Below are 72,089 nucleotides of genomic sequence, written 5' to 3' on the forward strand. Positions count from 1 at the left end.
TAATTTAAAGAAAGAAAACCATGTTTAACAGTTCAAAAATTAGAACATTTAAATTTGAAAAGCCATATTGAAAATAAATGTTTTTAGACCTGATTTAAATGATTCTAAAGTGCTAGCCATTCTCAGATGTTCTGGGAGTTTGTTCCATGCATTAGGAGCATAGATGCAGAAGGCTGCTTTCCCACGCTTTGATCTCACAAATGGAACAGTGAGCTGGCCTGCGCCTGAAGACCTAAGGGGTCTGCTGGGTTCGTACCACTGAAGGAGGTCGTTGATATATTTGGGTCCTAGCCTGTTTAGTGCTTTATGTGTGTGCATTAAAATCTTAAAGTCAATTCTCTCACTAACTGGAAGCCAATGCAGTGATCTCAGCACTGGAGTGATGTGATCTGTTTTCTTTGTCCGTGTTAAGATTCTGGCAGCAGCATTTTGAATTAGTTGGAGTTTACGGAGTGATTTTTTTGTGAGGCCTGTGAAGATGCTGTTGCAGTAGTCAAGCTTGCTAAAAACAAATGCATGGACAAGTTTTTCAAGGTCTTGCTTGGACATAAGGTCTTTAATACGCAAGATATTTTTTAGATGGTAGTAGGCTGATCTGTTGATTGCCCTGATGTGGCTGTTAAAATTGAGGTCAGAGTCTAAAATTATACCTAAGTTTCTTGCTTGACTTTTCGGTTCGAGTAATAGTGATTCCAGGTGTGCAGAGACTTTAATTCTTTCTTCTTTGGTTCCAAAAACAATTACTTCGTTTTTTTTTGTGTTGAGCTGTAAGAAATTACGGCACATCCAGTCATGTATTTGTTTTAGACATGTGATCAATAAATCAGTCGGACCGTATTCATCTATGGAAAGTGATATGTAGATTTGGGTGTCATCCGCGTAATTATGATAAGAAATGTTGTTATTTCTAATTATTTGAGCAAGTGGCAGCATGTACAAATTGAATAGAAGGGGCCCGAGGATCGACCCCTGGGGAACTCCACAAGTCATTTTGGTTCTGTCTGATGTACAGCTACCAATTTAAACAAAATACTCTCGGTTTTCAACATATGATGTAAACCATTTTAGGACAGTGCCAGACAGACCCACCCATTTCTCTAGTCTTTCTATTAAAATGTTGTGATCTACGGTGTCAAACGCCGCACTGAGGTCTAATAGAACTAAAACTGTGGATTTCCCACGGTCGGTATTACAATGAATGTCATTTAAAATCTTTAATAAAACCGTCTCTGTGCTATGACGAGACCTAAAACCAGATTGGAAGGTGTCTAAAAGGTGCATCCACTGTGACATGTTTACAAGCTTTAATGTTCAAATAGCTCTTTATTGTTCTCATCCTGCCTGTGCTGCAGGCAGGATGACCTGGATCACCTCTTGCTTTCAAAGTACATGTTGCAACAGCTTCAGTTGGAGTCACATCAAGTTTAAATGGCAGATAGCATGATGCCAGACTAATCTCACATGACAGCACGTGGTTTGTGATAATACTACTACAAGAGTGTGTGAGTTGTATGAATAGATGTTAACCACATTTCCATTAGGTTATCAATCCACTTATCTTAGCTTTAATATTCCTTCTACAGCTCTCACATCTGTATTTCAAAACTGTGCGAGAGTTCACGCCTGAACTCACTAACGTAATCACCTCTTTTCTTCTGCACAGGGTGAGTCTGATTACTCACATAAGATGTCCTTCACAAGTGAAACTGTAAAGGTGTATCTTACTGTAGGGAACAAGGAGGGGTGTCCTATTTTGGTGCGTCTGTTGACTCATAACTTGAGGGCTTTAGTAACAATTAAGAAAACCAGTTTATTTTCTCAGTAGCACACGTGAAATGCCTTCAGGGGGTGGGGCAAAGGTTTATATAGCGTTACAGGCTGACAGTATTGACACACTGCACACACACAGAAATGGAAGGTGAGATTCGTCTTGGCAAATGCAACCTCTCTCTTTGCTCATTTTAACATTTAACTGTAGCATATTTGTTCCGGATATTTGTAATGTTGGTGCACTATGACTTCTGACTTCTGATTTCTTTATTTTTGCAGACTTGAAAATAGAAGATGTCAACCTGGAAATATCTGAAAACTTGGAGAGACACAGGACCGATGGCTTCAGCAGCTCCGAGGTCCTGGTGGTGCGAAGAGGGGCCCCGATCAGAATCAGCCTGCAGCTGGAGGGCCGAGCCTTCAACCCCAAGACAGACTATCTGAAGGTCCAAGTCATGCTAGGTAGTCCCACTTTTATTTATTTTATAAGGCAAGGCAAGTCTATTTATATAGCACCTTTCCACACAAGGCAATTCAAAGTGCTTTACAAAAATGAAAGACATCAAGAATAAATAGTGCAGTGGAAACACATTATATACTTTATTAAAAAAAAGCAAAGATAATAAAATGTACATAACAAGTACAGGAATATAAGTTACAGTGCATTATAAGATGAATGACTGCTGTTTGCAGTCTGAACAACCATTTTAAACCCCTCTACCTCTTCTCTCCTGCAGGCCGCATGTATGTGGCCATGCCAGTCACCTTCTCCAAGAAGGTTTCTTACACCCGTTGGAAAGCCTACATCGACCGAGAGAGCCTTGACCTCCAGAACCCATCCGTCTTCATCTCCTCTCCTGCCTCCGCCTCAGTGGGCTGCCACACATTCAAGATGTATGCCATCACTCGGGGGTCCAATAAGAAGAGCTGCGCGTACGGCAAATTCACCCTGCTCTGCAATCCCTGGTGTCGTGGTGGGTGAACTTATCAGAAGCTTTTATACATGTCATACAACGTTTTTCGGGCTCAGAAGGCCTTGGTGGCTTGTTGTATTGATGCAAACCAAAACAGAAAATCACTTATAGTTATTGTTTATGTAGCTGGGTTAAAAGATTGCAGAGGTTTTCAAAGTCTGAGACTGTGGGCCTCCCCTCTGATAAAGCTTGGGAAATAGGGACCCCTTACCCTGCCTTATTTTAAGTTTCGATCAGTTCTTTGTTGCCTATGGGATCATGATTACATGATTTGATCCCAAATACCCTCAACAGTTAAGCCAAGAAAGCCTGATATTTCTGTTTGAAATAAATAAACTATATAAAATATGTAAAACAAGGTCTGTCCTAAAGACTTTATTAGTTTCTGACTTTCAGAAAGTGGGAAAAACAATAACATTCTATCTATTCTCTCTATCTTTAACCAACTAACCAACCAATTTAGCGTTTCTATTTTCTTTTAATAACCAATCTGATTTATTTTCTTTATTCATCCTTTTTAATGAAGTTAATTATATATGGGGTATAATTGCTATTATACAGTGATGTGTTTTTAAAAAACTTGAGGACTTACTAAATAACATGTTTCTTTCTTGCAGCGGATGTTGTGTACATTCCTTTTGAGGATCAGAGGGAAGAGTACATCCAGAACGACTCAGGGCTGCTGTTCATCGGGACAGCTATGAACCCTGTTTCAAGACCATGGTCCTTTGATCAGGTATTAAAACCATATCTGTTAATGTAAAAAGAAAATATCAAGGTGCTGAGTTAAATCTGTTTCTTAGATTTTGTTTTCCATTAAGTAAACATAAGTAGTATATTGTATTGCTTGTTTTCACTCGCATAGTAATAATGCTTTTTGGATTATCACAGAAAACAGAAAAGTAGTGTGTGGGAAAAGTAAATGTTGGTTTTGCACACAAATGTCAACAGGGACAAAACCAACCTAAATATTGATCTTTATTTATCCCCTCTACTAAACCTGACCTCAGATCATGCATTAGTCACTTGAGAGCAAATTCTGAATCTGAATAAACATCACTAAATCTTTAATTATTTCTCTCTTCTTGTGCAGTTTGAGCCTGGTGTTCTGGAGGCTTGCCTGCAACTGCTGCAAGTCAGCCCTCAGCACCAAACCAACAAAAGAAAGGACTACCTGAACCGAAAGAACCCCGTATACATCGGCCGGGTCGTGTCTGCCATGGTGAGTGCCAACAGATTCATATTAACAAAACCTAAACATATAAACTTCAAAATCACCATGGTTCTGTTTCACCAATGTTTTGACATTGACTTAATGTACCAACGTTCTTCTGCTGGTTTAAAACATGTCATGGCTTGAATTGGGAAATTGCAATCTCTCCTTCAAAGTTCTGAAGGGTCACATGCAGGCACACTGTTATTACTGCAGTGCAACACTCAATAAAAAATAGTTATTAAACTGTCACAGAGACTCCTCTTAAAGATGTGAGATGCCCCAGCTTGCTTTACAATGTATGGAAACTGAAAATCACCTCTCTTTTATGTTCAGATCAACAGTGAAGATGACCGCGGCGTGTTGAAAGGGAAATGGGCCGGTGACTTCAAAGAGGGGGTGAACCCCTCCTTGTGGACGGGCAGTGGGGACATCCTGACGCAGTGGGCTGAGTCTGGTTTCAAACCAGTCAAGTACGGGCAGTGCTGGGTGTTTGCAGCCATCATGTGCACAGGTAATTATTTAATGATGCTGGAGAAAAATCATATACAAACTGTCTGCCAAGAACTAATTGTACTGTATTTTTTGATCTTCAGTAAACAGATATCAACCACTATCACCATGACGTCATGATTGATGTCTTATCAGTGTTGCCGCACACCAGATACATTTGTTCCCATCACGCAGAGTTCATATATTTTTTATTAGGGTGTCGACTTATGAGTCATTTTTATTACGTCTTTCAGTGATGAGAGTTCTTGGCATTCCTTCCCGTGCCGTCACAAACTTCAACTCCGCTCACGACACAAATGACAACCTGGTGATTGAGGAGTTCTACAGCGAAACGGGGCAGAAGCTGAAGCACAGCAAAGACAGCATATGGTCAGTAATGACTTAACTATTGGATCTGTTTACACATCAAATGTGTTTTTTGTTTTACTGATATTTTCTTTGTATAGTAAAAAAAAGGAGTAAGGGTTCGAAACTAATAATTAAAAAACTCCAACATGTTTCAACATTGTTCAGCCCAGCACTTTTGTTTCTTAAAAAAATAAATAAAAGGATAGAAATAAAAGCAGTTGTCAGCAAAGGTAATATTGCGACCAAATGCACAAAACTCCCCAAAACACACCCCAAAGCCCCCATCACACACACTGGCTTGATGAGACATATGCAAATGACATTGATGAGATTTATTTAATTTTCTCACAAAAAAAACATATTCATGTTCTCTGATAACTTATTCTGGCTCTTCTTCTACAGGAACTTCCATGTGTGGGTGGAGTGCTGGATGACTCGCAGGGACCTGGGCTCTGGGCTGGACGGCTGGCAGGTTCTGGACCCGACCCCCCAGGAGAGAAGCGGAGGTGTGTGTGAAACCTTGTTTTCCATTTGGGAGAAACTATTCACTTCTTTGGTCCTTCCTGTTTGAACATGTTTCCTTGAACAAACATCCCTATAAATGTATTTTCTTCCCTTCTTTAATCACAGGAGTGTTCTGCTGCGGCCCAGCTCCAGTCAAAGCAGTAAAGGATCGGCGGATTGACTTGATTTATGACATCCCCTTTGTGTACGCCGCGGTGAACGCAGACGTCCACTCTGTCATACTGAGTGAGGGTCAGGTGGTCAACTACAGCAAGGACACAGAGAGAGTGGGGTCCCTCATCTGCACCAAAGCTATCAGCTTCCCAGGCTGCAGAACATCACAGGAGACTACAAATACATCAAAAGTATGTATCAAAAATCCAAATTCATTCATTTGCTCAATTGTTAATTCAGAGATGTGATACATTGTTCACTCCAAGGCATGAACACTCACCATTTTGATCTAATTTTTCAATAAAGGCCCTACTTCAACAATTTCATCGAGAAGTTCCAGAATGTCAGAGGACTCAACGTTACGCAGAGGTAATTTAGAAGTTTGAAAACATAAATCAGATTTGTCATCTTTAAACGCATGTAATCTCACACACTGGCTTTCTTCATGTTTATTTCTCAGGCTCGTGCGGGGGAGTGTTGGTGGTCCTGAGCCTGGACAAAACTCCTGTTGCTGGGGAGCCTGTCTGCTTCACGGTGAAAGTCATCAACAAGCAGAGGGTTGCCAAGATGATGAATATTCATCTCAATGCCCAGGCCAAAGAATACAACAACAGCCCCTCAGACACCTTCTGGGAAAGTCATGGTGTTGTAAAACTGGGACCAATGGAAGGTAACAATCCACTATACCAGGCATCCTCAAACTACGGACTCCGGTCCGGATCCGGACCGAACCACCACTGTCTCGGACTCTGAGCAAATTATACTTTTCATATGTATGATCTCTCTGTATTATATGTGAGACATCGCCACAACGCATTCGCAACGAGTCAAAATTATCCGCTATGTCCACTGCAAACAGCGCTCTGCATGTCTGACTGTTCCACTGTGTTCCACCTGTGTGTGTCAACGCTTTGGTCCAATCACATTCAGCATCCAGTCAGCGTTTTTTCCCCCCAAACAATCTGCGAATCAGAGGCACAGTAGGGCGGGTCTTCGCGGACTGCGGGTGGGAAAAATGTGTGTGTCTCTTTCAACCTGTCTAAGTCAGAGCGAGAATTAAAACAAAAACAAAAAAAATTCAGAGCGAGAGTTAACAGCTCATCTAGTTCCATCTGTACTGTAGCTAGTAGCCTAGTTTCACCTACCGGGGTGGCAACTGACACCCTAAAAATAGGCCTTGCCACCCCAGCTGCCACCCCAGTTGGCAGCTTTGTTTTGAAAGAAAAGTTGTGGCTCATCGGACATTTATGAGAGAAAGTCTCTAATGTCCGAGTGCAACTGAATGCAGCACAAGATGCACGTCATGTAACCCCTCCCCCGGTCCTGGCGCGAGCGTGGACATACGATTTGGCGGCGATTTCATTTTTAACTGGACGGCGCAAAACGAGAAGCATTCGGACCCAAGCACTGAAGGAATGAGGTATTTGCGGTCTACAATGACAGAGAAGAGACTGTCAGTATGGCTGTACTCAGCATTGAATCAAAACGCACTAAAGCTGTTGATCTTAATACGTTTGTGAGGCGTTTTGCTGAACAAGATGGTAATCGCCGCATTCAGCTGTAATAGACATGTCAACTTGATGCTCTGCTCACGGATGAGCATACAAAACTATTAAGATGATGACCTTACGTGTGTAAATATATTGTTTTCTTTGAGGGGGTCTGCCCCCCAAAAAACTGTTTTAAGTCCTGAGAAAGTCAAATAAGACGGTGTTTAAAACTACACTGCCCAGCCAAAAAAAAGTAACCACTTTGATTTAACTAGGCCAGTAGGTAAGGACTTTCCACTGGATAATAACTGAAGTATAAAAGAATGCATGACTGAAGTGATGGCGACCATGTTGAAGGCAAACAAAAAGAGGAAATAACAGGTCAAATCAAGCAAATCCCCTCTCAGATTGCACAGCAACCAGAAGAACATAAATACTGGCTGGTGATTTGATTCATCAGCTTTGTGATGGAATAAAAAATGCACAGTGCATTTCCTTAGCTGTGGGTGAGTCCACTGACACCACTGACAATGCTCAGTTGCTGGTGTTTGTGAGTTTTTATGATGAGGCAAAGGGGGAGTTTGTTGATGATGTGTTGGGCCTGACGAACCTCAGTGGACACACAAGGGGGAATACATTTATAAAGCAATAATGGGAATGCTGAATGAAAGAGGGTGCAGCTGCCTTTATTCCTAACTGTGCAGCTCTTACACTGCGACTCTGAGGGGTCAAGCACAGACACAATAACAATGAAAACTGCTGCATACAGATTATTTTTGTTTTTGCAACCTCGTGTTAAGAATCTTGTTGCAATTGTTTAAAAGTTTGAATGACCGTAATAAACGGACCTTTGTCTTATTGAAACATTTATTTTGGACCTTTAAGATTTGTATTTGAGTACCCCTGCACTATACTCTTGACTACAGACTCACAGTTTCATTTCTCAAAGGCTTATGTGGTAACATCTTTCTGCTCTTGGTATTTCCAGTCAAGGTGATTCAGCAGCAGATCACCCCGGTGGAGTATGAGGACGTGGTGGGAGACGACCTGATCAACCTGGCTGTGGTCCTGGAGGACTTGAACAGTCAGGAGCGGGTTCTGGCCTCGGAGGAGTTCAACATTGCCAGCCCTCAGCTCATCATACAGGTACTTTGAATTATTCAACATGTTTTTAATATGAATTTGAATTTTTTACTAAAAAACACAACTACCAAATCAACCAGCAATATCAAATATGTAATCATAATAATACTTGTGGTATTGAGGTGCTCAAAGACATAAAAAAGATCAATAAAATAGATGCTACACAAAGGAGTAGTGTACGCAAGGCACATAGATTGGGGGTTTCCAATTCTCAGACTGTGCACTATTCCACTGAACCCCCCTTGACTTCACTAATGACATTACAAGCTCTCCCCTCTTTCAACATGTATTCGTTTATGATTTTTGGAAAGTCAGGAAACAATTCCCCAAAACTAAGCCAAATTACAAACATGTTGGCTTTTCTATAGTACTCTTTTTTTTTTATCGATGCAGAACTAGCTGTTTTCTTAACATCCACTGCCTAGGGAGACTCACCTTATCTTTAAAAATCAGATCTAATCCAGAATATTTACGTCTCATGTGTGAAGGTGAAGTAGCAAAAAACAACTCTTAGGTGTGAAGATTTTATTCAATATATTACTTACTTTAAAGCTGTAGAAAGTACATACATATGGACATTGGTTTACTTACAGTAAGTGTTATTTAAGGGCTCATTTACTTCAATCATCTGGGTTCATTAACACGTTTTTCCCCCTACAGATTACAAATGAAGAATCCATTGTGCCTGGCAAAGAGCAGACTGCCACAGTGACCTTCACAAACGCATTTTCTCACATGGTGAGCGGAGTACTGACTGTAGCCGGGGCCGGGCTGATCCAAGGAAAGGTTAACTTCAGGTGAGGAAGATTTCATGCCTTCATATCTTTTTTCTTTTGTACGTGTTGAGTGCATATCATGCGTGTTTGCAATATCATAAAACTGAGGAATGCTTAAATAAAGGAGTGTCACTGTGTATCGTACATAACAGTACAGTTCGTCTTTGTTGGAGGAATGTGAGCTTGTTACACTTAAATTGTTCTGCTTATGTTTATCTTCAGGCAGGCTTAGCTAGGATAATCCACAAAATATTCCACTGTTGTGTGCGGAACACAGCAGATAGTTATTGACTGGCATTGAAGTGTAATTATAGGCTGCTTGATAACAGGAAGTGTTGAATTAGAAGACATAAACAACATGTTAAGACATTTACATGGTTAAAACGTATAATTGTAGCTTAGCACAAGTTAGCGTCAGTTATTGCAAACAAGGAATGGTAGTAGTATTTTTACATTTTGTTAACTTTTTGTTGATCTTATTACAGGATGCTCCCACTGCGTCCAGGAGGAAGTGTGAAGCAGAGGATCACCTTCATCCCCAGCAAGGTGGGAGCAAAGATGCTGCAGGCCAGCCTGGCTCTCTCAAACATCAACTCCACCATCAGAGGCTTCCAGATGGTCTCTGTCAGCAGGGCCTAAATCCTGTTTTGTATACCTTTTTTGTTTGTGTGTCACATCATACTTACTTACCGTCAGCATTGTTGAAATTCTGTATTTATATTGTAAAAAGTAATCCGACTGATGCCAGAACAGTTGCAGTGGAAACATTCAGATTACTGTCAAACTTTATGTTTTTCTGTTGCTTTGTATGGTATAAATATGAATGTAAATTATATATATTTTTTAATAAATATTTATTTTGCTATTTTTGTGTTCAAGCCGTGAAAATCCACATATTTCACAAACTGGAATCAATGTGTTATTTGATTTGTATGAAAATAAATAAAATAATTAAAACAATTTATTCTGTAAGTATGCAGTTCTCTTTCTGCCCTGAAGGGGGAGATCTTTGTCTAAAATAGGTCACTGCAGTTCAGTCTGAATGAGATGCTTCTCAGACCTCTTGAGATTATATGTAATTCACAACTTTTATTCATCTGTTATTTAATCCCTCGTGTCGAATGCCTCAGAGTTGTGTAACTTTATGAAATGAAATGGAACTCGACTCCCTTTTCCCAAGAATGAAATTAATTTATTTGTATTCATCTATTTAACTGTCTGTCAAAACAAAATCGACAATAAAGCATTATATACAAATCATGGCTAAACTGACAGGCAGTGTAATCGGCACATGCACCAGTTCATCTATATTACAAACAGGTTATTAGGAAATGAAACAAAGACAGGAAAGGAGAGTTAAAACATGACAACATATACAACCCAGAATCAAAAGCAAGGATTCAAGCACCGGCCTATAATACAGCGTCTGCAAGACAAACATTTTTTACATAAGCACATTTTTGGTCTTTGAAGGGGATGTTTTTATGCCAAGCTCCCAAACTGTGTATACCTCATTGTGAATTTAACAAATAATAAATAGCTCACATATTAATGGTAAAATACAAATCAAACTATTTTCAATAGCCTCTACCTATGAAGAGAATATTATTTGTCTTTTATCTAGACAAAATATGAAATTTAAACAATTCTAAAATAATAGTGAAGGAAAAATCTATCCCATGTTATAATATACCTTTAACCCTCCTGTTATCCTGTTAAACCAATGTTTGACGTATCTAAACAAATGATTCACATTATTTCTTTGCTTAGTATTTCATGACTTTTCCTAATTAGTGAGGACTAGTGGGTAAACATCAAATGAACATGAAGATCTTTTTTAAATGTCCTGTACGCACTTTGTACGCATCAGTGTTCCTTGGGGTCAATTTGACCCCAGGCTGTTTTAGTAGTATAAAACATGTAAAAATGTCAATATTTTACACATATTTGTGTTGATTGTGTAGGATGATATTGAGGTGACTATTACATGCAAAAAAACCCGGCCCTCTGCTTTAGTTATTGGTCCTTTAACAACATCAAAAAGATCTTACTTTAACATTTTATTTCAGTCAGTGAGATTTGATGGTGATTTATATATTTTTCGATAGTCACATAATAGGAATTCTGGATGTATAAAGGGGTCTGTAGGGGGAAGGTTGGGGTAATGTTTTATTTAAATGGTTATTTAGGTAGTCAACTAAGACACCTAAAGCACCAGAGACATACATGTTGGTTAAAATGTTGAATATGATCATTGTCTTGAGTTGTAAACTACTGGGGTCAAATTGACCCCAGAGGATAAAGGGTGTAAAGTCAATCTGAGGATAACAGGAGGGTTAAGTCTTGTTTCTAATTTCTTCTGTAACAGTATTGGTCAGTGGAAAACAGGTTTGGTCTCACAACAAATAAAAAAAGGCACAACAAATCCAATCCAACAAGTTCAATAAACAGGATGTACAGTTTTGCATTCAGTGCATCACTTTCATAGTGTGGACAAAAGTGGGACACCTTTCATAAAGTTGAGATGAAGCAAATTTAAAAGAAGAAAAACAACGTTATTAAAAAGTATTTGCAGTATTACCCATAGTTCCCTGGGGCTAGTTATGAAGCTTTGGTCCCTTATTTGTCTTTGGTCTTTTATTCGGTCCAGCGCTTTTGGCCTCATGTTGATGTCTCATAGATAAACTGCAGCTCCAAATCCTCACAGTTCCTTTGGCTTTAAAGTGAGTTTGTCCTCCTGCGTGTTGAAAAAGCAACACTGACTCTGAATCAGTCTCTCAGGGGCGGATTCGTCCACTAGCTGCTCTCAGGAGGTCAGGAGCTTCTCATGGTTCTGGTGGAGGAGCGGAGAGTGACGGCTGCACCCTCTAGAGGTAGTCCAGCTCCAGTGCATGGCTCAGAGCCTCCAGATCGGCCCGACAGGAAACCCTCCAGAACGGCATGTTCTTCTACAAAAACAAAATCAAAATCTATTATATCTAGGTTTAATGTAAAACATGCAGACTTAAGGCAACTTGCAGCACATTGAGGTGACTATTACTTTCAGCACTCCTGCAGATGCAGTGCAGATGTGAATAATGGACTGTGGTTTTGAAGGGGGATTACAGTGTGTGACAAAGTACATGTGGATAAAATGTTGGCCTTTAATGCACAAAAGCCTAATGCTTGCCAAGTTTAAGAAAAAGTGTGACATTTCAATGAAAAGGTTAGAGTGTTAGAGTCAGACACAGAACCTTCAGAACCAAGTGTCTCTTAAAAGTTAACTGATTAGTTTGAGGCCGTTTTTTCAGCAGTCACAGTTGTAAAAAAACCAGATTGAGTTATACCTTCTTGGCTACGGACTCTTCTTCCGCTCCATCTCCTATCACCACATACACCGCTCTCCGACCGAACCTCTGAGAGACACGCTCAAAACAGCTCTCTTTGCCTTTTAAGAAAGTTAAAACATTAAAATAGCCCATTTGAGGAAGGATATTGCTATTATCAGGAAAAATGTTTTCTCCCTGAACCCATTTCCCCTATATTGCCCTCACCTGTCTTTGTGGCACTGTATATGTTCTCTATGGGGAAAGCAGAGCCCAGACCGTACAGTAACACCTTGGAGAGCGCTGGGATGAGCTGGGTGGTAGTCACCAACACATTCACACAGTTAGGCCTGGAACAGGACAGGACACACACGTTAGTTATGACACCTTGAATGACATTTAATGGGATATGGAGAAAAATCACAGAAATACTAAATGCTGTACAGCTATCAGCCAATAGTAAGTGAGCACAAACTGACCTGGAGTTGATGAGAGCCAGAGCTTTGAGAGCTTGAGTCAGCCACAGGTCGGTCAGCACCTCCATCTCTCTCCTCAGCTGTAACCACTCCTCTCGCTTGGGGCTGCCCATCAAACCTGCCCATCAGGGAGAAAAAAGTATACGGTTAGTCTTTGAGACCAAACAGGGAGGATGTGAGCCTTTACAGCTCTAATGTGTAAAGAAATGTAATTATTTCAGAGAGGTTACAAAACCTTATTTTGACAACAATCAGCAGCACACAAAGGTCTTTATTCAACAACAATGTCTGACTAATAATTCTAAATGACAATTGAATGTGTGTCCTTTTTTTTGCTATTTTATGACAATTGAATGAATAGGTGTCAGTAATCAACCATATTGCTGTTTGTTGTTAAAATACTCAAATCATCTTCAACACGACTAAAGGTTTGGTGTCTCTACTGTAGGCTAATTTTATTATATGTACAGCACTTTGGCTCGACCATAAATCGTTTATAAATTAGCTATATAAATCAAACTTGATTTGATTTGATTTGAATGCACCAGAAAGAAAAAAAAAAGGATTCTGACTAAATAGGAACTTTTATAACTTGATACCAGCTAAAGGAAAGAAAAACAAATCAGAATAATCCAGAATTAACTCCATCTGGTGTTGAGCCGCAGTTAATAATGTATATGTATCGATAGTGATGAAAAATCTTTCTTTTTAATAAATAAAAAAAAATACAACCGGAAATATATCAGAGCAAAATCATATTTTTTCTTTTGCAATTTGATATATTAGAAAGGGCAATCATTTTAAATATTACATTTGATTCTCTTTTTATTTAAAACAAAACAAAATTGTCAAAATAATCATAATGTTGTTAGATTTGAAAATGTGGTTGCTCTTACAAAAAGACAAATCTGAATATTCAGTTTGCCGGTCCACTGTTAAAAACAATGTGAGCGGAGCTTACCCCCAACATTATTATTGTATGTGTTGTACATCTCCTTGACTCTGCGGTATCTAAAAGCCAGTTTCCTCATCCAGTCCACTCCTCCGTGAACCCCCGACCCCAGGCACAGAGAGCCGGCCCCCGCTGGGCTCTGGAAGCCGTCCGACCCAAAGTTGTAAGTGCTGCAGGATCACAAAACAGGAAGCCGTCAGGTTGTAGATCACAAAGAAGCAAACTGCATTTCTCCAGAGCACCTTATAGAAGCACTAGCATTGGTGTTTCAGGGGGGAAGCTATAGGTACAACTGTAGGAATTGATTCAAGCTTCAGGTTATGAATAGAATGTAGTTCTCAAACCATTCATCACATTAAGGGAAGTGTGCCAGTGTAACCACAAGAATTTCAGGGATAAGAAACCCTGTAAAATTGGAAATCGTTGAAACTGAGTTTTGAATAAAAAAGCTTTGTCAGTAAGAAACCATGAAGTACTGTTTATACATTCAGCGAGGGCAGTATAAATATTAAAACATCTTTGAGAATGAAAAGGGCCAAGTGTAATATAAAAAAAAGGTACTTCGGTACAGTCTGGCTCTTTCTCAAATCACCCCTAAAAGTATCCTAAAGTGCTTCAGCAATAAAACGTCTGGACCGAAGAAGACAAAGGGAATGATAAAGAGATATTTCGATGAGATATGAAAGCGTTGGATAATCCTGTGACATATTATATGGCTGTGGAAGTCGGGGAAATAAAAGACATGCACACACACAGACGCGCACAAACTCTTTGTCTCATCTCCCTGCTTCTTCCTCCTGTGCACTAAAACCCGAGGGCAAGTCTGGTTCACGAGCCTTGTCAGAACGGAGTACAGTAACACAGCAGCAGCACTTTACCTCAGGTCCTGTCCGTTGTCATCCGATGCCACGTCATCAATATGAACCTGGTCGCATTCCTGGGAAATGAAAAAGAGAGCGGATATATCAAGAGATCCATTTCAGAGTGGAGCGCTGTACAGGCAGGTCTGTCCTCTTTAGGGGAGCCTGCGGGGGTGATGGCAGCTACAGGAATACAAATAAAAAAGAGCTCAAATAAAAGACAAAGAAGAAGGAAATAAGGTATTGAGACACGGGACGGCGAGGCGCCAGACATACAGGACAGTCAACATGACTGTGCAATGCTGGTAAACCACGCCGTAAATTAAAGATTTTTTTTTTTTTTTACTGCGTACTTTTTTGTTAAAAGAATCCTCTGAAGAAAGACTCATTGTCTTTTTGTTCCTCTCTACTGGATGCTTCAGGAACCAAAGGCATTCAAACCACACTATAGCTTAAAATAATTGCTACAAAAACACCTTCAGCATTATGCAGTTAAATCAGAAACAAATGAAAGAAGTCACTAAGATTGGAAATGAAGAAAACTAAAATAAGCCCCTTTTCATGATAAGATAGAGATAATAATATAAGAAGTACTTTTTTTTATTGATCCCAATTTTGGAATTGTCTGTGTTGCAGCAGCATAAAAATACATGGCGTTATCTCAATAGAAATAAAAAAGTGATAGTGGACCAGGAGGAAATACTCCAGTAAATCTAACAATGACTTTCTCTTGAAAAAATCTCTTAAAAAGCCTCTATTTTTCAAACTAACATAACACACCACACATCCATGCACACATTAGTGTCCTAGTCTAACTTCTAATTGTCACCCAACGACCCGGGACAGACAGGCTCTCCTATCACCTTTCAGCCCTCTTAAAGCCAGATGGAGACGCTACCTCATCTTCCCTCCATCTCCACATAACTCTATTCCCAGGGGCTTCAACCCACCGCCCACTCAGGTGCCATCCGCCCCTGCAGAGCAGCTTCTACTGACCATACAATACAAACGAGCCCTTTAGAGGTTTATAGGCTCTGAAACTCAGAGCAGCTACACTCGGGCCCTCCAGAGCATTGTCATTTTAATCCAGTAATAAGACCTTCAACTCAAGTGGAATACAGCCATACAAATCTGCTTTTTTATATAGGAACATTTCTACTGGAAATTCTGACTTTGATTATAGCAATTATTTAATCTCTTCTGGTAGTACTTGAGTTATGACAGCAGCGATAACCCTCAGTGAAGCAGCTACTGACAGAGGAAGGACAGGATGATTGTACCTTAAGACTTAACAGCAGTTGCTTTTGAGATTTACTGAGCCCTGACAACAAAAGAGGGGGTAAGGACCGGGGTTTGCAAATGGCTTTGTTGGCTCCTTTTCCTTCTCTCAAATGTTCCTCCTCCCATTTGACTAATTTTCCTCTCCGATGCTCAGACACACACCTATAATTACTGCACAAAGTGTACTTGTTCTCTTTCTCCCTCCGTCCCTCTCTAATCTTTTTTCTTTGTCAGAACAAGGCTAAAGAATTCAACCTGAAAAACGTATAAACTTTTTCAGTCACTTACACGTAATAAAACCGCATCGTCATCGTTTTGTAGAGGTTTTACTAGTGTCCAGGTTTTGTCTAACTGTGCACTTAAGCCAGCCTTTAACAAAAACTCCTTTTCATATTCCTGCTAAACTGAGGAGGGCAAATTATTTGGAAAATTGAGCAGTACGTATTAATACATAAAGAAGTTGTGTGAGGGGATTTCCACTGTGCTTTATACAGTTAAGACAACAGCAGCCAAATGTAAAACCTGTTTCCATGGGGAAAGTAACTCACTGCTGATATTTCCTGTCTTTCTTCAAATACATCTTTAAGTGGCAAAAAAACTGAGATAAAGGGCAGAATTTATTATAAAATAAATAATAAGTAAGGTTTTTGTGTGAAGTAACGCATGATGTGCAGTATAATGGTTTAAGGGGGCAAACAAACAAAGTTAAAAATAAAATAAAAATGAAATCGAGTAATTCTCTGAACATGCTCTCCTCACAGGTTTTAAATTATGAGTCAAATTGAAACTCACCTCCAGGTCGTTGAAGAAGAGTCTGGAGTCGGCCAGGTTGAAGATCATCTCCTCCATCCACAAACCGAGAGACACCGCCTTTGAGGAGTCCTGAACACAGAGACACACATTCTCTAAAATGAATAACTTTAAAAGCCACACTGATAATAATAATAATCATGATAACATTTAATCAAGGATATGTATGTATTGATGTCCTGAGGCATGCTAACACATTTCCCTCAGACACAGTAAACTCTCTTATCTGTCTATCCGTCACACACTCAACACATTTAATTCAAGAAAAAATGGTTTGTTTACTATACTGTATAGCCTGACCTGAAATGAGGTCAGAACAACATCTCGAAACATTGCAGGGCCACGCCCCCTTTTAATAGAGATTTTTTTTTATAAATTCAAGTGCTCATACTGAGATTGATGGCTTAAGAGGTTTGGTATTTAGAGAATAATGAGTTAGTTGGATTGTTGAACATCATTACTTGTCACTTCCCGCCTTGTCAGTGCCGCCGCCTGCTTGTCTCTCCTAAAAGCTTTCTTTTTCAAACTCATCAACTGGATTGACATAAGCAGGTTTCAGGGAGGGGCCAGTGTTAATATGTATCTGTCAATCAAACTATGCAGATTGTTATCTCCACTAACTATTTTCTGACCTATTTGTTTTGGCTCTCTTCATTTAGTCTAGTTTTTTCCCTGTACTGCACCTTTTCCTTATTTAAACTATCACATACAATTTAAATCATTAAGTCCATTGCACTATTCAATTGAATACGGTAATAAAACAATTAGGAACATATTTGTATTCATAAAATAAGCAAGTCTTTTATTTTCTCCTTTTGATTTTTCCTTAGCTTGAAATGAAATTGACTGGCTGTGACTGACTGGAATGATGATCAAATCTATAAGAGTATCTTAAACAAAACAGTAAGTCTATGTGATGTAACTACATAACTTAAGTGGATTTAGCTACATCAGTACGTTTTGCTCTGTGTTTATGGCGGCCTTTAACCTTTTTCGTTGTAAAATGTAGAACATTTACTCAAGTACTCTACTTAAGTATGATATTGGGCTACTTTTCATTTTTCTCTACTTCATACTCCACTACATTTTAAAAGCCAATATTGTACCTTTCACTTCACTAGATTTATCTAACAGCTTAAGTTAATTGTTAAGAACATATCATTGTTTTATGTGTACTTATGAAGAAATGTATTCTGTGTCAGTTTCACACTTCTTATCATTACAATTCCTGCCAAATACAACACCTGCCTGTTCCTTGGAGGAATGATGCTGAGGAGAGTTTAGCTGGCTGTTCAGTTCAATATCCATACGTTGAAACGAGAACAGTATTAATACTAGTACTACTAGTTACTTTACAGATTAGGAGCATTCAAAGGAAATAAAACACACTTCAACTAAACTAGATTTGATAGACACACTTATGCATCATAATCCAGTATTTAATATATTGTAATATTTAATATGATTCTGACATTTTATTTTAAAATTAAAAAAATGTAACTTTTATTTTTGTTGGATTTTGATGTCAATGCTTTTTTATTTTAACTTGAGTGAGATTGTGTACACAGGACACCCTCACACCTCCCTGCATCTCTCCTCATGTTTTCTCTAACTATGCAGGTGTTGCATTACACCAAATTCAGTTTGTTTCCTAATAAGCAAACTATATATCATGACCCGGAGAAACACATACATCATAATGTGCGGGCAGTGAGGCTGACAAAGAGCTTGGGCGTGTTGTTGTTGAGGACTACAAAAGCAGGTGTGTGTATGAATGTGTGCGGTGTGTTTTTTGATGGCAGCGTTGGCTTGTCTTTGGCAGACAGACAGGAGAAGCACAGGCCGGGCTGTCAGCCAAAGGTGAACATTTTAGATGAATGCATCTCTAAATGACAAGCAGAGGCGTCTTCGGGCTCGAAATGGTAAAAAAGGTCTTGATAACAAAAGCAGGATTAATCATGATGATTACAAAATACCCCACCTTCTAAAAAAAGGTGTAAAGAGAAAAAAGGTAATGAGGACGAAGGGCGGGAAAAGTTCAGTAGGAGGAGTAGGAGGTCTAAAGGAGAACATTATGAAGAGGAGGGATTAAGAAACACTGGACTGAAGAGGAAGACATGAATTGAAAGGATGAAGAAGGTGGAGTTAAAGGCTTAAGAGAGGATTGTTCTTCTTGTCTAATAATTGAAATAATTATCTATAATCACTCCCATTAAAAAAATCAAGGGCTGGTCTTTTTAGATAAAGCCTATTTCTGATAATCCCAGAAAAGAAAAGAAAAAGAGGAGGAAGGAAAAGACTAAAACACCTGAGTTCCCACCTTTACTCATGTATTAAAACACACTAGAGTGGATTGATGGGTGCTGTATGACAGATGAGATAATGGAGGAGCAAGGGAAGGAATCAGCTCCTCATGTGGTTCTCCATTCACCTCTGGCTCACGGAGCTGGTGAAAACAACTGTCTTTCAACACAGCCATTAGTCTTTCCTGCACGCCGGGCCCAGATTCGCCTTGACTTAAAAGGTCCAAAACATTTGTTTATGATAAGAGTTTAATAGGCTGACCCTAATGGAAAGAGCCTGGGCTGTTAAAAGTAGAAAGAAAGCAGGACATAAAGTGAAGATAACTTATGCCAGAAAAAAAGCATTATGGCTGTCAGAGTAGGATTAGTTAGCAGAATATGTGGAGGAAGAAAAAAGAAGGGCAAAGCGTAGCTAGCTTGTAAGCCGTCTTAATGCTTTGGATTGTTAATCTGTTTTTCCGCTGTCACTCATTCAGTCCCTCTGACTTTTGATGTCAGAGTCCGTCCAGCTGAGCTCCAGCAGCGGGGCGTTCTGGGGTGGTGGGAGGAATCAGGAATTTTTGGCACATGAGTCACATTTCAAACACATCCACTTTCTCTCTCACTCTCTCCTGTGTTTCTTTCTCGCTTTTTCACTCACCCCCCCCCCACCACCCACCACCTCCTCTGTGGCAGAAACAGAAAGAAAAAGAAACAATAGCATGCATGGCCTGCCAGGGGCTGAGCCGATCAGAAACGCTGCTCCCTCAAACTCCCATCAGCCCTGTGTCAACCCGCAGGGGGACCGTGAGAATTCAAAACACGTGTCCCCGGCCAAAACCAAGAAACGCACCACGGTCCGCCCCTTGTCAGCTGCCTGTCTGTTATGTAAAGGTCCCACTGGCTGTCAATCACGCCGCGGGATGCTCGGGTAGCTAAACAGCCCCGGTGCATTATGAAAAGAAACAAGAGGGCAGAGAGGCAAAACAGCCAGCATGTGAAAATGCTCAGCGATGAGACCCAAAGGTTGTGGACTCGGCTGTTAGTCAAATAAGCACTCCAGCGCTGAGACAAAGGGTGATTTTATGACGACAAGGGTTAGTTTGTTGATGCAAGGGTTTTATGCCAAACTGTGCCTATCTACCGTATCAGAACTGTTTTCAAAGTGTGAGCTAGTAAATAACAAAGGGAGGGGTCTTATATTCGTACCTTTCCGAAACGTGAGGAGAAGGTTCCCGTGAGGAGCGAATGGAAAATGATGATGGTTTCATCCAGGTCCCAGATAAACACGCGCTGCAGAGAAATAACAGATATGTAATGTTAACCTCGCGAGTGTGTGCGTGTGAGGGAGAGAAAGATAAATATTGTAGAGAAATGCTGATAATTTTCAACACAGTGTGAGAGTGTGTTTACCTCAATGTCAGAGTCCAGAGGTGGGGCAGGGTCACTGGCTCTTTTCCTCCCTCTCAACTTCCCATCCGACCCCCTTCTTGCTGGGACCCCCTCCTCTTTACCTGGTGTGGGGGGGCTTGGCGGCGGGTGGTACTCGCCTAGAACACACACACATAAAACAAACTCTATAAAACAACCTTCTTCGAGATTTAGAGTTTGATTTATTAACTCAAGAGCGTGTTGATGGGGCGCTCTTTTAATCTGTTAAGCCCCGAGCACAGAGAATACTTTATGGGATGTGTTGGACCAAAGGTGTTTGGATCCATAGCAGGGTATACAATTAGCATATGACATTAAAAAAATATATGTTTCTTAAACCAACTTAACCTACAGAACATAAATGACTTTGCTTCTTTTTAAAAGGGCGCCTAGTTTACATTATCTTATTGTAACAGCAAAATAAAATGTAACACGAGTTTGAAAATACCTTTTTTAATTACTTTTATTCTTAAAATCAAGCAAATATATCAAACTTGGTACAGTACAGTCCATGTTATATGTGCTTTTTGTTCAGAGTAAGGCATGGTACATGTGGTATTATAAGTCAATTTGAAATAACATGCTTTGTCCCTCCTTACCTGTGTGCGACTCTGGGCTGTGATTGGGCAGCATGACGGGGTGTTCTGGATGCTGATAGGCTACTGGAGCTGTGATGGCAGTGGGGCTGATGTTGCTGCTGGTTATGTAGGGGCTGTTGTAGTGATGAGAGTTATAATACGGAGAGTACTGACTCTGACTGTAGCTTGAGTACGCTGAAAACTCCTGTCAAAACGTAAACATTTACTTTAATTAGTCAGTGTCATTTATCATTCCAAAATGAAACGTCCTACAATCAAACAGTCGTCATCATGATTAATACATATGACAGTCATGACAGTTGCTAAATTAAGTTATTTGTCAGGACTGCTAGAGTTTAAGATGTATGTTTTCAGGATCTTCAGATGTCTTGGCAGTAAAACATCCTGTCGAAGTTACATTACTCACTTGTTGTGTAGAGTTGAATGGGGTTGAACTCGAGATTGCATGGGTGCCTTGAAAAATTCCAGATGAAATACCACCACCTGAGAAACGATGTGATGGCAAAAGTTCAGACTTTCAGGACATAATTCATCATGCAGGATGGAGAACAATTACAAACTGGTGAGAGATTTGACTGCGTTACATCTTGTATCAATGAATCCTCCTCTGATGTAATGCCACAATATACGATCTGATCCGTGAGTATCTGTGTGAAGAAAGTCAGGAGCAGTAAACTCCTTCCTCAGTGACAGCTCAGAGCTGCAGGAGCCGGAAGTCAGATTTATGTTTGGCATAACAATACAGGTGGGAAAGTGTGCTGCTGCTGCTCTGGGAATCTTCTCAGTATAATCAGGCCAAGGCAGGAATGTCTTCCTCCAAGCGATTTCCTCCAACAGTGACGCTGCCTCACCCTGCATCCTTCTGTCAAGTCTATCCATGTTGTTTGTTTGTCTGAATAATTAGTATGACCTCAGCCAGGCAGGTTATGTTCTAGGTTTGTCCGTTTGCCTTTGAGCAGGATTGATTGCCGAAAAAGTACTGGCAGGATCTTCATGGTAGAAGGGTGAAAAAATAGGCCAAGAAAAAACAGATTACATTGTGGAGCATTATCCGAAGACAAAAGGCAGATACAGAAATTACTTTCAGTTTGCTCAAAATAAATACTTGTTGGGTTAGGCACCCTAACACATATTTTTTGTAGCATCTATGTTCCTTACAATTTACAGCTTATGAACAGTTCCCAAAAGGGGAAATGAGATGATCTGAGGGAGCATTTGAATGCACTATTGGCCTTGGCAGAGGTCTTTCCTCATGTACTCCAATTATATTACCTCCAGGGCCGATGCAGCATGTCTAATTTGTATTCCATTGTTACCATATTTACCCTCCTAGTTTGTGTTTGGCTCAGTAATAACATTCACAAAGTGTTAAACTGATGATGGCACTAAATGCTAAGTGAAAGAATCACCAAAGTAATTAAAATTCATCCTGAGGGGAACACTAAACGTCATGGCAATCTGTCCAACAGTTCACATTTCACTCAAGACCTCACAATTTCAATGTCATATTGGTGCCAGAAGTATGAAACCACTAGCAACCATGAAAATCTGAATATCCATTAAATTGATTGAGATTTTTAGATAGATTAGTCACAACTGCCATCTTCTCTTTGTTCCTGATAAAGAGTCGTGCAGGTAAGGTTAACAGGTTAGGTGAACAAACTGGCAGCATTGTTCTGGCTCGAGTCGTGTGCTGGGTGGAAGCCAGGGCCTCTTATTGACAAGACATAGCTTGACAGTTACTTGTGTACATTTGTGTGTGCATTGCAATACAATTTTCCTGGAACCAAAAAGAAAACATGTCAATGAACCTTTGTAAATAGTTGCTTGGTTTGGTGTTTTATGTACAGTAGGAAGTTATTCAAAGTAGTTTAAGTACAGGTTGAAAGTTGATTTAGTATTCGTTTCTGTGAAGGGTTTTGTTTTAACTGTTGAACTGTGCGACAAGCTTCCCTGTGGCGATAATGAAGATGTACTCTCCTCTTCCCCGACATGACCTGAACCAGGATATTTGTAAAGACTCCCTTACTCAATTCTACTTTCCATTATTGCTTCAGTCTAAAGCTTCATGCTGCTCCCCATTTATTTTTCTCCATTCCACAGTGCATGACAAACAGGAGACAAATGACTCAATGGAAGAACCACACTGAAACCTCCCCGGACAACATTCTTCAAAGCGACTGAAGGAAAAATCCAGGAGGTCTCTGGAGTAAACACAACAAAAGCTCCCATAGTCCCCATTTGGTTTCAGTTGAACATGCAGTACAACTGTGTGTTTGGATCGGGTTTGGATGTATTTTTGTGGTGTGTTTGTGTGTGCATGCTCAAGCGTTGTGTACAGTATAATGGACGACATGGAAACATTCTGAAATCCTACAAACATCAGGTTGTTGTGGCAGTTTATTACCGTTTGAAGTTGCAGTTAATGATTTATGCTTACAAATATTCAAACAAATGTATTTTGTTTGGGAACCGTGTCTTACAAACTCAAACTACTCTCTGAGAAAAAACATGTTTTGTCCTACAGTCGGGCTCTAACAGAGCATCGAGGTCCTTGCAGTTTGTAAGATGTTATATCGTTTGTGTTCACAGGAATATTTACATTCCCATATAATGTTGGACATCTGAATAGAGGAAGTGATGTGGACAAATGTAGTTAGTTATTTGACAGTTATATGAAGGGCTGAAAACACAGTCAACAGAAAAAACAGTTACAATTTCCCCCTCCAATTGTTACCGGTGTTTTTCAGCCCTTCCCAAATAACTATATCAGCTCTGAATGACGCAAGATAGGGTTAACAATACAGATTTTCCATTGTACAACTTGAGTCTTATTTTTGGCCTTGATCTGTTGGGAGATCTGAGATCTGGTCACACTGAGACGTGAAATCACTAATATGAAGTCCGACAGGGCAAAAACTACAAGCAAAGTACACACACTCTGGGTCATCTTATCTACTTTACTTGGAGGTAAAACTGCAAGTGATAACATTGTAGTTTTTGGTAATGATCCCTGATTTTGCAGAAAATGTGAGACAACATTCAAATCAAGAATGGCAGACTGGAGTTTGATCAGAAAATCCGTCTATAAACTGAGATGAATGTTTTTTTCTTTTCCAAATAAGTTTGGCTAACATATTGCAGCCTATGTATGACGCTGACCTACAATACCAGCTCTATTAGTACATACAGTTATCCTGAGAAATTAGACATTTTTGAGCAAAGTGGTTTAGTAGTATAGCTAGAAATGGTTGGCTTTCTGAAAACCTGTCTCATTCTCCTTCATGTTTCCTTACTTGTCAGACTTGTATTAGCATTGTCCTGTCAGGATTCTGTAATTAACTTGTCAAGTACAATCTCTTATGATAACCCATGTAAAACTACAAAAATAACCAAAAGATGGAATATGCTTTCAGATTGTGTTTAAATGCCAGGACCATTATAATAAAGACATTGGCTCATATTCCACTTATTGAGCATGAGGGATATAAAGCATGTAGCATCAAACCTAATCTGTTTACGGTTTGATCCCTCTTCTCTTAGTCTCATCCGTACAGTGAAGCAGGGCCGCCCCCCCCCATCTGCAACATTAAACCTCCTCACCCCTCCGTATAATTCACCTTAACCTCTCCCCTCTCACACACAAGGTCAATTTCACGCTGCTTTGAAAGCCATAAAGTCGCACTGAGCGAGTCATGCTTTGGGCGCCGGACGACTGAGGAATGTGTACAGAGGAGATACACACACTCACAAAAACACACTGACACAAGGCCATGTGTGGGCAGAGAGCTGATCACACTTCCTTTTGAGTTGTTGTTTTTCGACAAAGACCCTCTGCCCACCTCTTTGTTCCCTCTATTTTTCTCCGTTCTCCCATCCTCTGTCTACATGTTTTCTCACTGTCTCTTTCTCTCTTACAGACACAAGCGCTTGCATGCTGTATTGTTGGTCTGAGTGGAGAAAGGGGGCCTGACCCCGAGAAAAGAGGAGGGGTGGGGAGACTTTTGACGCCAGGAGTCCAGACCGCAGCTAATGGAGAACAGGTGTGGCACAGAGAAGGAGAGGGAAAGAGAAAAAGTGAAGAGAGAGAAGAGGAGTAGGAGTATAGAGCTGAGGAAGGAAGCACCAGGATGGATGCTCCTTCTATTAAGTTTGAAATCAAAGATGGTGTATATAAGGTGTGTGTGTGTGTGTGTGTTAGCGTGTCCATACATTAAATACACACAGTGTTTCAGACTTACCGTGTGAGTAGCTGTAGAGGCTCTGACCGGGAGGAGTGCTGCTGAAGTTTGAGTATCCCAGAATTCCTGTCTGACCTGGAGAGTGACTCAGGCCTTCTTCTGTTTTAATGTCTAAGGACAAAGAGATGCCATCGAATGAGCATAAGATTAATTTCCTAGGTTACATAAAAGATTAGCCAACATGCAGATTAATGTTAACCAAGTCTGTCTCACCACTGGGGATCAAATAACACATACACATGTATAACAATCTATCTTGGTAACACAATATTGTGGTTTCTTGTATTCATTACATAACTGTCTACATTGTTTCCCCCAAATGAGTTCCCAGTTAATGTCCTACAGCATGTGTTATATTGTTATTGTGTCTTGTTGCCTCCATACATGAAAACGCTAAAACTGTGAACTCTTCCTTAAAAGGTAGGGTAGGTAAGAATGGAGAAACCAGCTAGAATTTGAAAGTACGCAGCCCAACACACACAAACGCGCACATGACCAATGAGGGCACGAGATAAGTTTGTGCACAAGATGGAAGAAGGCTGACAGGCAGGTAGGCCATCCAGTTACTTTAGCCGAGCCGGCTAAAATAATTGTTCGTGATTTTTACAGCGCCACGGCTTCCACAGATGACATTTTTTTATGTATTTATTGTCAAAGCATTTCATATATTCATTGCTATCGGGATGTTAAGAGCATTCCATGAAATATAACAAACAGTGTTTCTGAAGTGACTTACCTACCCCACCTTCAACTGATTTTTTTTTTAGTACAGATTTGCTATCTGCACTATTATCAATTAGCATTGTTTTATCTTTATTAATTTAATGTGAATTTTCAACATATTTTTTTTTGTTTGTTTATTATTTTAAATGTTTTTGTGCTAGTGCTGTTGTTTCGTTCTGTACAGGGGGGAGGTTTGGGTGTAAACATTGGAAAACATGCACACTTCTTTATTTTGTGTCTGGCACTGTATTACAAAGTTGCTATGTTGCAGATGAAAAATGGAAATACAGTTTTATAAAAGTGAGCGCTTTAAAGAAATAAACAGATAGACACTAACTTCCAGAATCTGATGCTTTATCAAAACATTGAATGCATCCACATCACTGTATGGTTGTGTGTACTCACTGTAGGAGGGCATGCTGTAGCCCTGTGTGTGGTGAGTGTAGGGTGCGTACGGCCCCGCAGGCTGCAGGGCGGGGCCGTACTGAGTCTGTCCGTACGCAGCCATCACACCTCTTCCCGTTAGCTGGTTTTAAAGAAGGACGGAGTAATGAGGAAACTTTTGGGGACAGGTTCTCGTTCTCATTATCTGTTACAACAGAACATCTGTTTTTGTCACCGTTAGAGGACGAGGAAGTTCATTGAAAATGTAAAACATGCAAACACTTTCTTTAACAACAAAGGAATTATTGACACAAACAGTACCGTGGGTGGGGTCCATACTGTATACTGGTAAAATCTGAATAGATGTACCTTTTTTTGCAAATTTTAGCACTAAAAACAAATATGAAAAGACTCAGTTGGTTTTAATAATAAGGAAAATAAAGTTCAGATAATTAGTTTATAATGAGCATCACAGAGTTTAAGGCTTAGTTACAATTATGTGGCGGCTACCGGAAGACACACAGCACAAAATGTGACAGAGAAGTCATTAAATTCCACTTTCAACCTCAGTGAAGAATGTCATGAAAAACTCACCTGCAGTCGGTACGATGAGTATGTAGTCAATAGAAAAAGCCCTGTGAATGAGACAAAACAGGCAATGTCAGAAAGTTAACAATTAAAACAGTAAGGAAATTGAAAAATACATTTTAATAAGATAAAACATGAATTACTGAGATGTAATTTGGTGTTTCTCACATATTCTCACATAACTGACAAAGTTACCATCGGCATTACTCCCTAATATCCTTTGTAAAAGTAGAAAAACACAGTGTAATGCAGGATACCATCCAACACCAAAACATGTTATACAATTACACAAAAAGACAACATTAATACACATTTTGTTTATATAATAATTACCCCTAAAATCAGGGTTCTGCTGATTTCAATCACAAAAAACAAACTAACTAATAAGCGGTCTCCTCACTACCGAAAATGATGACCAGTTACATCATTAGGTTTTATTTTAAGCTATATATAATTAATATAAAACTATTCTTTGAGTTAAAAGGCCGACTTGAGGATTGCAGTGACTGCAGAGAGCAGCCACCTTTCATCTGAAGCACTTTACTCTTTCATTTCTTTGTAGTTTTGCCCTCTCACCTGAACTATAGAGAGAGCTTTATCGTCTTTATCCCGTCACACCGCTGTTAGTCAGGTTCCTCTTGAGCCGTCAACTCTCCTGTGGAAACAATAGCAAACGCACATCATCAAGACACAGGTATGCAGGTGACTGACACATGGTGACGTGCCTCGGGCCCCGCTGCAGCAGGATGAGGGGGGGAGGGGCAGGTATGTTCTCCAAACACAGTTCAAGAGGTGAATACTTTCAAGGATAGACAGAGAAGATGAATGCGGTCTTGATGTGAAGAGTACGATCATTAGCGACTCTGACAGTTAAATGCTGAGTTACAAGAACCTGACAGGTACGATTATGCTTAGGGAAAATGTTAGAAAAACGCTGAGTCATCTTGCTGTTTGGCACCTGTCTCATGCATGTTGTGTTTGGCTATCAAGAGGAACGAGGAAAAAAGGATTTAAAATGTTTCATGTTTGGTGATAAGATGAGAAAATAGAGCTTTGACAAGATGAGACATTTGTGCAGTTCTGTCTTCTGAGGCTTTTGTCTGTTTTTCTCTATGTGTCTGTTGACAGAAGTATTAAATGATAATAGAGAGAGAGAAAGAAAAGAGTGAAAAGAAGAGAAGGAAGTGAAGGTCTCGGCTCAGTAAGCTGGAGGTCAAAAGGTCAAAGCCACATGAATGAGTCTGAGCAGGAAGCTGAATGGGTCTGTTTGACAGCAGATGCTAAAGCTAAATCATTCAAGGTACCAGTCATGGAGCACGATGTATGGTGGGTTGTAATGGAAACGATTCGGTAAAAACGTCATCTACTAACACAATAGGGACAACAGTATGTGAGCAATACTGTTTGCACATTTTATTTTGGTCTCTATTATTTAAAGGGATAGTGGAAATGGAACCTCAAATAGTTTCGTTTTAACTTATATACAAGCATAATTACGTACCAAAACAATCACACCTGATTAAAAAAATATAATAATTGCCTTACGCATGTTAGAAGCACTTTATTGCAGCTTCCCCGAAGTTTTTTAGAAACGAAATGTTTCTCAGCCTAACCGGAAGTCACGAAAACTCGGGAAGACGATACGATAACAAACTATGGCGTCTATGCAGAATGAACGTGGAAGGGCAAATATACCAGACAAAGAAGAAGGATTGTACGAGGTATCCAGTGATGATAGCGAGTCAGAAACATCCTCTCGGCTTTCCTACGAAAATGTCGTTTTAGGAACTGAATCTGAATCCGGTTCAGTAAGCGACGATGGTGACAATATTGAGCCAGACGATGGACCTTTACGTCCTTATTTGTTCGAGCCCGAGCCCGAGGTGATGGTTCACGGCATGGGCAATGGCGAGGATGACCAGGACCAGGCGCCAGATGATGCACCCCTACGCACAAATAATCTTGACTGGTAGGTCCCTAAGCATAGCTCACGCATCTTAAGATCACCTGTAGCCTTTACAAATATTAATCATTGTTAACCAGTTAAGCCCGAAGGTCCCCCCAGTGGACCCCTCCCACAGTTTTTTTTCTCTCACATGTCTCAGGGCTTCTTAACATTTATGAAACTATTAATGTTTCATACCCTTTTAAAGGTAAGAAACTCCGCTAACTGACAATAAGAACAATTGTTAGCTAGAAAAAACACAAGAGTAATACCAAGCCTTTGAATTAGCATTGAGCGAAACAATGCTAACTAATGCTAACGCTTTTTTTACACACAACACACGGTAGAAATGCCCTTATTACTATCTTAACTGCACAAACAAGATATACGATTTAAAGCTGAGACTCCACAGGTGTAATGTCATCACTGTAAGACCTCGAATTCCTGGAGCTATCAGCCAGAAAAGAGAAAGTAAACAACATCCGGTTCCAAAAATATTACAATAATTACGTCTTACCTTTTTTGATTTGTGATCAAAAGTTGTGTTCAACGGAATAAAAACGCATCTCAAGGTTAATCCAATGTCGTTGTGTCACGTATAATTTTTCTGTCGCACTACAGCCATACAAAACACATCTATTCACCATAATAAAGGTCGGCTATTCACATGCAAATGATATTGAATGTCCGCCATTGTTTGTGCCCGTCTTCCTGAGCTCTCGTCATCACCCGAAGATTCCCGACGATTCCCGAAGTATTTCGTTTCATTGAGAGGGCGCAGTAAAATTGAAAATAAAATGAAACTAGGCGGATGAAATTAAAAAAAATAGTTTAATATGCTTCTTTTTAATAAAAATTAGGGCCGGGACTTTAACGCGTTAATTAAGATTAATTAATTACACAAAAATTAACGCGTTAAAAAAATTAACGCATTTTAATCGCACTTATTTTTGCACCGCGGAACGTTTCTCACTGGATGAGTTTCAGGCGTACCGATTATACTGGAGCACCAACTAACGTTCATGACTTCAGACAACAACAAACCACAGTGAACAACAGTGGGAAATGTTGTTTTAAAAAACGGACGGATGGAAGCGTCGATAAGAGCACGGTTGTGTGCAAATTATGCAAAAAGGAATTCGCATATCACCGCAGCACATCAAGCCTCAAGTATCACCTCAATGCAAAACATATAGCAGCTAGTGTGGAAGCTAGTGTGGACGTTAGCCTCTTTTATCGCGTTCACACCAAAAAGAGCCGGTACTAAAATTAGTTCATGAGAACCTTTTTACCCCCACGAAAGCAGGGACTTTCGTACGGCTCTCTTGTGAGAAAAGAGCTATATTTCTGATTGGCTGGGCGGATTACAAACCACGCCCCGTAAAACTCCCAAAAAGTTTTGTGAAGCCGCCATTTTATTATCCTCGCATTAGCATTATTAGCATTAGCCCAGCGCAGAAACGCAGAGAGACTAACTTATGGCAACACAAAATAAAACATGGGAGCGGTGGAGATGAGGAGGTGTCGGCGTTCTGGCGATTTACTCGGAAGGCTGCTGGGACTCCCAGCAGCTTCTACTGAAGCCAGTCCCCAACTCCGGGGACTTCCGGCCGGGGACTTTGGGCGGCAGTATACGCCGTGAAGTGGTTTGCGGCCTGCCAGTAAACCCAAAGCAGAAGAAGAAGAAGTGACGTCAGCGGCTTCATTTGCCTAATCCACCCCCAGGTTCAAAGAGTTCTCATGAACTAAGTTCTCATGAACCTTTGTGGGAAAAGTACTGCGGTGTGAATGCGCCTAATGGTATACTAAAATCCATGTAAAAAAAATTGCTTCTCACTGTTCTCAGGTCAAATATTTATATGTGATTCAAAATGCGATTAATTTCGATTAATTAATTACAAAGCCTCTAATTAATTAGATTAATTTTTTTAATCGAGTCCCGGCCCTAATAAAAATACATAAGTTAAACCCAAAATTCGCGGATTTCCACTATCCCTTTAATACAGAGGTAAATCTTAATTGTGTTGGGTGCAGGCCCTCTCCTGTTTCAACGTGCACACAGATTCACACACAGTATGTTTGCCATGGCAGATTTTGACTGGCCTGGCACAGAGCAATGATCTCTATATCATCCAACACCTTTGGGATTATTTGCAACACTGACTGCGAGAAGGGCCTTATCACCAAACATCAGTCAGGGTGAAGGGAGAAAATCCATGCAGCCAGATTCCAAAATCACGTGGAGAGCTTTTCCAGAAGAGCGGAGTCTGGTGCAGCATGTTGATGCAAATAGATTCAAAACAAGGTCACATGATTCATTCTATGTTTGATCAAGGTGTAGAAAATGTTTGATTTACAAAATAAATTGTATGTGTGATATTTTATTTGTAATTTATAGTGAAATGTTAATTACTTTGCTCAAATTGCACAAAATGTTATGGTGTTATAGGGACTGTGATACAACGTAGATTACATTGTTCTGATTGCATGAAAAAGTGACTTTCTATACTTGATCATTAATGGTTTTGTGTCCTGAAAGTTGTCTTAGAATTTGATGAAAAAGATATATAAAATCCATCCAGCAATGTATCACCATGCTCACAGTACTGCAACATATTCAATGTCAACCCTGTATCATGCTATACAGCGTTAATTTGTATTTACATTGGTAAAATTAATATCCCTTTCATTTGATTATAATGCTCACTGAGGTGAGAGTCCTTAAAATCTCACATGCACAACTTGCTTTTCCATGTATTTGTCTACTCTCTCTCCCTTTTCTCTTTCTGCCTCTTTCTGTTTCTGCCTCTGGGCCATTCCAATCTGGCAAAGCTGCAGCTAACTGCCCGACCTCTGACCTCGCTGACAACACAAAGACAGAGACAGATGACAGTCATGAAGTATAGGGGCAGCAGGGTTTTACTGCAGCAGAGAAGATGAGAGAAAAAAAAGAACAAGCTAAGAAAAGTGACAGCAATTGTGACAGTCGGCTGATGAAAAGAAGCTTTACTGAATTTACAAAACATCTTACAGTACTGTTTGTGTTGTTCTCACTAACAAAAGCCTTTTTGACAGCATACTAGAGAAAACACACCTCATGTTGTGTCAGCTCCATCTGATGGAACCGCCCTCCCGGCTTTTCAAACACCTCAGTGTTTTCTGTGTAAATAAATGTCTTACAACCGTGAAGCAGCTACAAAGACTGAAAAATCCACCTGCACATTTGTGTTATGACTGTAGAATAAACAGATTGTAAATGTGTCACAAAGGAGTCTATTTACACTTTGTCATGTCGGTAAAGGCTTGTTATTATTACAAATAAATAGCAAATGTTTGATATTTCTCATCGAATTTCATTTATATGAAGAAAGTAAATCTTACAACTAAGCAACGCTTAGGTTTTTATCTTGCGTCAACAAAACTGTACTTTTAATTTGAACCATGCATGAGGTTCATCATTATTTTTCTATCAATTTCCATTTGAAATGCCTCTTATGACCTTGCAGCCATCAGGGGTCATGATCTGACCTTCATCATAGGCGTAGTGTGAAGCTCCAGAGAGTAACTATGATCCCGCAGCACAGAGGGAAAATAAGGAAAGTGCTGTTGTGCTTAGCATTTCCTAAAACTTTCCAGGGATCAAAAGTAAAAGCGACGCCTGTTCAGAGTCCTTTTGACTTCAGCTGCATCCCTGCAACAGTCCTATATGCACACACATGCACGTACACACAAACACCCACACTGTGTGTGATAGGGGAGGCACTTCCTGGTTCAGGGTGAGGCCTGGGAGGAGGATGCACAAGGCCATGGGAACTGCAGGACACCAGAGGGAAGATGAGCAGAGCTCAGCAGAGATGTGGAGGGCCGAGGGCTGAAACTAAAGCTAAAACAAACCCAGTGGGGCCACAGGGGGCCACGAGGCCACGACGCCAGTCCCACCAGCTTCACCTGGGTCCCAGGGTTCTGCTAGACCACTGCTTCTTTCACGGATATCAAATTCTAGCCTTTGTGCTGATGGATTACATCACAGGATGGTATATTGTGCTTTAAGATGGAATGTCATTGGATACATTTTAAGGAATACGCAGATGTTATGCAGATTTACCTGTTGTTCAACTAAACTCTTGAGTGAGGAAAAGATTGACACATATGAAACTGATCCTTATGGGCCAGCTAGTTTATCTGTCAGTGTGACAGCATCTCAGGGAAAAAGTGTTTTTCTTTTCCAAGCTCTACACGCAAAGGCGGGTAGACAAGCTGGTTGTGGTCCAACAAGACGCATTGATTGAAACGGGGATAGAAGAGCCACATACAAAAAAATCAGTTGAACCAACAATGATTACTAAAATTACTTTTTATGATGGAAATGTGTATCACGCAGAGTCACAGCATTTAGTGAATGTATGACTTTGAGTCATATTTAATTCAAGGTCTGATGAAGACGTCAGAGTTAGATTTCGCATATACATAAAAACCCCTGTATTGTTTCATATTTGAAATGTATGAATCTATCCTGGCCATATAATCAAAAAACGTATTCACTTCTAACATAAAAGGTCAGCTGTCTTCTTCAAATTAAAATACTGACAGAGTTTGCTTAGATGTTTGGCAACTGACTGACTCGTGACTTTTCAAATTGTGTTTACTTTATTACATACTGTTAGTGAACTAAATACATTACAGTTGGTTGAGATCCCACATCTCCTGTTTACATTATTGAACAATTATTTGAATATCAAGTACAGTAAGCCTGTAACCCTGTGACCCTGTATGTTGTTTACAGTGTCAATATATGTGTGCTGTGTCAATGTCTAGTCTAGTTTTGAAACGACATGTGAGAGTCTGATCGGACACCACGGTGACCTTCACATGTTTTGACCTTTTATTGAAACATTGTGCTCCTCCGACAAGGTGACGTGCTGGTCTGTAATCATGCCATATGGGACCCCACCTGGAGCCCTCAATTTGGACAGTCTGCCAGAGAGCCTGGGGCAGAGTGGGGGTTGATTCACTGCTGCGGCCACTGATAAAAGACACAGAACAAGGGCCCAGTATTTTCAGTTTGTGGGGCACTTTGTAGGGCTTCATGGTGGAAATCTGTGCCATCTGCCAGCTACTGCCCTCTTTAACCACCTTTGGCCGACAGCAGTACAAGTGGAATTAGCGTTATACTAACATTTATTGTTAAACAAAGGCAGCACGTCTTCAGATAAATGAAAATAAGAGGACTTATCAAGCTGAGGAAAATGTAGAAAACATGCTCTAGTTGCTTTACTAGACAATTTCTTTGAAATCTATTATGGCTCATGATAAAAGGAGAGAGCACGCCTCAAACTCTGCTCCCATAAGCTTGATTATCTTTTAAAACACTGACTGTATTTATAATTGCTCATTTTCCAAGTCACGTGCACAAAACATATTTATCTATCCATAAACAAACACATAGTAAACACACCGCTCCTTGCTGTTTAAACTCTGATATGTTTCATCAATGCACAAGGATTTTAGAATCAGTATTTGTATTCCTTTTTTGATATAATTCGAAACATTATTTTTTAAATTTATCTTAGGGATAATTTGGTCTATTAAATGTTAGAAAATATTGTAAATTGTCCGTCAAATGTCAGGGTTTTGTGCAACCTGAAACCACAGGATATCAATTTAATTTTTTATTAGATAAGACAGATGTTCAGGATTGATAATCTCCACCCACCAAAACCAGATAATTATTTAAGAGGAAAACACATTCCAAGTGTGTGTCTGTGATCGTATAGGAGCGTACATTAGCCTTAAGTGTATCATCACACTGGGATTAGGACTACTGTTTATGTTTTTAGTTTTCTTTGTACTTTTTCTGTTTTGATTGTATGTAAAGCGTCTTTGAGCATTAGGAAATGCGCTATAAAAATCCAATGAATTATTATTATTATCACTGCCAGCAATGCCCTGTCTGCAGGACAACAAAGGATATAAGCTATATTCTAATTGAGGTATCTTTGATGTTAATATGTTCAATTATTTTGTTGCCAAATCAATTAACAGAACACAGCGGTCCTTCTGCAAAGTAAAACCCAAGCAACAGTGTGATACTTTTAACATGCTAATGTCAACAGTAACCAGTCATGTTTTCGATGACTCCACATCCCGAGTCAGACATTTGCTGAGACAGTTAAAAGCAAAAACACAGGAGTAAGATGTTTCCGTGTTGCCGTCACCTGTTTACTATCAGAGGGACCCATCTCAATGAGGTTTCCCAGCAGCCACCATGCCACTAATACCAAAAGTGAAGAAACTTGAGGAACCGGTTTAAAACCTACGCAAACGATTAATCGCTTTACTGACTGGTTCTACTCTCACCGGAGTCTCTGCAACACTTTCCTCAAATAACCAAAAACACAAACAGAACTTGCTTATACTTGTACTTTAAATTAAAAAAGTTAAGTCACATAATGACAGATGTATTATGTCCTTTGAAAGAAACAGAAATGATCATACAAGAGGCTCCAATTAATCTCTGGCAGCAGTGAACCTGTTGCCGACTCTGTCTGCACTCAGTAACTTTACCTCCCAGACTTGGTGGCCCTTCTTTTCCAGTTGACTAACTCCCTGCAACAAGACTGCTTTAATGCCAGAAGCTACCCCCTTCTGTCCCTCAGTAATCAAAACCTCTTTATTCAACAATGCCAGCGTCTTAATCTGTGATATTCTCCAGCACAAATGCTCAACTGCCTTCTTTTTATGCTTACTCACTTGCCTTCACAGCCCATATCTCGGCACCCAAACGCTAAAAATATCCCTAACAATTTTCCCCTAGTGATATTGCCAAATTCGAAAAGGACCACCTACCCCAAGGTCTAGACTCTGACTCCCCCAGAACCAGTGCCCCGGGACGCGGGTCAAAGTGGGGGACAGCTGGCAGACCTCCCAGCAGCCTGGAGGAGCGGGTGAGGGGCTGGAGCAGCGGGCTGACCTCAGTCAGATGGTGGTCTGGTACCCAGGTAAAAAACATCTGGTCCAGTGATGGGAGGGTGGACGCACACACGCTCGCACACTCAAAACTGACACACGCCTGACTGCATGACTGCTCCTGCCTTCTCTAATGAACACACACACACACACACACACACACACACACACACACACACACACACACACACACACACACACACACACACACACACACACACACACACACACACACACACACACACACACACACACACACACACACACACACTCTCTCTCTCTCTCTCTCTCAGACTGGCTCCTTTATTACTCATTAGGACAAAAAGCTTTGCCCTCCATCAGCCTCCTCAGCAAATGATGGCCGGTGGCCGCCGTAGTTGCTAACAGCTGGCCAGACAGAGCCCGCTGGTAGCTGAAGCTCGCAGCCGTTACAGATGGATTGAGGTCCAATTACTTCTAGAATGGTAGATTTACAGTGGGAGTGTGTGTGAGACAGAGAAAGCGTAAAAAAAAATGAAATCAACAGATTGATTTATGCCTTTTTTTTTAGAGATAACAAGGCCGGGTAAATAAGATGAGATATAATACGTTGGCATACAAACTATATTCAGGAAAATATTCAATGTCAAAAATTCTCGCAGAGCCACAGACAATTATTAAATTCTCTATCCATTGGAAAGTACCCAAACCATTCTGAGAGCGCAGAAAAATTAAATATGGCCACCGCAGGCTATACGCTGCGATGTGTGTGGCTTCTCCATTCTCAAGTAGAGATAAGGAGAGTGGAGATAGCCAGAGAGACAGCTGTTGTCTGCTGACAGCACACACACACACACACACACACACACACACACACACACACACACACACACACACACACACACACACACACACACACACACACACACACACACACACACACACACACACACACACACACACACACACACACACACACACACACACACACACACACACACACACACACTACCACAAGGCCTCCCTGGGTGCTCTTTGGGGCTTAAGGGAATTAAAACGGGAGGGAAGGGTAGGATAGGGGAAGACATTCAGAGGGAAGTGTGATCACTTTCGAGCCCCATACTTTTGGAGAGACAACCCCTCAACCACTAGTGTCACCGGCACCCCCTTTCATTCATTCCTTTTGTTTTAGCTAAACATATTGATGCTTACATGCAGATTCTCACACACACACACACACACACACATTTCCGAGGTCTAACACAATAGACACAATACTGCAGAATGGATTCTACATAAAGCCTCACACACACACACACGCACACAAATATAAATAATAATATAAATTCAACAGTCTTGGGATACATTTAAAATCATATATTTCAGAGACTCAGTAATTACATATTTGTTCGTCTTCATTGTATTGTCTTTGCATATCAGTATTACCTACTGTTGTTGCTTGAAATCTGTATGTAATAATAGACTTTTAGGAATAACAGCCGACAGAGTTTAGATTTAGTCAGGCCTTCTGTTTATGCAGACAGCTGCACATATCAGGCTACACTCAGCTGGCTGCTCGTGAAGTTGTTTAAAGTTCAGAAGCGTTCAATCCATGAAAACCCAGAAGCTTTTACTTTATTCCTCAGTGACTTACTCAAACATAACTAAAGAAATAAGTGACAGTAGTTGCTCAGTAATGGGGAATTCAATAAATTAAAGAAGAAAAGGACAAATAAACAAGTAAGGAAACATATGTAAAAAGGCAAACAAGTACAATATGATAATATATTGCTTACTTACATGTAGACATTATTATTTTGGAAATGTTTTGTGGTCTTTTCAACTGAGATTGTTGTAAAACTATATCGTGTTTCTCTTGTGTAACAGGATGAACTCTTATTAATGATATGCTGCACCTAAATCACCATATCATACATAAAGCACACAGTGTTGGAACAGTCACGGAAATATTTTTTCTTTAAAATTGGCAGGTTGACAGAGAAGATGTAAATTAAGTCAGCTTTGCTCTGTACTCTAAGGCAAAACACAAAGATGTGTGTGTGGCTGAATTTGGGGTGTCGTACAACAAGAAAAAACAGCATCTAACTGAAAGATATTCAACAGACTCACTTCAGTTCAGCAAATAAAACTAAATGAATGTCATCCGTCCAGCTTTTAATACTAGGATAATTCACTTCTTAGACTAAGAGAATAGATTGAGTATACCTTGAGACTATATGGGTCAACATCAGAGCCCTGGTGTAACCTTGAGTTCAAGTCAGCAAGGATATTTGACTCCCAGAGAAAAAGAGAAAGGGAGAAGGAGAGAAAGGGAAAGAGAGATGAACAGAAGCTTAAAAAATGCGAAGAAATATAATGACATTTGTGCAGATAAAGTCAGGAAGAGCAGAGCTTCCTATGAAAATATTTATCATTCCACAAACGTTTGGCTACAGAGGGGTTTGGAATTAATTTGTGTTTTCTTAAGAGGGGGTGCCTTGCGCTACAGGATGGGGAATTCTCCACAGCCCGGGACTTTTTGGGCTGCTGCTTATTCACAATTTATTAGAGCTAGTAATAGGAACCATGAAGGAGCGAGAGGGCGAGAGACTGAGAGGGACCCGGCTAGCCTGGAGAGCGAGTCCAGAAATGGGGCCTAATGTTATTAAGAGACGAACCGCAGTGTTAAATCAAACACGCCCAAGAACACACCTTCCGTATGTGGTCGGAGCCCCCCCCCCCTCCACCCCTCCAACAAGACCCCTGGATGGTATTTGTGGGGGTTAAAACGCAGGTATATAAAAAGAGATTTATAATCTGTCTCTGACCTGAATCTGACACTATATCTAAAATAAAAGAATCCTTTTTTGGCTGGCCATTACCCCTGCAGGTTTATTTCAGACAACTGACAGTGACATATGTTCAGTTTACGTTATGCAATTCTGAAATGAGTGTGACGTTTTTTGGAGCTGGTATATGGCACTTTTCACACCACAATAGTTAAACTATGTTTGCCCTGCAGCAAGGATGTAAACCCTCTGGTGTCCATCTATGCAAAACCAATAGTTGGAATGATACTAATTAAAATGTGTTTTCTGAGAAAAAAAGGAGATTTTTTTTAATGGTTAAAAATGAATAATAAATAAAGAAGATTAAATGTCATGACACAATTGTCACCATATACTATACAAGAAAATGTAATGTCAGATTTATTTTTCTTAAAATCTATTTATTTAAACAAACTAAATGGCCCCATGTAATCGTTGCTGAAAGACATGTTTAAAAAAGGATTTAAATGGTTGGAACAACATTGAGTTCGTTTCTCGTCGGGAGCCATAAAGGGGTCCTTGAAAAATATGAATACCAGCCTTTGAAAAATGCTTAGCGAGGCTCCCCTAATTTAGTTAATGAGGGTCCCTGCATAGCGGCTGGGGGGGGGGGGGGGGGGGGGGGGGGGGGTGTGTGTCAGTGATTTCAGTGTAATCTTCTGTACTTAGGCCGAGCCAAAAGTGTTGCACCGATTCAACCAGCACCAAGAAAAACAAAGGAGCTCCATCTGAGAGAAGGTGCCTCACACACGGTTCTCTTTTAAAGGCTCAGTGACACACAAATTGCTGACATGTTGATGTTGGGATTATAAGGTTTTTCTGCTCTTATTAATGACTACAATAAACTTGGGTGAATAAAATAACTTTAATACTGAAGAAGAAAATAATTTACAATATCTTCAGTTACAAGCAAAACTCTGAAAATTAAAATGTCCCATTTACTTTAACATTGGTCTACATTTGAATGCATTACAATATAGTTTGTCTATCTATTTAATTTGTATCCAATAGGCAATTGGTGTCTACATAAGGATCATTTAATATTCAAGGATTCATTTACAATTTGTTAAATCCATGCATGTCTGGTAATTGTTGTTGTCTCAAATACTTTACATGTTGTAATGTATTTTTATGTATTGTAATGTAATATATGTAGCACACCATTTCAAATTCTGTCATTATTATACAAGTCTTATTTGAAAATTAATTGGAAATTCCAAAGGGAGTAATTCAATAAAATTTGACATATTTTGATTTTGGTTTATTTTTCTATAAACGTACCATAATTGTACGTCCGTCTTAATCATAGATTTAATTTTTTTTTTAAAAGACACACAGCAATTAGAAGCAATTGTCCTGGTTTTAAATGTTAATTAATGTTTATTTAAAGGATCTACTAAAATAAACACCAACAGAGCTGAAGAGCAGCGACAGAAGGATGCACTCGTAATGATATTTTATTAAATATAATGATTTCTCCACAATAAAACCCCTCGAAATCGCGTACACTCGATGGCATGAACAAGATGAATTTATATAAAAGATACCGAAGTATTTCACACTTACCATAATTCAGAGAGAAGATCGTGAAGTTGAAAAAATCCGAGTATCAATCAGAGCAGATGCCTCTCCATGCCCAAGAGACACCCGCAGACTTTTTTACAAGTGTCCCGGCAAAATAAGGGACAACGTGAGCGCTCGGGAGGACACGCAGCTACAAAAAAAAGTGGAAGAAAAAGAGGTAGAAGACGCAGAAAAGGAGTCTCCAGGTGCTGACAGCTGACAGCTCTCTGCAGACACTCACTCACATCGATCTCACTCCTCTTCCTCTGCAGCTTCAGGAGCGTGTTTGCTTTCCCGGCGATGGGAAGTGATGTTAAGTAAATGAGAGAAGATTTCTGGTTCCTCCTCTTCTCGAGACCTGCGCGCGCTGCACGTAGCCCCATCGTGTGTGTTTGTGCGTGCGTGTACGTCAGTGCGCGTGCCCTTATCTCAACCACTCCTCTCAATTATTCCCTCAGCAGAACTCAGCTACTTCTTCGTCTCTTTAATCTCCCTTTTAAATCTTTGTTTGGTCAAGAGCTCTTCTTCATTTGTTTACACAACGACCCGCACTCCATTGAGTCCTCCTCTCTGAAGCAGCGGTCCCTCTGTATGCACTCCAGATAGGAGGATTTGTTAGTTTGTGCTAAATAACTGCAGGCTATTGACTGCTTTATAAAGAGTGTTTGTTATCTGTTACTGTGTGTAAGTGTGGATGTGTGGGGGGAGATCCACTATTTACATTCCCATCTAATTTAATATCCTACTTCACACTGTTTATTTAAACGATACAAAACTAACGTGGCAGGTGCAATTTCTCACCTTGAACAACTACACAGCCACCTTTTGCAGAAATGTTTTACATTGCTATCTTTTTTATAGACACTTTTTTAAAGGCGGAAATACATTAAGTGCTGGGAGAAGTACTTAAACTATAAGTAAACAAATAAGTAAACATACATAAAATAACACAAATTCATCAAAACTGACTATGTATTAAAGTTTAAAGTATTCAAAATGCAACACAATTCACACTGTTGAGGATTGGGAGAATAGACCTTTTATATTATTGGTGAGTATTAGGTAATTCATAAGTATATAAGCAGTTTTAATTATGTAGCAGTTTGTCAAACGATTTTATGCATCATATTTGAAAAGCTGGTAATATGATATAAATCTAGTAGTGTACAATATTACCCTGAATGTGCAATTCAAATGACTCAAAACCTATACTAGAAAAAACTAAATGTAATTTTCACTGCTGAATATTTTTTGAACCATTTTAGAAAGGGGCTATTAGATATCTCTTGAATATGGCAACAAAAAGTAAGCTGGTTTAAATATTACAATACTGTAAAATACTCCATTATTAAGCTTCCATATTACAGTAGATAGTACATTTTCATGTGATGCTTTATTTAAATATAAATCAATATGTCTTTCAAAGCCCCCACACCGTTGGAAGCTATAACATTATATATAAATTCTCCAATTTCTTTCACATATAAAAAAAAAACAACTGGCATTATAAACCCATTTTGACATGAATTCTTATATTTTCATTTTTAACCCAAGGCTTAGAGCACATCACCTGCTCCTGGTTGTATACATTGGGAAATGTCAAAGACCTTTCAAGGTTACCAAACAGGTCACGTGGATGTGTCGTCTTTACAACACCAAGCAAAGCAATATTTGAGTTTTGTCTGAGTAAACATCCAAAATCCCCCTTAAAAGGAGAAGGCACAATGCAGGTGTCTCATCCTCTGCCTGCCTGTTTGTTTAATAACATGAGAATATGTGAGTGTTCTGTCTGCTTTATGTGTGCCCAACTTGTATGCCATTGTCTTCGTGTGTATTCTGTAACATGAGGAAGAGTGTCTCGGAGCGGCAGCCATGACTCAGGAGGAAACAGGTTCTCCTGAGCGGGGGGACAACAGGATGCCATGGCTGACACCATCTCTACACCCGCAGTCATGGATATGTGAGGGCACCTGGGGGAGATTCTGGCTACTTTGCATCTGGGCTAGTGTTGGCATCACTGACCTTTCAGAGTTAAGGAAAAGAACATCCTCGAGGGAAAAAGGGCTTTAAAAAAAATCTGGATAACAACATGTGTTCTGGGTGAAAAGATAAAGGCAGCATGAGAAAGATAGATGCAGGAACTAACCACATCTTGGATATAATATAAATCACAACAAGGCATAAAAATACCTGTCAAACATCTATTAACTCCAGTCAGATAGCATAATTGTGAAGGCGATAACGAGAAAACAAATATTTAAATATAATACAAATGGCAACTGGTTTTATCGCCTTGACCCAACTATCATCAATAATTACTTCCAAAATTACTTAAAGAAAGTCCCTAAACATGAGGCAATGTTAGTTGTAACAGTAATAGGGACACAAATAAGGAACACATTTACAGCACTTACTCAACAGCAAGGCTTGAAGCAATGAATTCTGGTCAATTGATGAAACTTTCATTGGTGAAACTGCCTTATGTGTAGTGAAAGTTATGGGTTTGAAAATAAGTTGTTGGTCTTTGAGTATGTAAGAATACAAAAACGTAATGTTGATCATTTTAAATCTGTATTCTGCAATTTACGTTTGACGACGATATTCAGGGCCATTGCAGGAAGTAGTGAGCTGTTACAATGGGGCGCCAATAAGTAGTCTGAGGTTCCCAAACGGGGTCGAATTGGCAAAAAATACAACAAGGTGCAATCAAAAAATGTATTATTATAAAAACATATTGAATATGAACTTCTCTAAAGCTTAACATTGGACAAACTTACATTTTTGTACATTTCAATATCTTCTTATTCTACAATATTTACCGACATTTTATTTGTTCCCTGTGTTTTGGTTCATGTACTGTGATAAAGTTGGAGTCAAATTGCAATTATCATTATAGATTAACTTAAATATATAGTTTTTTCCAATCCCATAGCCGGTGCTCCACAGTTATGTTTCATTATCACCAAGAAGCACATGACGCATGCACAAAGCTGCCATCAGTAAATGCGTTTTTATTTTTATTTTTGTGGGTATTTTTAATATCAACAGCTGTGACCTTATGAACCCAGTTCCAGTGACATGATGAGTTAAGATCACCGGAGGTGTTGCAAGTGCTCTTTCGAAAACAAATACCTAACTTTTACCAATGAAACAATTTGAAGTGTAGTCTCATGATTATTTAAAGAACAATGTACAAACAAATATAACACATTATGGAAAAACACTTCTTATAATACAGCACCGAGGTACCAAATGACAACGAGTCTGGGAAGTACCGTGACCCAGACACGATGAACTAGTCTGCCTCAGGTTCAAACAGCAGGCGTCGGGACGCCCAACTCCTTTCTTCCACAGGAATGTGCGGTAGAGAAATAAAAGCTGCCATTGTCTCCCTCTTCCTCTGATGGGCTCAGTGTGTCTGTCCCTTTGCCAGCTGGCGGTATCCGCTGACACACTGTTACTGTCACTATGTGTCATCAGTGTTCCTCCCGTCAGACTACAGGATAAATGTTGCCCCTGAGTTTGCTGGGGTACGTATTTATGTCAGGGAGGATGTGTCAGCTTTGATTATTGAGAAAAATCTGTCATGATGTGTAATTCGGCGAAGCGGTTCCAGGTTTGAAGTTTAACGTTTTGTTGTGTGGAACGTTGATGTGAATGTGACATAAGCATTATTATTCTCAAATTGAGGAATACTGAGAGTCTTGGAAAGCGGAAGGAGAGAGAATATAAACACAAGGAGCGAGTGAATGTAATATTATACTTTGCACGGCTTATGTGCAAGGAAGCAAGGGCCTTATAACCACCACATCTGCGTTTAGATGCTCCCTATTCATCCCCCAAAAAGCATAAACCATAGCTTGCCACACTGCAAAAGCTCCATAGCATCACTTCCACGTTTAAAATCATAATACTCTCTCTGCAGAAAACCTCAAATCAAATAAACCTGCAGCGTCCTACTGTAGTCTCCTTCTCTCCATAGAATTCCTCAACATCTGCAAACTTGGTCTTAAAGATAGGGAAAGTAATGCAATTTAGAAAATGTTTTTGGTCTATTTGTTGGAATACTCATTACATGCTGATAACAATCAATATAAAAAATGGCTCTGGGTTGACCTGCCTGTCTACCTGCGCGCATTTTGCCTTAACAGTAGCCATGTTTATTTACATTCATCAGGTTACGTTTACGTTCACAATGATAACTTTGGGGACTGGTCTTGGAGTAAGAGAGGAATGGACAGGCTTTCAGTGTTGCCAACTTGGCTACTCTTTGGCTGATGGCCACGTGAATGGCCATCATCACAACATTGGTCCACTTACAGTCGAATGCCAAATGTTTAAACCCTTGTTTTGGGGGGATCTTGAAAGTAATTCTAGGAAATGTGTTTTCGACATACTGGCAGGCAAGTGCAGTTGTGGCACTAGGGATTGAGTTCTGCTAGAAAGAAACACAGTAGTACTGTTTTGTTGTCTGACCACGTCTGAAGTCCAAAGTGTTAACCCGCCACACTCCAAGGTGGGTGACAAGCCTGAGGGATGAGGCACAATTTTGTTTAATTAGAGGGAAAACTAAATGTATGTTAATTATTTTTTTCAACTGGAAGGCATTAAAAGTGGCGGAAATAGTTGGCCAACGGATGGGAAAAAGTGATCTTAATAGAAGAGTTTATTTAAACCTGTCAGGTCATCATTGTAAATAAGAATTTGTTCTTAATTAATTTTCCTGGATAAATAAAGGTTCTACTACTACTACTAAACCCTACTTACTTTATCATCCCTGCATGCCTGGCTAATCATGTCTTTAGTGGGTGTGAACGTCAGTTGTTGGTTTAGAAAGAGAACCGCCTCCCCCAATACCGATGTTGGAAAGACGCGTGGGCGTTGTGAAGCTGTTCCATCAGACAAACAGTTCTGATGTTTATTTGTTTTCAATAAAACCTAGATTTCTTAAAAGCAGAAGTTTGTAGTTCTCAAATACAAGTAGAGACGTTACCTTGAGAGAACAGGAGGCCGCTCTTCTAAGAAAGCATTCTTCCCTCCCTCTGTCTCTAATAAACACACCCGGCATCCCTCCATTCCTCCCCACTGGGACCAGTGATGGAGCAGCCCTCCCTCCCAGAGAGACAGCTCTCACCCAGCCTGCTTATGTGCTGTGCGTGTTATTTAACTGACCCTGGCCTCCGACCGTACAGCGAGGAGGCCCATCAGGAACACACGCATGTGTAGGGAGGGGTTGTTTTCCAAATGTAATATATTACAGACCTCCATTGGATGAAAAGGTCCATAAATAAATAGAATAATTTGACATCAAAAGGGATTTAACCTTCACTTTACCTTGCAGTGTGGGCGCACAAATGGTATCGATACCTATTCACTGAATAACAACTACATTTTCTGACAATATGACTCCTACATTTATTCAAATTGGTCATGTGAGAAACATCACTGATGCATCTCTATTCTCGTTGCTGTATTTTGAAGATAATTATAGATGTTCTCTTACATAACTTCAACATTCAAACTTGGTTAAATGAAATCTTCTCACACTCTAGACAGGATTCTATCCATGAAGAAATGCTTGTAATGTATGAATGCATATATGTCATATAGGTTTTACACACTTACACAAAAACACACATACTCCCCCTTTATAGCTGCTCTGCACCTCTCTGTGCCCTCCTCAGTGCCCCCCATGTCTCAGGAATGTGGGAATGATTGCCTTAATTTTATAAAGCGCACGGCTTCCTTTGGTTCAATTTTCACCAACACCATAAAAAAGAAGCAGTTGTAAGGTCAGCAAGAACCCATCTGGTTTTGCCATTGCCGCGGCTTTAATGACCAGGTAATAAAAGTTCAATTTGACAGAAATTACAACAGATGTTTCGGCTGTATAAGCCTCAGACAGAGTTGGTTCCACAGCGGGATGAAACCTCACCCTGCAGGAGCTCCAGTGATCTGATCCACTGTATAAAATGACTCACGTTTGTACAGCGAGAGGAATAACATTATGAAGTGTGGAAGGTTTCCAGCTTTATACACATTATTCATTAGTGGATGCTGGACTTCTTAGAGTCTCTGATGGTTGTTATAATTAGAAAATGAAACATGGATGTAACAATGTAGGACTCTTAACTAAAACTTTTAACCTACAACTGGCAGATACAACACCATTATCTTCATGACACAATGTAATTATTTAAACAGTCCTTCAAGAAATTCCATCTTTCACTCCGGGACGTAATGATTTATCTCTGGTCATTTGTGAGTCTGTGGTTTATGGTGTTGGACTGCATTATACTGAAATGAAAAGGGTTCATGGTATTTTGACTCCGTCTTTACATACACCACAAAATGTGACCATAAAAACAGCCGTTAAATGAATGAATCAGCACCTCTGACCGTTTCAACTGAACACAACCTTCTGTATTTCCTCTTATACTGTAAGTGAAACATTAGAGAGAACGATGACACTTGGATATAATAGTTCATGCAACTTTGAATAAGAGTTGATTTATTAATCAGTTGTGCACTAATATGCAACTTCTCAGATAATTTTCAAGCAACCACTGTGTCGTTTTTCATCTTTTCTGTGATACTGTGATGGGATTGAATAGCTTTGAGGTGTGGGCAGTTGGCCGAGTAAACAAGATATTGGATATTGCTACGTTTGGTTTTAAAAAATCATACTTTATGCCACGCTTCTCTGAAATGCTTTAATAGATAATGGTTATATCTTCATCAAAGGTTTTTCTTTTTTTTGTTTCCATCATGATGCCAATTGTTCTTCAGCTACAGAACAGCAGGCTGGAACATGACCATTTTAACTGCATCAATTTATTATATAGCACTCAATGATGACTATTGTGATCCCATTAGTTGTAATTTAATCTCGTTTATATTTTTCTGTTTATTTACCCTGAAGGTACGAGAAGACAGTCAGATTCATCTTCTGCTCCAGCCCCTGGGTGAACTGTTGAACCGTGAGAAAGTGTTTGGTCTACAAACACCTTTCTCACCAAGCCCAAGAACTGCAACACACAACATAAACTTTAAAAAGAATGTTTCAGCGGATACGTGAAATAGAACATCCTCAGGGCAGGTATTCATCTGACTCTTCTGTATATTTTCCCATGCGTACAAGCACAACAGTGGCTGTGTCAACCTGTGTGAAAATAGCGTACATTTCTAGTCTATGTATTACACGGTATGTGAGTCAACAGGTTGTCACTTTAATCAATAACAGATAATTACATAAAGCCACTTATTACAAGAAAAGTGCAACCACCCTTGAAAAACTAGAGCCCCTGGTTTTTCTAACACAAACTATACTACAAATGTCTCAAAAAAACACAGCTGGTGTTAAAGTGGCAGCACTGATGATTGACACTTACTCTCACTTTTTGTAATTTATAACTCCCTCTTGAATTCAAATAAAGCCCAAACCTCAGCCAGTCTCCTACTCTCATATGATGGATTATCTCCTGAGAGAATTCCACAACTTTTTTCTTTTTGAAACCCTCCACCGGCACCCTGAACATACGCACAAAACTCTCAACTCTTCCATTTCCTGCGCACAAGCCCAGAGGTGAGACAGATACGTTCACACGTAGCTTTACAAGTTCCCACGGTGGAGCAGAAAGCATCAGACTTTAGGATCCATGCTTGAAAGCGTAGGGATTTTTTAAACTCTCTTTCTCTCTGACAAAGACGAGGCGTGTTCAGAGTATTGTATTTCTGCCCTGTCCATGTGACTAGAGGAATGGTGCAAAAATAGTTTCACAACAACACAGCCTATTGTTTTGTTAACAATGAACAAGTTTCTGTCCGATTATTTACATGTTGGTGGTGACAGAGGCTGGACATTATGATGACAATACACCTCTGAATGGCTTTTGTTTGGATAATGATTTTAAAGAAAACAGAGGAAAAAGAAGATCCTTGAGCAAATGACACCTCAAGTGTTAAGATATAACAACAGCATCTGATGAGGTATTTGGCTTTTTGTTTACAGCTCAAAACATAATGTGAGCTCAACAATTTACCTTTCCATTTAAGGATGATTTCACCATGCTGTGCTGAAGTGTCCTTGAGCAAAATACTACCTCACCTTTTCTGTTTGTAAAAATTACATAAAGCCACTTATTACAAGAAAAGTGCAACCACCCTTGAAAAACTAGAGCCCCTGGTATTTCTAACACAAACTATACTACAAATGTCTAAAAAAACCACAGCTGGTGTTAAAGTGGCAGCTCTGATGATTGACACTTACTCTCACTTTTCGTAATTTATAACTCCCTCTTGAATTCAAATAAAGCCCAAACCTCAGAGCAAAGGTCAATAGGATTAATCCACTGGGGACCATGCATGTCCTATTGTACAATCATTCGTGGCAATCCATCCAATTTCTTTTGAGATATTCCAGTCTGAACAAATGTGGTGGCTAAAAAGTTGGATGTGAAAAGTAATGAAAAAATAAAACATATATAATATATATAAATATATATTCAATAAAATACAACTAAATTATAAACAGCAGTATACATTTAAAAACATGCTGCACTAAAACAGCACATTCAGTTCTTTGTTGAGAGTAACGTTTATAGCTATACAGTCCATGAGGATTTCTGTGTTCCGACAGTGATGGAAAGTTCCTGCATGTCAAAATGGAAGTTGATTGATACTTTTCGTAGTAAATATAAGATGCAGTTAAGGATGGTTCTCATACTTGTGATATGGTAAAAGATTTATCTCACAAATATAGAATTTCATTATCTATTGTTGTTATAATTGCTCTTAAATTAACTGCCCTGTGGCAGTTTGACTGAACATGAAAAAGAGACTGTTTCTTTACCGGATCCTCTCCATCCTACTCATTGCTTCATAATGCAATGTAAAGTATTGCCAAATGCAATTCCTTAGCATCTGCTGTTATTAAAAAATAAATATAAACATTTTCAAAGACTAAGTGGCTGTTGGTTGTGTCAAAACAACAGGACTATGATTAATGTGCAGCACAAATTAAACCTTAAATGACAAAAAGTCACATGAACTGAAAGCAGAAATGATTACATTCATTTGTTGTTTGTCGATTATTTGTATTACTATATGTTGAATAATTTCACGATCATTTACCGTGAGAGCTTAAACAAAACATATTTGTGTTGTTTTGTGTCTGTTTTCATAATGATAAGGGATTATATTTAACCTATGAGTGCACTGCATGATGTCATGTCTGCCTCTGTTGGGCTGGATTCCCAGGGCTGAAAGGCTGGAGGAAGGAAGAGTTCATTACATGACCTGTATATGCATGTCTGTCTGATTTAGTTATTTCATGTAGAAGGGTTAGATTAAGTTTTAATCAATGTCAGCAAAAATAAGTGAGTTTAAGGGGACGAAGAGTAATACGATGAGGAGCAAAGGCAGTAAAGAAAGAAACAACAAAGCAGAGGTAAAAGGGAATCACATTATCAGCAAAGAAGTGAAAACACCATTAGGTGCTAAGAAATTAGGACACACACACTTCTGATTTCACTTGTTCTTTGTAAGACAGACAGCTTGTTTTTCTGTATGAAACAGGACAAACTCAAATGCTTTCTCATGGCTTCCTGAGTCGCAGAAGCCCTGCTGCCTTGCAATCTAAAACAGATTTGAGTCTAAGAAAAGAGAGAACACCATCGGAGAGACTGCTCTTTCTCTCCACTGGATCTCACTGTAACAAGGTCAAAGGACAGGAAAATAATTTAAAAACGTAGGTCAAAAGTAATGTCAACACTAAGACTGTTGTAAGCGGTCATGAGACACAGCCTGTGATGTTGACTGACTCTTAACACTTTTAAGATGTTGCTGTGTACGTCATACGCATGTTTTCTGCCTAACACGCTGAGGTTAAACTATTATTTTATGCTCATGCTTGTTAACATACTGTTTTTACCTTGTGGTTGTGAGTTAAACCTGAATTTTAGCCACAGGAAATTCTGAAAAAATTAAAAAGCGAAGAGTAACGTCTTTTTCTAAATGTATTTTGAGATCCCGTTTCCTCAATGAGGCCATATACATATTGTACTGTGCTTTTATAATAACTTTGTCTGAAAGACACACAAACAGACTATTTTAATGAGGGTAATATAAGACCCTGCAATGTCTGCGTTCAAATTGCTGCAGCATATATCACAGATATATAAAGTTAAAAAGTAGTAAGTAATAAAGTTGAAAACGTAATTCCTTACACAAAATCGTGGTGTAACTTTGCTGCTTTATATTTTATAACCGATGCACTGGTAAGCACTGGAGAAACCCCAACTCATTCAGTGATGAACGAGTTCTTTAAATGGCTTATTGACAGTAAAACCAAATAGGACAAATTGTCTCGCTGGTTTACCCATGTGCGTTCACTTTGTTAATATTGATTAAGTCTAAAATAAATAATGACCCTTGGCCTTTGACCTTTCGCCCCTCCACCATAAGCTCACACCCATCCACAACATTTATAGCTTAAAATCAATGATTCGAAAAGTGATAGTTTAACAAGAAGCTAATGGATAAGGGAGACTGCTAAGTTGTCCCTTCTGCATAAGACAAATATTGGTTACAGGATGGAAACTTATATGTTGAACTGCAATGAACAAGTTTGTCATTTACCTTGAGTTCTTTTCTTGGTATAATTTGATATGAAGACACATAAACTGGACAAGTTTGAATGCAGTCTGGAGATTAAAGACATCAACTTAAACTAAAGAATGCAATTCCTGAAGAAATTGCTAGTGGGAATGCTTTATGCTGAAAATCTGATGCTAAACTGCTATGCTGAAATGTAATGTGTAAGAAGAAAGTGAAGAATTTAGATTGAAATGATACATGAACACTGGGGGCTTGAATGTGTGATGAGAAAAGAAAGTAAAAAGGCTTGGAAAAGCAGCAGAATATTTGAACTGCAAACTTTTGAACTAACTTGATGGCGCATGATCTGTCGCCATGCCAACGGCATTTGATGACATCCCATAATACGCGTATATGCGCTGATGGCTGCATTGTTACCAAACCTGTGAAGTTTTGGGCTATTTGGAGCATTTTCACTGAAGTTATGAGAAAACCGTGTTTCATGGCGAGCATTGTGTTGCCATGGCAACGGCATTTGAAGAAATCTCAAAACTGTCCCGTAGATGTCTTCACGGCTGGACTGTTAGCACACATGTGAAGTTTGAGCACTTTTTGAACATTTTCATAGGAGTTATAGCGAGCGTCTTTTTATGGCGAGGGCAACAGCCTATGGTGAGATCTCAGATTTGGCGTAAAGCTGTTGAGGCATGGGCCGGTAATATACAAGCGAAGTTTGGGGGGCGATCGGACCGTGTCCATTGGAGTTACAGTGACATCGTGTTTTATGGCGAGGGATGCGTGGAAACGGCATATGATGACACCCCATAATTGACGTAGAGCTGTTGAGGGCAGGACCATTAACCATTATCTGAAGTCTGCTGCTCTGAGCATGTCAGTTGGAGTTATGACATCATCGTGTTCCATGACACAGGTGTTTATAGATGTGCAATACTTAAAACGTTTATAAAGATCCTCTGAGTGTGTGTCATTAGTTAGCTGATAAAATGTTAGGGATAAATACCTTGACATATTGACTACAAGAGCTTGAATCAAACAAGCAACCTTGTATTTGAAAGATTAACTCACATATCAACAGTCGCACCTGGTATATAAGTGGTGTGGCTGAGTACTTTAAACGGTTCATGAATAGAGGGGACTTGAATGTGAAATAAGAACAAGAAAATAAAAGTCTAAATGCATGAAAAAGCAGCAGAATATTTGAACTGAAAACTTTGGAACTAAAAGCATACGTCACCAATAATGTCTAAAATATGTGGAACATGTTGAAGTCAGTATGAAGTCTCCATCACGGAGAAGAATAGGCTGAGACAGTCTGTTAAACTCCAGTGACCACGTCATTAGTCTGCTGCTCTAATTATGTCAATTGGAGTTATAACATCATCGTGTTCCATGACACAGGTGTTTATATTTGAGCTAACAACGTGTCCAGAGATCAAAGGTTTCCATGGTGATCAGTGAGAGGAGAGCATCTTCATTGTTCTGAATGAGAGATAAACCTGTTACATGTGAACGTTTTGTTGAAGAACCGTATAGATAGATGAAAATGAATGAAATGAAATTTCAAAGCGTGAAGCATGTCAAGGAACTTGAGCATCTGAAGTGTACTTTTTGTGTACTTTGGGGTTAATAATGTGGCCTTTTTGGTAGATTAACTAAAGGTGTGCGGCTGCTGTGGTGGGGAAAGGTGAGGCTGAAGTTACAATGGGGTTTAATGGAGACATGTTGAACGTTTTTGTCACTTCATGCCCTCAAGAGGCATTTTGTTTAATTATTTTGATATTTTAATTAAAAAAAATTATCTTTCGCAACGAGATGTTTTCCTACGTTTGCCATGAAAAATGATGTCTAAGGAATGTAGGGTTTGGGAATTATGGCATGTTTAAAATAAAATATGAAGGCAAAATTAAATCTGTCTCCACTCTAGCTGTGACATCACACTCTAAAATCTGAAGAAGGCCTCTTCTGAGTCTTTACCAAGGTCTGAACAATGTTTAATATCTCTAAAAGTAAGAATCAGATTTAAAAGTTGTGTTACACGAATAATGTCAGAAAGATGTGTAACATTTCAAAGTTGGAATGAGGTTTCTGAGTGAAAGTATGAAGGAGCAGTTAGCAGTTGAAGAAGGAGCAGTTAGCAGTTGAAGTTGCATGAAGATTGTTGAAGTCTGAAGAGTTTCTCCATTGACTTCCATGTTAAAAATGGGATGAATTATGGGATGTATCTCTGGAATTATGAAAGTTATGAATGATAAAAGTAATAGCCATTGATTCCCGACAGAGCTGAACGTTTTGATGTTTGAACGGAGTTTCTGCGATGTTCAATGTGGGAGAAGAAGAGGGCCAAAATAACCCGGCGGAATAATAAAGACTTTTGTGCGTAGCATAACAGATAGTTGGAATGCTGTATCAGCATGCCCACTACAGTAAATGAACTGCCTATGTTTAACTTGCTCTGTTGTTATATGAAAGGTTTGACTGTCATGGTCAAGTCTTAAAGTCATAATGGTACAGTAAACGCTTAAAAACAATAATTTAAAAAACCCTATCCTAATCCTAACCCTCACAACCCTAAAATGTGAGACAAACTTATCCGCCAGTTTATCTGTAATGCACACTAAATAATATATTGTATATTTGAGATAATGTTTGAAATCCTTTTTTGGTACGTGCAGCCTCCATCTGTATCTTGAAGTTATCTTATTACATTTTTTAATTAGATGAGTGAACTGTATACAACCTTTTAACCGCTGAATCATCTTTATAACCTTTTCACCTTGAACGAATGAATAGAATCATCTTACTAAACAAGGGAATGATTTGGCAGACAACCGAAGAGGAGACACTTGTTCGACTCCCTGAGTTACCTGCCCTAGGTGATCAGGAATGAAACTCCCTCAGGCTTGTTTTTCTTTCCTTTTCTCATTGTAGTAGAGAAAGAGAAGGGAGTGGCGAGAGAAGGAGTCCACAGGTGACCTTTTGGATTATCAGTTCAGTGCCTGGGGTGAATGAGTGAGAGAGAAAAAAGCAGGGAGAGGTGAAGGTAAATGTGTGAAAAAGGAGCGATGTGTTCATTTCCTCTCCGGTCTGCTTGGTGGCTCCAGGCAGTGGATTTTCACCGAGGCCTCATCTTGTTGCACATTGCCTTGTCACTGCAAAGTGTGTGAAAACTCCGCCCATAAAGAGCTAAACAGCAGGGGAAGACGAAGGCTTAGTGTTAACACTTTAATATAAACTGCAAACAATCCTGAGAAGCTTCCAGTGAATGATTGAATGAAAGAAAATCAAGAAACCAACTGTTAATTAATATAAAGCATCAGTTTACTCTAAGGTCTGTTGTAGAAATGCTTTATTAAAGATACTGGGAAGATACAAAGATATTTATTTAGTATCTTTGATTTTTGCGCAGATTTTTGTGCCATTCCGTAATCGAGCTCATTAGAAACAATCGATCAAGAGGGTGATGATCAGTATGCAGATTTACAGATATCTAGAAACATATAATGACACACTGATTTGACTAAGGCCCTCAAGTCCCATCTGTTTGCCAAGGCTTTCGGCCCCTAAATCGATCTGTTGTTCTGTTTGTCTGTCTTTTGTTTTGTTATGTTTGTCTTTGCACTATTACTTGTGAAGCGACCTTGGGTCCCCTGAAAGGCGCTATAGAAATCGAAGCTATTATTATTATTATTATTACCAATATGTATTCTTGCATTATATATAATGTTAGTTGATTGATGTTTTTACAATTAAAAAGACACTGGGAACTATGTACAACAAATCCAACATCTCAGAGAAAATAAAAAGTCGGAACATTTTCCATGACAATTTGGTAAAGTACTGTGTATGTGATATGAAGCTTAAGAATAGATACTTGAGGGGAGAATATTTTGTCAATATTATGTTCATTTAAATAACGTATAGTTCTTCATACATATTTTACTTGATCCTAAAGTGTTGTTGTCTTTATGTAGGTATATATATATATATATATGTTTTTGTATGCATAGGAAATGATTTACTATGTAGTCCTTGTCCCTGTGTCATAGTTACAAACAAGCCATTCATTAAGTGGCAGATTTGATACTGCTTTGGTCTTTATTATCTTTTTGGTAAGTCCTAATTTGTATGACTTTATACATTGTGTAAGCACTAAAAACACGAGCTTGTAACAAATGTGTTAGGGGTATAAAGCAAACATTGGCTGAGGGCAGTTGGTCTTTGTGTCAGTTCAAAGCCAGTGAGTCATTGTGTCATTTTGGAGCCTGCATGCAAACCAAAACCACACTAGTCTGTAAGATACCACAGATTGTTCTGTGAAACACTATTCAGTTGCCATAATTGAGCTCCAGTTGCAGAAAATCCCTGTAATTTATGAAATGTACATCCTTTAAACAGCCTGAAGATAAAACATGGTTTCCTGCTCAAGGTTTCTTGGAAGAAACCTTTCTTCCCATTATTTATAAACTAGAGATATAGAGAAAGTTACCACACAAGTGATTCAAGAAGTGGACTTGATAAAACACAAACATAGAATTGTGCAACTGCCTCTTTCCCTCTGCACTTGTATTTACTCTCTTTTATTTTACATTCCCTTATGATTGTTGTTTTTTCTCTCCGTCTTCTCAGAAAGACAAAAAAAGCTTAATTGGATCCATCCCTGAGTGCCGAGGCCGTCGTTTTTATGGTCATGTCTCTGAGCAGTCGACAGGCGATGGAACCCCGCACACAACCACAGGTAATTAGAACAAGACTGTTTGACTTACTGCATTACCCTGTTATTACTCACACTGGGTAATGAAGGCTTGGATTTAATAACTCTGCAAACAACTGAGGGAAACATTTCAGCCGATCAAAGTCATACGAGCAATTACAGTCACGGCTGCTGCACTTTGCCTTTCCTGACTGCTGGAACCCAGAAGAGAATGATGTAAATCGTCAATTCAAACAAATTAATCCAGATGGAGTTGATCAATTATGAATTACCCCCTGAGTCCCTACAAAGAATCTATTGGCTCATCAATAATTCACGTGTGTGATCAGGAACAGATTCTCTATTGGCTGATTTAATTATCTGACAAGTAAAGAAGCTTTTAAAAGGCACTGCTCTTTCTATGAAGGTAATCACTTTATTGATAAACCACCAGGAAGGAAAGTAAGCCAACTGTCTTGGGACCACGACTGATGGATGCTGAGTGTTTTTTTCCCCTTTCTTAACATCGTGACTGACCATGGGTTCAGACCATCCCCCCTTTCTGGTTTTACCAAGTCTAGTCTTACCACCATTAAGCTGTAGTGAAGGAGAAGAATGACTAAAGTGTTACCCTGCTTGGAATTTGGAAAAAGCACAATTGGCACAATAAGGCATGCATGTACATTTAATTTAGGTGGCCAACAAAGAGTTAAAACTGTTTTGGTCATGTTTATCTAAATTTGAGAAAGCAGTGTGAGTTTCAACATTAAAAGTGGGTTTATACAGCTGAACTTCTTTATCTGATGGCACAATAACCCAAATCATATTCATATTTGGAGCTCAACACATTCCCACCAGATCGCTTTCTGAAACTGTCACTTAGTTGTACTGCTCCAATCCATCTTTCCATATCTCCCTTATCCTCAAAAGTATTTTTTTGTATCCTTGTGTTTTCACTCTTTGAGTAGTACAGGCCATTGGGAATAATGCTTGAGTCCCTCCTAAATCGAGATGGTGCTGAAATCACAGTCATATTAACAAGTTTAGCATTGAAGGCAGAGTGCCATTATTAGTCCTGACTCAAGGCCAAGTGAAAAAGCTTCAGAGAATATGCGCCTGTTTCAAAAAGAATAATGGGACTTTTGGGATCCATAAAACTGACGGCTTCAGGGGTGTCTGTGTCTGAATGTGTGAATCATGTTTTCTGCTTCTGAACGCAGCTTGAGCTCCGCAGTACGGTTTGAATTTGTGTGAAATGTTTCTGGTTGTCTGTGTCTTTATTATAGTCTTCAGATGGTGTTACACGGGATCCTAGCTATTTCACTGTATGGTCTGAATTATTGAAAAACGGCATGGTTGTAATGATGGTAAAATAATTTTTTCTGTGTTTTGAACTAAACGCTTTAAGTGAGTTTGCTGATTTTGCTGAGTTTGCTCGACTAAACTTAAGAAATGCCAATTATAAATGAATTTGAACATTTTTTAATGTCAACCTAAAACAGCATTTTAGGTCATATCTTATTAAGGGTCTCAAACAAATTGCTTTTGGTTAATATTGGGAGACCTTTTGAAAGATATATCTAGTGATATACTAATGTTTTTACTATCATAATAAGATGGCTCAGATAGCTTATTCCTCTTTTTCACCAACATTGTTTTTCAAAACGAAAAGTAGGATAGTGTCCTCCCAAGAAAACAATGTAAATGTTTGTATCAGCAAGGGCCCCAAACAGGATATGGTTATCTCACGATTTTCACAAAAAAGAAACCTCCACTGCCCTTTCAGCTGAATCGTCATCTTTTACATGAACACATTTTCCATACACTCTAAACCTCACTAAGGAATGCTTCTCTTCTCTTTGTGAGATTTGCCGTTCATATCGAGACTGAAGCTCCTAACAGCTGCTGCTACACTTTCTCTCTGTGATGTAGCTGGAAACCTGAGCTGTGCTATTGATCAGACTTACACTACTAGGTTATTAGCTAGCAGCCTGATGTCTCCACGTTCACTAAATGACCCTCTCCTAAAAGACAGTGGGGGTGTGATGAATGATAGACAAAAATATACCTCATGAATCTTCCCTGTAGGATTTTAGGATTAAGACTTTCTGAGGAACTTTCTATTTTTAAATACTTCTTCATGACCAGTCATTTCTATATCCTTCTTTCAAATCGGTTCATTTCTTTTTCGTGATGTATATTTAATCATCACCACATATTTGATGTTGGCAAATTCTACGAAGAATTCCCACCAAATGTTTCTACTTTATATACTGTTGAGAAAGGTATGCTTTCTTACTGTCACGTTGAATGTTTAAGCACATTGTTGTGCTTTGCTTGACACAAACCAGGCCAAGATGGATTTATTATATCATACTTTAATGATTATCTGGCTCGCTGTGTTCAACATAATTTTACCAGCCTGTCACTCCAGCTCGGAGACATGGCTGTTAAACTTGGCCTAATCCCGCCTAAGGAAGAGGGGGAAAAAAAGAAAGCCAGACCAGTGAAAAGATAGGCGTAGAGCGGGGGGATGCTGAAGAAAAATATCTGAACGCCATTTTGCAAAAGCACCTCTTAAGTTAAGAAAACATAGCAGTTGAGGAGAAACAGCTGTGTGCACTGAAGCCTGGCATCCTGAGGATGAAAACACAGGCCGTTAATAATAAAAATAATAAGCCCGCTGAGTTCCTAATAAAAGAACCCTGATGAGATAATTTAGTCAAGTGAGGGGCCCTCACTGCATCTCAGGCTGCCCTTGTCACCACACCAGCTATGCCACCACAGAAGAAGAGAAAAGGGAAGGACTTGGAAGAGGCAGTGGGATGTTGCTGGCTCATTCTCTGGTGCCACACAGCAGCTTTACCACAGAAGAAGAAAGTTGGCAGGGCGACCCGGTTTTACTCCATGATGCCACACAAGGGTATGGACTGTACCATGTTAGTGTTGGTTCAGAGCCAGCAGTTGGATTTTGAGTTTGGGCTGAATACTTGAGCATTTATGTGTGGGTTCATTTGTGTGTGGTTTGTGTGTATGTTTGTGCTCCTAGCGTAACACAGAATGCCAGGGGAACCCCAAACCACCCAGTTTGTCATCCTGTACCTTACTCTTTTTATCCATTTCTGTCATCTGTCTCTCTCTCACCCCTTCTCTGGTTCTGCCATCTGGCTCCACTGAAAAGACCTCTGACAGAAGTGCTCAGACAAACTGGTCTGTGTGGTGTTAACGGGGCTCACTGCAAAAGGTTCTGTGACATATTTGCCGGTAAATAGTTAGAGGCAGGCAGTAAATAGTTGCAGATTTCGTATTCTTTTTTTTCAGACTGATGAGAAGGCCACAAAAAGCCTTAGATCATCAGTAATTGTTACTGAATTTAATGTAAAAATAAATAACTGGACGCTGATTATATTCGGGTAGTTCTTGATTTTTCTTTTGAGCGCCTTTGTTTTTCAGGCCTTAGTTGTCCTTTGAGAAAAGTTGGCGTGGCATGAGTGGCATGTAGCCAAGCTAGGCTCCATATCTGCATTGATTTATGGGAACTCAGGGAGCAGGGCTAAACGAGGGAGAAGGGTATTAGAACATAAATCATTATCATCACAATAACTGCGCCATCATAAAACAGCAGCCCAACCTTTGGTGGAAGCAAATGGGAAATCCGTAAAGACGACAGAAAAATGAGAACTGTGAGAGAAACGAGCGAGACCAGATATGGTAAACTAATACTGCCAAGATTAGTCATGCCGTCGATGGCCTTCTGAAATCACCCTGCACACACCACCTATAGAAGAGGTTTTGTCCTTGTTTTTATTATTTATTTATTTTTTAATCAAAATTAGGCGACATATATCTTTCATTTTCATTTTCATTTCATGCACTATTTTGACCAAACACAACCTTTAAAGCTGCAAACTTAATATTTTATACTCATCGTAGGTCAAATTACTATCTATATATATCTACTTTTTATTCTTTATCTATATATCTACTGCATATGAAACATAAACAGTAGATAATAAAGACCTTCTGAAGTTCTTCTTGAGAACAGTATATTAGTATATTCAGGATGACCTTTTATATTTTGTTCATCAATACAATTCGGAATCTTTCAGTCTTGATTTCGTCATATTAGTCATATAAGGAATGGTTCAATTCATTTCGGCAGGTGTTAAGGTAAATAAAGTGACTTTTTTTGCATTTGGGACAACATCACCTATATGATTAGCATACCAGGTACATTTCAAGCTACTATGAAAAACCAACACATGCTGTAAACTCACTATGAATATTTGCTAATCCCCCCCCAGATGAAGGGCTGGAACTGATATAGCAACAGTGGGGTTGAATGGCCAGTTCAGGCTCTGTCCTTGGGCTTCGATTGTATTGTTAGTGTGAAGACAGTACAGGGAGTTGGCCAAGGAGGAAGTGAAAACAACATCCATCCATCCATTCACACACAAACTGCTACATACTGTCTCAGCCGACACACTAACACATACACGCTGTTCTCGGTGTCTGTTTCATGAGGTAGTGGCCATTACCCAGCTGGTTTGTAACTATTCAGGAGTGGGCGGGGGAGAAGGTGTTAGTTAGTTAACACTGTTTACAGTTCCTCAGGGCAAATTCTGTGTCTGAGAAAGACACATGGCTGCTTATGGAAACTCTTGGTGGCACTTAACAGGTAATTCAGAATTGTTCCCGCCCTCCGAGTGGCTGTTGCTGGTCCTGTCAAGCCTTCTGTGTACAATGGCACATACACGTTTAAGTTAAATAGTAAATACTTAATGTTCGTATTGTAAAATGTGTTTAGTAAAGTAGGCACACTTACCATATGCGACTATTGACTTCTTTGCTGAAATAAAAACTGTTTCTTATGTTTATCAGTGAGCCAAATAAGCTATTGTTAGCTCCATCAGGTGGTTTATGCTACATCATGTGGTGTCAGGATAACCTGAAAAAACAAGTCCGATTGGAAAAGCTTTCGTGAACGCCTTTAAGTCCTAACAACAATGATGTAATATTACACAGAAACATATGAAAGTAAATATTGCGTTGATGGTAAGAAACATTTGATTTATTATTGCATATCAATTTGTGACAAAGCAAGTTGTTATTAGCTGTGCAGGTAGAGTGCTTTAGATTAGTTGGAAACGTTATTTTTGAGCATTTACATTTAAAAAACATGCCTATTCTGGAAAATAATTATATTTCATGGCTAACCTACTCCATTTTCGTTGCTCAATTGTTGTGCCACACATAATAATATCAAAGTTCTTTGTAATGCCCAGGTTGTTTCTACATTACGGTTCTAAGCTAATGAACCAACCAAAGTCGGAAGAACGACTTAATGGACCATTAAAATGCTGTCACCAGCTGACTTTTTATATGTTTCTAGACCACTTGTTTTAACATGGGGTCCTAAATATGCACTTCATAGCTATTAATAAATGATATATTGCTTAGAGACTGAGGCTTCCCTGAATGACCCAAGAAAAAAGTCAGCACCATTTTCATTTTTATGATCGAGGATAGCAAAGAGGTGCATTGTGATTGTATTTCTGTGTAGAGCCTTTTAATATATTTAAATATATATATATATTGTTCTAACATAACCCTGTTTGGCTGCTTAGCTCACACAATCCTTCATATTATCAAACAGTATTTCAGTTTTAATGTTACAGGAGAAAGAGTTTTAGGCTGAGGGCTAACGGCAGTGTTTGGCAAGCGCAAAACACTTTTACTTTGGCTTGGGTTGTTGGATTATGAACTTGGAACATTTAAAAAAAGAAAACGACAGCGCCACTCATAAGGACAGCCTCCAAGCTTTCAAACAGGGGAAATACATAGCATTATGTCATGACCTTTTACCCAACAATAAGCCAAAGGAGTTAATGATGTGCCAACTCAGACCTGCTGTGCCTGTAACTGTTGGTAGATGGTTGACAGTCACTGTTTTAAAAGGTCAATTTGGAATAATTCATCAAAATCATAGCTAGGTGAAACATAACAATCCCTTCCAAAGTTTGCTGTTTATCAAACATGTTAACCTGTAGCCTAAAAGTTATTTTCAAATGAAGGAAGACATATCAGTCCACATATTTTTCGACAGGCCCAATATATTATGATCATGTGGTGTTATTTTAGGGTAAAAAACATATCCTCAAGCTCTGTGTGTTTCGTCTGATAGCCTGACCACAATCTGTGATGTCAGTGTTTGGAGAGCTTTAAGGAAACCTGCCTTCCCGTCCTCCCCCTCTTTGCTCCTTTATCCTCTTTTCCCCTTCGTCATATATGGTTCATGTGTTGCTGATTACCCCCAAGTCCAGGTCTGGACCCAGAGCTTCCACCTTCTCCGCTTATATGGTTTAGAGAAGTGCAGCTCTTTTAAAGGAAATCCCCCAACTGCATCCCACCTCAAATCAATCCGCCCCCGCATATGTGTGCACACTGCACAGGTATGAGATGTTTGTTTTTTGTGCACGCAATATCCGATCTTAAATGTAGGTACTGTATGCTAACACACACACATATATACCTACATGCACACACGTCTCCCCCTGCCTTCCTTCCCTGGGGTCTTTTTGATTGACAGTGCCCGCTCCTGCAAGGGATTATGGTGGAAACCAGGGGGGGTGGAGGTACCGAGGAGGGGTGAAGGGTTTTGAGGCCGGAGCGAGGGAGAGTGAGAAAGATGGCTGAGGATTAGGCCCACTGAGCTTCATTAACCTGAATGTTTACACAAGCTGATCTCTCGCAATGAGACCCTTTTCCTTCCCACAAGTGTCCCCTTCAAGAATCTGCCCCCTCTCCTCAATCCCAGCAGAGCATTGAAGCACCGTCCACAGTCAGTAATTCAGAGATACAGCCCAGCCTGATAAGAGCCAGAATTAGGAACAGTGCAGTTGTCAATTAACATTTAAAAGTAGGATAACATTTTATTTATCTGCGATTCTATTACTTCAGATGATGCTTTTGTAATCTTTTTGCACAACTTTAGGGATTCAATTTCAACATTAAAATTTAGTTATAAAAAATTGGATTCTGACAATGTTTGTGACAAAGTCTTTAGAATAGGTTGGGGGAAGCCAAACAGCTTTTAACACTGGTAATATACCGTGGTCAACATTTGTTTTAATAATGAGTAAAAACAACTGAAGAGAACATGTGACCTGTCGAGATCTCCTGATTGATAATGTTAAATAAGTGAAAAATTAAGCTTTGCTATTATGAAAAATGGTCACGCTCACGCTTGAACTAAAATGATGTAATGTGCTTTAAAAAAGTACAAGAGTTCCAACAATCTGCTTTCAATCCTTGTTTACATTTCACTAATGAAGGCCTTGACTAAATTAGAACATAAGGTCATCGCTGTGATTTGCTACTGAAAATCAAAGAAGGGAGAAAATTATACATTTCTGATTCCGTCGGAAACTGTGGTTTCCATAATGAATTACTCTTAGGAGTTCAACTAAGAGCAGAACATTTGACATTTGTGACATAGCAGTTCCTGTTTTTCCAGAGCGGAATAAATCACAGCTTATTCTATAATGCAATACAACATGATGTAATTCAAAAGTATAAAGGGGTAAAGAGCCAGTAAATTAGTGCCAATCACAAGGCAGACTTCAAACACACCGACTTGTGCTTTTGTTGCTACTCTCCAAGGACCCATTGAGCCGGTCAGAGTTGTGCCTGAGCTCTAAGGACAACACTGGGGGCTATTTGCTTCTCAGATTAAAGAGGTTGAGCAAAGATAGCCGTCTGAAAGCAGCAGCAGTAGGAAGACCAGCTCCAGAGGTCCCCCCCCTGAAGAGCAGTTAGCAGAAAAGGACTGCCTGTATTGTTTAGCATCTCTGGGAAAGGGTGTTTTCTCTCGGCACTGAGGTGGAAAAGTAAATTAGTGTTCACTCTGGACCTGGCTCCGGCTCCGACAAACTGAGAATGGTGTGTCGACAGCCACAAGACTGCTCTCTTCAAAGAGCTGTAACCAAAGGGACATGGCTTGTGCTAAAGTAAACATAACGAAGTCTAGAGCTCTCAGTGAGACAGGCAGGCTGTGGCATGTTTTTCAAAATCGCCATCACATCAAATGGGCAGGCAGATCAACTGGAAGTTATTTTGCAAGAGGCACTTCTTTGGCGGCATCTGCCATGTGGGTCTAATTTTTCACCTTGAATGATTGTGAATGCTGCGGGGGGTCAACGCAGGTCCATGCCTGCTTGACAGGACGCTGGTTCTAGAAACAAGAAAGAAAGAGAGGGGGAGAATGCTCTAGAGGGAGAGAGAAAGGGACAGAAAGAAAGACAGAGAACCGTCAAGAGTGCCAAATCACAACTGCTGAGGACCAGCCGTCTACACAATCTCAGACAGGAAAGGGAATGTGGGGGGAAAAGAAGGGGAGAATGAGCGATTGGAGAAAGGGGTGCAGTGAGGAAAAGAGAGAAATAGTTTTTGACATCTGGCTTTGATTAAGAAGGGCAGTGTGGACAAGCCAGCCTTTGCCGCTTGTTTTGACTGGGCTTTTCGGGGGAAGTTGATGTTGTTGTTTTTTTTAATAGCAAGTGGCTTGTTAATTGATGAACACGAGCCATGGACACAATGATAGAGCAGAGATTAGGCATTTCAGTAGTGGTTGGATACCTGTTTGTGTATTAAAATGCAGTTTGTGCATGTGTGTACTAGTACATTATGTATTTGTGGGATGGGATGACTGTGGGGGAGGCTGGAATATAAACAAAGCATACATTTTTCCTCCAAATGCCAAACCTCTCTGGCTCTCTGATGTAAGATGGACATGAGCTATTATTGTTTAAAATAATTTTTCCAGTCTCTTACAAGTTCAAAACCATGGAAAGGAATTCAGGGAGTTGATGAATACAAGAAATGGAAAAGAAGAGAATAAAACAAACAGAAAACTCTCGGGATCAAGATCAGACCAGACATTTTTCATGTAGATCAAAAAAACAATAGAATTATCCTACAAATCCTTGTTTGACAGATGTAAAACATTTGCATTTCAGGAGAAAAGGGGGAAATTCTGTGGTGTTGGTCGACCTCATTGATCCAATCTTAAGACTGGAGAAAAACATTTGAAACATCGTACAGCCAAACTGGGACTCAGACCGACTTTCTGTTACTTCTTTGCAGACATATTGAGTGTGAGAGGAACCTCATGGCAAAGCGTCCTGCACTGCTGAATATGAATAAACCATCAAGTGCAGAGACTCAAGCCAAGCCAAACTCAGCACACAGGCATCACAGCCGAACAGGGCAGGAGGCCCATGGAGCTCTTATTGGAAAGCCCAGACAAACTCCACCACCACCTCCCTCCCTCGCTATAAACCCCCAATTCCAAAGTCAATTGCCCATCAAAAAAAGATAATGGTTTAGAAAAAAAGGGATTTTTTTCCCCCCCTGCTCTCTGATTTTCAATTATCGTTACGGTGAGAGGACATGCATTTAAGATTGTGTAGGTCAGAGTGAATGGAAATGTAAAGGAATACTGGTGAGGCCATGGAGTTTTGAAGAGTTTTTGGAGGTGAAACTGGAAACCTTGGGACAGACTGCTTGTTCTTTGAGGGCTCTGAGGTTGTGATGATGATTGAAAGTGATGTCTGTTTGGTAGCTGCTGCTTTTGCTTCAAGGGCAGCTGCATAAATGTCGGAGGGGTTTGAACCTTGGTCTCTGGCACGGTTAGGCAAACTTAAACCCCAGAAGTGTGTGAAAGATGGAAGAATGATTAAGAGTGGCGTTTATTAGCCGATGCTGTCTTAAGGCCAACCAGGTAAGACCACTACTTCAACAGTGCATTAGAAGAAGCTGTACTGGCAGGGATGGGAAGAGACTCACTTAACATTTCTTTCCAATTCTGACAGAGTTTTGGACTAAAGCACATTTTCAAGATCAACTGAATTTTGCGGAAAAATGCTTTTAAGAAAAATTCATTTTATATTTTAATAACATCACATTTTTATTTGCTAGGTGATTATCTTTTTTTTGGTGCAGATTTTAAGATAACTCAACATTTTGGCAAGTTATAATCAAACAAAACATATTCAAAATTAGGATTCCAACAATTGCCGTCACATTTTATAAAGCTGTTAAGTATTTAACTCATTATTTAAAATATAAAATACTTAATCCCTAAAATGCCAGAAAATGTATCAATTTTAACCAGTTTATACAGTATAATTGTGTCTATATAAAAATAGAGTCTACAAATGTGCTAGTGACCTATATAGGTGTTTCTGGTATCAAATGAATGACATGTCATTTTAAAGCAATACCCATACACTGTCTCACAGCAACCTCACTGTAACAGCAGGTCTGAAATGTTAACGCCTCATGCAGTGGACAAGCTTGTTATCTGTGCTGTGTTTAATTGGCTTAGAGGTCTTGAACCTCTGGCCACCACACCTTGGCAGCAGCAGTGCAGTGTCAGGGGATCAGTGAAATACTATCCACAGGACGGGAAACCAGCTGGGGAGTAGAAAACAGGAGCGACTCGAGGATGTTCTCTCTGCTTACCAAACAGAAACTAAAGAGGGTCTGTTCCAAGGGTGAGGAGGAAGGTGTTAAAGAAAGTATCAATATCCTGGAACTTCTCCCATATCTGCAGGGCCTGCTGTCATGTTTTGTGTGTGTTTGTATGTATGTGTGTGTGTGTGTGTGTGTGTGTGTGTGTGTGTGTGTGTGTGTGTGTGTGTGTGTGTGTGTGTGTGTGTGTGTGTGTGTGTGTGTGTGTGTGTGTGTGTGTGTGTGTGTGTGTGTGTGTGTGTGTGCGTGCGTGCGTGCGTGCATGCATGCGCAGGAGAATGCAAGGGAGAGAGAGCACACATAAGAAGTGATCAGAAAAGATGTTGATGTCATTTGATGTTGTCAAAAAGATGACATTTCCATAACATTTCCTGGTCTTAGAAGAATATTTAAGACCGCCCTTCATAGCTACAGAACAGAGTGAGTTTTATTATTACAGTATGACCACTATTGATGATCAATTGCCAAGTGAAAGCTGATGTTAAAGAGACAAAGGGGAATTGATTCTTATTCTTATATTGTGTATGTCTGATGAAAGGGAGGTCAAAAAGAATAATGTAAATGTCATAGTAATCATGAACAAGACAAATGGTTGAAACTATGTTGTTAATTTTCCATTCAGATGTATTACTTCACTTCAATCAACAAATACATTTAACATAGGTTGTGGTCTAATCCAACTGTTTGCAAGTCCAGCAATTACCTATTGTCAACGTAAGGACAACTTAAGTTAAATATGCCAATAGGGGCAAAATAAATCAAGAATTATAAAAGGTAAAAAGGTAACAATATCATCATCATTTTTTTATTATTCCTACTTGAGAAGACAAAGCCCTCTAAAATCTTCATGACTATATCCTTCTTCACTATAGTCCTACTGTGAGGCCAACCTATTCTTTACAGATTTCTGGAGGACCTGACTTATTCAGAAAATTAGCCAATCAATGTCGGAGCACTAAAACAGTCGACAACAGGTGAGACCTGTGGCTGTCTGTCATTATCTCATCAACCCATCAATCACACAGATGCACCGCCCTGGGGGAGTATTTGCCAATAGGCACACAGGTGAACCCTTAAATCAGCTTTAATTGGGCTGCTGAGTAACAAGCATGTTTGAAAGGTGTGGGAAAGTGAGACTGGTGTCGGTGACCTTTATTGGGCTCTGACAGACTCCCCGCCAACTGTGGAGGCAGAGCTAGTGATAACAGTGTCTCCATCATCACTTGTTTACTACCTAAATAACTAAACTTAACAGTGGCTTTACAATAAGAGGACGGTAATCCTCACAAACTCCCGTCCCAAACAGATATGCTGCTTCCCTAAAGAAGTAAAACAAACGTTGTGAATATAATGATACAGCATCAGTTTATTTTTTATCATTGCCTTGTGCAGTATTACATAAGAACATTTGGCTGGTTTAGGTGTATTTTTTCAGAAAGACAGCAGCACATGATCTCAATCTAAATCTCTCACTGCGCTGTCTGTCAGCATGATGACAGCATGTCAGCATGAAGATTGATTTTTATTTAATTGACATCTAAATGTCACCTGGGATCGCCTACAGCACTCCTTTGACCCACTCAAAAGGAAACGTTTGTAAAACTGCTGTAAGGATGGATTTATTACAGCTTACTTGTAACTTATTTCATTCTAGAATAACTTTTGCTATTCTGTCTCATACACCACCACTTAAATTACTCAGCCTGTAGACTATTAACCCAAAGCTCTCACAAAAAAGCACCTAGCACAGGAGCCCAATGTCCTCAGCTCTGGCCGTGGATACTTCTTTCAACTCAACACTACACATTTATTGACAGCTTTTAAAAAATATTTACTGCCCTACTTCCTCTCCCAGCGGGCACCTATAGCCTGTAATCTCCCGACCCGTTTATTAGATCATTTGTCAAAGCCTCAAGCTTTTCTTCTCTCTTTACTTTTTGTCATCAACCCCTCCTTTCACTTTCTGCAGGGGGGAATCTGTAAGTGTGTATGAACTGTATGTGCATCTGTGTATGAGAGAGAGAGAGAGAGAAAGAGGGAGAAAACAGGGTGAGACAGAGGGCCTTGGAGATTAACTCCTTCCATGCCTTCCTTTTCCTTTTTAAAACAGAATTTACAGCTGATTAGTCTCCACTGTAAAGACAGGCCCCAGATCCCAGAAGGAACGCTGCTAAACATTTATGCAAGGCCAGACGTAAAGACCCTTATTAAAAACATGTGTTCTTCCAAAGACCCCTCAGGGAGACATCTAGGAGTGCACCGAATAAAAACGCTGCAGCCTGAAGGCTCATTTTTATCATTGAAGAAATGTGTGTTATTTTAAACAAGACACATGGATGTACCAAAAATGACAAATCCCCCCTTTTTTAGAAGCATCTATAAACATGTGCGCAAAAAGTGTGACAGAGACAAGAAGTAGCTCAGAAAAGTGTTTTAAGAATAGTTCTGCATTCTTAGCTGTATGTTCAATACAAAGCTGGAGCGTGTGGCTAGTTAAAGCTAATAATGAACACATTATATCTCGTTTGTTTTATCTGTACAAAAACAAAGAGCAAAGGGGGGGTTAATGTGTCGGCCATTTCTTGGCCAGAAGCATAACTTCCTCAAATCTTGTCATCACCTTGAAAGTGCCGGAGAACCAGTAATATTTTAGAAGGTTATTGCTCCTGGCCAATATAACTCAAGCCTGTAACCCCCTGTAACAGCAAGTGCGATTTTTACAATATGGTCTTTGTACATATTAAATAAACGAGATATAACGGGTCATTTTGGGAACTTGTATGCTGATTGTTTCACCTTAAGACATAGCCAGGCTACTCTTCTTTACAGTCTTTCCACTAAGCTAGGCTATAGCAATAACCAACTTTGTGTTTTAGCCATGTATCTACAGGACAAACATTACAGCGGTATCAATCTTTTCAACCTCTTTTAGAAAGATGGCAACTACAGATATTTTCCAAAATGTCAAACTATTCATCTAAAGACAAATTACCCTCTGATTTAAACCACAAAGTCTGGTAAGCAGACTTTAATATCTCAACTTCAAATTGATTTCTGGTGAGCATTCAAAGCTAGCACTGAGCTTGCAGCTAAGCAGACAACAGAATCACCTTCTGTTTTCCCCTCATGTCTGTGTAATGTGAGTGTGTGTATGGGCAGGAAAGAGTGAGATAGAGCATGAGACGTTGAAAGTGAGCATAATAATTTTTTTTAAGAAAGAGTGTGTTTTATTATTGCTGAAGATGTGTATGGTGAGGCGGCGTCTGGCGTAGACACCCAGAACCTTAGCTACCATCGCTGCCAGGCCTCAGCTGCTTCGTGTGCTTAGTGCTCACCACGTGCCCACAGAGTACACAAAGCAGCCACAGGTATGTCCCCATCACCCCGGGCCACACCAGTCACAGCCAGGAGGCTGTCAGAACCTTTCGGGTATCCCGTCAAGCTAATGATATGTGACTGAGTCTGGGCTGCCGGTGCACATGCAATTGTTCCTTTCATATAGCCTCCCCTGATGTATTAAGACTTTTTTTCCCCAAGTCACAGCCATCAAGGAGCGACCCAGGATCATGTGTGTGTCACATGAATGTCTGCCTATACAAACTGTGAATGTATACTACACAAATCTGAGCTGTGTGCGTGTATGTATCCATTTATCTGTTAGTGGCTTTTCTGTCAGTGGGTATTCAGAACTGGTTTGCCACAGTGGAAAAGATAATCATAAACTGGCTGATGGTAAAAATGCATCCAGGTGGAATGCGTGTGTGTGTGTGTGTGTGTGTGTGTGTGTGTGTGTGTGTGTGTGTGTGTGTGTGTGTGTGTGTGTGTGTGTGTGTGTGTACTGGTGCATTGGTCTATGTATCGGCTTGGATGGGATCATAAGAGGTCCCAGTGCTTCATAGAGTTTGTGGTGAATATAATGTTGAGCTGTACACTTCAGCAAAGCCAATGGATTAAAACTGTCACACAGCAGGCTGGTGCAACAGGGAAAAATGGCCCGCAATCATCTGTTGGAGGAATCCTGTCATCATGGGGCCTGTTTTTCTTCAACAGTCATACACTGGAAGCTGAGAGATACAGACATAACCTGATTTCTTTACTGCTAAGTCATCTAAAGTGTTTCCAAACCCAATTGAAATAGCTAAAAATAATAAATCCTATTTTTTTAGGTCAGATATGTTATTTTGATCCTGTTTTCTAAAGGGAAAAGTAAAGTAAAACTCCAGGCAGAATCTCCTGTTAACCACTTGATGCCCAACTACATGGGGTATATTACTATAATAGACACCAAGGTATCACTAAGTTACTATTGCTCTACTGGGTTACTCACTCTCATACAGCTCAGACCAAGAGGAAAGAAAAATTAGTTTTATACAATGTTTCCAACTAACATAACTTTAGCTATGTGAGATTCAACATAAACAGAAAAAGGAATGAGAAAATAATTGTGGTTGACTGGTGTGTGTGGTAACCCGTTGCAGTCTTCATGTTGGATGTGGTGTGCTTTTTCCAGGGTTTTGGATTTCTCATTATATGTACATGAACTTGCATATGGCTTGATACACTGTGTTGGAGCTGACTGAGCACATTGGTGATCCCTATTCATCTTAAATTCACAAATAACATATTTGTAAAGTAGTTTTATGGAGGGACAATGTAGTGACGGTAGTATTTGTAGTTACATTCTAATACTTGTTATGGTGTCAGTTTATCCATTGAATTAGTTACAAAATAAGAGATCATTTAGTATAGTTATTTAGCTCCTGGGCTTGCAGTAGTTATACTGGTCTTATAGTGGAGGTCCAGCTTGGGGTTGAAATGACAGAAATGTCCAAATCAATCCAAAAACACTTGCTTCTCAGATGTGAGTATTTGCTGTGTTTTCCTGTTTTGTTTAACTAAAGGTTCCCTAACTTTGGGTTTTGGACTGCTAGTTGCATAAAAAAAGCAATTTAGAGATGTCACATGGGGCTCTAGGAAATAGTGATAGACATTTTAGACTATTATTATTGACATAACATTGTACCGATTAAATTATTGATGACTTTGAAAGCCAAAGTAAAAAGGTAACAACTTTCCCTAAAAATCTTACAAAAGTAAAAGATCAACTCCTCCCCTCCCACCTGACAAATGAGTAAATATTCCCCTACTCTGTTCCAAATAATTTCCATCCAACTCTGTCCAGAGAGATTTCAGGGACTACGCGGTATGGTATTTCTCCTTCAGAGGGCTTTAGCTCAGTTGGCTGGAGGGCTAAGGGTCCAGCTCTATCAACTAGCGCCAATGTAAACACAGCAATTCCTTCCCAATTAGAAACGCTAAATGCATTGGACTCGGTGCACTACCAGGGCTGGTGCGTGCAATTAATGCAGCCTTGGTCTCCACTGGCTGCTTCGGATGGCTGGGATGGTTAAGATGTATACAGTTTCAGTTCAAGGCCAGTCAGTGGAAGTCTGATTGGGCAGGTTGGACTCATCATGGAAGTATAAACATGAGGTTGGATGGGCGCTTGGTGGTTGGGGTTTTCTTTGGGTCAGCCGTGCTGGGTAGCACCACAGCCGGCCAGGAAGAGATGTGCAGTGGGGAGGTCACTCAGAGGGGGAGATTAGAGGAAAAGGAAGCTGCATTTCAGCTGTGCAAACTTTTCAAATGTAATGTAAAACTAGAGGGTATGGAGATCAAAACATTGGGGATCTATAGGCATGTGACACATTCACATGGCTTTGGATTGGAGTTACTTTAGATGTGAAATGACACAGGTTACTCACAATATATTTTGTTTAACCGCCTCATTTTCTAAGTGCCGGAGAATACTTAAGGATCATGTTCATTTTAAAATTAATTGCAATGTGATATCAACTCACAATACATGTATCTCTGTTTCATGGAAGCTGTGATATCTTAACTATTTGATTAGATTCAATAAGCATCAATTAACTTCCCACTTTGTATCTATCCAGCTCACATGACTCTTTAACTGAGGAATTTATGGCATGCCCAAATAGTCTAGATTCTATAGTTGTGTTTTTTTGGTTTTCTTGCATCCTGATGAACTGACCTGAAACTTGAATTGGTGTGAAAAATACAACAATGTGTCACTGTTTTACTAAGACTAACTTTCCTCTAAAGAGATC

The 72,089-nt window shown here is 39.6% G+C and overlaps 2 protein-coding genes across 3 annotated transcripts; one reads left to right on the forward strand and one right to left on the reverse strand.

Moving 5' to 3' along the window:
- The first annotated feature begins 1,906 nt into the window (after positions 1–1,906).
- tgm5l (transglutaminase 5, like) lies at positions 1,907–9,770 on the forward strand. Its single transcript, XM_034205790.1, is given in 15 exon segments — positions 1,907–1,918; positions 2,050–2,232; positions 2,508–2,744; positions 3,362–3,480; positions 3,838–3,966; positions 4,294–4,471; positions 4,704–4,839; positions 5,221–5,324; positions 5,449–5,637; positions 5,640–5,687; positions 5,803–5,865; positions 5,957–6,166; positions 7,975–8,132; positions 8,790–8,926; positions 9,391–9,770. Coding segments are annotated over 15 exon segments (2,052 nt in total). The 5' UTR covers positions 1,907–1,911; the 3' UTR covers positions 9,545–9,770.
- A 305-nt stretch (positions 9,771–10,075) lies between these two features.
- Positions 10,076–40,414, reverse strand: eya2 (EYA transcriptional coactivator and phosphatase 2). Of its 2 annotated transcripts, none has more exons than XM_034205757.1 (16): positions 40,122–40,414; positions 27,414–27,492; positions 26,844–26,884; positions 26,271–26,391; positions 25,143–25,253; positions 21,308–21,384; positions 20,902–21,085; positions 20,285–20,421; positions 20,081–20,164; positions 16,572–16,661; positions 14,517–14,575; positions 13,648–13,808; positions 12,690–12,804; positions 12,439–12,560; positions 12,232–12,332; positions 10,076–11,853 (listed from the first exon to the last, which is right to left on the reverse strand). In XM_034205757.1, the coding sequence occupies exons 4-16, from the start codon at positions 26,371–26,373 to the stop codon at positions 11,773–11,775; spliced, it is 1,425 nt and encodes a 474-aa protein (XP_034061648.1). In that variant the 5' UTR covers positions 26,374–26,391; positions 26,844–26,884; positions 27,414–27,492; positions 40,122–40,414; the 3' UTR covers positions 10,076–11,772. The 2 variants fall into 2 exon arrangements, with proteins under 2 accessions (XP_034061648.1, XP_034061649.1); XM_034205758.1 differs by lacking the exon at positions 40,122–40,414 and adding an exon at positions 29,300–29,318.
- Positions 40,415–72,089: the final 31,675 nt, after the last annotated feature.

The sequence above is a fragment of the Gymnodraco acuticeps genome, unplaced genomic scaffold (genome assembly GCF_902827175.1).
Source record: "Gymnodraco acuticeps unplaced genomic scaffold, fGymAcu1.1, whole genome shotgun sequence".
In the NCBI taxonomy this organism is placed as follows: Eukaryota; Metazoa; Chordata; class Actinopteri; order Perciformes; family Bathydraconidae; genus Gymnodraco; species Gymnodraco acuticeps.

Coding starts and splice junctions, on each gene's coding strand:
- eya2 (XM_034205757.1), bottom strand. CDS start 26,373: ATGGCTGCGTACGGACAGACTCAGTACGGCCCCGCCCTGCAGCCTGCG. Junction 20,422..20,901: donor CAGCCCAGAGTCGCACACAG/GTAAGGAGGGAC, acceptor TGTGTGTTCTAG/GCGAGTACCACCCGCCGCCA. Junction 14,576..16,571: donor TCTTCTTCAACGACCTGGAG/GTGAGTTTCAAT, acceptor TTCATTTCCCAG/GAATGCGACCAGGTTCATAT.